This window comes from Coregonus clupeaformis, chromosome 10 (assembly GCF_020615455.1).
Source record: "Coregonus clupeaformis isolate EN_2021a chromosome 10, ASM2061545v1, whole genome shotgun sequence".
NCBI lineage: Eukaryota > Metazoa > Chordata > Actinopteri > Salmoniformes > Salmonidae > Coregonus > Coregonus clupeaformis.
Window position 1 is genome coordinate 19,696,815 of NC_059201.1, and position 72,089 is coordinate 19,768,903.

At 43.5% G+C, this 72,089-nt stretch overlaps 2 protein-coding genes across 2 annotated transcripts; both read left to right on the plus strand.

The window, feature by feature from the left end:
• Positions 1 to 2,581: 2,581 nt before the first annotated feature.
• LOC121575300 (neuroblastoma suppressor of tumorigenicity 1) lies at positions 2,582 to 9,337 on the plus strand. The gene is made up of 4 exons (XM_041888292.2): positions 2,582 to 3,050; positions 4,937 to 5,117; positions 7,585 to 7,696; positions 8,559 to 9,337. The coding sequence occupies exons 2-4, from the start codon at positions 4,945 to 4,947 to the stop codon at positions 8,802 to 8,804; spliced, it is 531 nt and encodes a 176-aa protein (XP_041744226.1). The 5' UTR covers positions 2,582 to 3,050; positions 4,937 to 4,944; the 3' UTR covers positions 8,805 to 9,337.
• Positions 9,338 to 13,089: 3,752 nt separating this feature from the next.
• On the plus strand, positions 13,090 to 23,725 carry LOC121575939 (transmembrane protein 88B). Its single transcript, XM_041889231.2, has 3 exons — positions 13,090 to 13,362; positions 15,988 to 16,285; positions 22,180 to 23,725. The coding sequence occupies exons 2-3, from the start codon at positions 15,989 to 15,991 to the stop codon at positions 22,405 to 22,407; spliced, it is 525 nt and encodes a 174-aa protein (XP_041745165.1). The 5' UTR covers positions 13,090 to 13,362; position 15,988; the 3' UTR covers positions 22,408 to 23,725.
• The last annotated feature ends 48,364 nt before the right edge of the window (positions 23,726 to 72,089 follow it).

The following is a 72,089-nucleotide window of genomic DNA, read 5'->3' on the forward strand; positions in this document are numbered from 1 at the left end:
TGTCTCTGGCACTTACTTACTTCCTCAATAGATTTATTGGAAGGTCCATTCATTGTTGTCAAGGTATTCATCAGTGGCTTATTCAAAGATTGGGACAAACCCAACCTGAACACTCAGGCCCTCAAGGACAGCATGCATGGCCTGCCTACTATATCTACACTTCCACTCTGAGCCAGAGGGGGATCTACTAAGCTAACACAGATGGCCATACCGTTTTAAGGTGGTCATACCATGGATTATTTAGGTGTTTGATTTTGAATTTTAGGACCCTTGTAGTTATCTATAAAAAAAATATTTGATGGAACATTGAATTTGGCCTTATTGCTATTAGTCCATAGAAACACATTCATACATGGCAAAACAGATAGGCAATAAAATAAATCAAAAGGAAGTGTGAACTGACACTAGTGATCCATTTGTCACTATTTGCAATATTTAGGGGTTCACAGCAAAGCCATTCTTAGATAGAAAAAAATCCTTGGCATCATCAAATAACTCAAGCATAGATTAACTTTTTTTCTAATTTGGCATACAGAAACTAGAGGCTATGAGTAACTTGGTCAAATAAAAAAGAATAAAAAAATGTATGCCAAATTAGCTCTGGATAAGAATCTCAAAAATAATGGCACCGACTGGCCTATAGGTGGAGCTGTTAGAAGGGTCAAAGATCATACCCCCAAGATATGCTAACCTCCCCTGTTATTGGTAATGGTGAGAGGTTAGCATGTCTTGGGGGTTTGATCTTTGACCCTCTGTAACTATCTCACTCATCATTATTCACTATTAATTCAGGATTATCCGTAATCATGGTATCATCCACATTAATGTAGAAGTGTTCAGAAACATATGCTATTATTATTTATAATAAAAGTGACTCCAAAATGGCACTACATTATTTTCCATTAATTTCTATTGGGTACAAAATTATCTGAAACACAACCAAAACAAACTGCAAATGCAACCAAGTTTGTAGTCACAAGCTTGCTGTAGCCATTGCACAGTGGTGGAAAAAGTAACCAATTGTTATACTTGAGTTTAAGTAAAGATACCTTAGTAGAAAATGACTCTAGTAACAGTGAAAGTCAGCCAATAAATTACTACTTGAGTAAAAGTCTAGCAGTATTTGATTTTAAATATACTTAAGTATCAAAAGTAAATGTAATTGCTTAAATATACTTAAGTATCAAAAGTAAAAGTATAAATCATTTCAAATTCCTTATATTAAGCAAACCACACAGCACCATTTTCTTGTTTTTTGTATTTACTGATAGCCAGGGTCACACTCCAACACTCAGACATCTTTACAAATGAAGCATTTGTGTTTAGTGAGTCCGCCAGATCAGAGGCAGTAGGGATGACTAGGGATGTTCTCTTGATAAGTGTGCGAATTTGACAATTTTCCTATCCTGCTAAGCATTCAAAATGTAACAAGTACTTTTGTGTGTCAGGGAAAATGTATGGAGTAAAAAGTACATTGTTTTCTTTAGGAATGTAGTGAAGTAAAAGTACAAGTTGTCAAAAATATAAATAGTAAAGTAAAGTACAGATACCCAAAAAAACGATTTAAGTAGTACTTTAAAGTATTTTTACTTAAGTACTTTACACCACTGTCATTGTGTGCTAGGAATATGGTGCCAAATACTAAACATTTGACTACTTTATTTCTAAGAATCTTTAGGGGGGTCAATTTTTACCCTTATCCTTTTGAGAGAGAAAAAAAAATATTACTTGTTGAACAAAATCTCTTTCTCTGAGCAATTGTATTAATATAAAATATTTTTCCCAATTTTTTAAACATACAATATAGCTGAGTATTTGAATTATTTATTTAATTCAGTCATTATTGCAAATCTTTATCAAGGGTGTCAATAATTTCGGACCCCACTGAATTAGTCTCTAATGAATTTGAGAATGAACAGTTGCTGCGTTGAAAGTAACGCTGAAAATATTTCACAACTCTTAACATAAACCATTAGTCAAATTGACCCCAGAATTGGTATATAAACTCAATACATTAAGTAATGACTTTAAGAATGATTACCGGCTGCAACCAACCTACCTACAGCACTAGACTAAACTTCACATGCGTCATCCTTGGTATTGAGATAAACATGGTCATGCTTTCACTGATTTACACATAAAGGAAGATAGTTCCTGCATGATAGAGTGCTTGATTTGTTATCCAACTGATCTTGTGTACTTTCTGTCATCCTGTGAACCCCGTTCATTGCTGCTTGCAGCTATAATTCACAATTATTGTCTAACTAAATCAACATATAAGCTTATAAACATTTTGCTCCCATTAAGTTTATTAGTCAAATTCCAAAAACCGTCTTTATGAGTGAAAGCAAAGAGAGCTGACACAAGGTGCACGAGAAAAAAAGAACTGGGACAATTCCTGCGTTTTGCACAGAACAGGTCATGATGCCTATGCTGTGTCGTAGGCCTATGACCTGAAATGGAGAGCGGCTCCCTTCGCTGTTCAACTGTTAAAATTCAGACCTGCCAAACTCATTTTCCCCCTCCCGTTCCCGGTCGTCCAAAGACACAGCGGGACTCCTTTCTGGAGGCGCAGCCGCGCCTATACTCAAATCCAGCGACCAAAGCAAAGGCGAGATAAAGTTTGAAAGAACTTGGAGTAGCCTACAGCTTCACCGAAATGACAGCCTACCGGTGAAACGTTTTTGGGGAGAAGAGGTGGAAACGGACTAGGGACGGGAGGGATAGAGCACGGAGGGGAGGGACCCAGTGCGCTGATGGACTGAGAGACAGATAGGGTTTCTAATGCACACTATCTCCTCACCCCTCTCCATCTGACCGTCTCTCTCTGGCGGATGATGTAATTGTTTTCTAGGAACCTTGCCTTTGCTGAAAGCAGTTATATTTTCCATTTCCAAGTATCAACTACAGCGCATAGACTCCACGCATCTCTCCAACGTCTCTCCGGTCTCCTGTGGGACGGGTGGCGAGGGAGGGTTCGGAGAGACGGGCGTTGAAGCTCTAGTGAGGGGTCTCAGCGGGATATTGCTGCATTTCGGTGGTTCCCAACGGTAAGTTAACTATTTTTTAAACTAACGGCCTATCCAGACGCAAAGTTCTGATCCCTTTCTCTGTCTCGGAGAGATGCCAAAGAGTTACAACACAAAATGTCACGTTGCAAACTTCGATACAGTGTTTATTGAGAGCTGTAATTTGTCAGGAAACCTGACCTTTCCCATTTGACAAGCGCGTCGTAATAGTTTCCTGGGGTTCTGTTCTGTGGAGCTGTCTGATGATTATTTGCTGAACACATAGTCCGACATTATCATTAAATAATGTAGTTTTACGTTATTTAATTCGCCTGTTTGTCATTTATTTTGCTATACACTGTAGCCTAGTTCTTATAATAGTGGTTCAGCATTATACATATCTTATGACCTGATTATAAACTAGGCCCATAGAGTCAAAAGGTTTACTCCTTCAAGTGATCAGACCTATAAAGGCAAAAATGTGTATAATTACAATAGTGCAAAAAAAGCACTTGAATGCATGAAGTAGCCCATTTGTAGAATTAGCACTTATTTTCATTTTCCAAAGCTTCTTGTGCGCTTCTTCTTGTAATACCCTCCCTCCCCAATCGCCTCTCACGCTCTCTATTTTACCGCCGCAGGGCAGTTGCTCGTTGGACAGGGATATTGAATTCTTTAGGAATGTTATTTGCCCGAAGGCACAGCAAAGCGTCTTCAATACTAAAAAAGTGCATGGAAGTAAAACTGTATTTGTGGAAAGGTTTATAGCCGAAATTACGTGACCCATTAACTTTATAAGAAACAAGAGAGTATTTTTGTAGACGTTTGTAAATGACGAAACCGACCTACGCAGCTTTAAAAGAAACCAGAGAGAAGATGTTGTGGAGGTTGATAGTTTATTAGAATCAGGTGGTACACACTAAAAACAAATGGTTCTATATAGTGCCAAATAAGGGTTATTTGACTCGTAACTATAGCGGATCCCTCTTGGGTGCTATACTATATAGAACCCTTTTTTGGAGGTTATTTAAAGAACCATGCTCATATGGTTCTAACTCGAACCTTTATGGTGCTATAAAGAACCCGTTCCTAATGTTCTATATAGCACCAAAAAAGGTTTCGCTATAGTTACACCCCTTGTTAAAACCCTTTTTTGATGCTGTATAGAACCATTTTATAGAAGCTTTATGGAGAATGGTTCTATAAAGAACCTTTCTCAATTTCAAAGGTGCTAGAAATAACATTTTGAAGAACAATACAGGGTTATTTTTTCGTGTTTTATATTGTCAAAATGTCATAGGTTTTATTATTGTGTTAATTGACAAGTTGAATCAGGTGTGCTAGCTCTGGAACGTTTGGGGGTTCCTGAGGAGAGGTTGGAGAACCACTGAGCTAGACAACAGTTGACACAACAGTTGACACAAGGCCATACGTGAGTCTTTCACAAGGCACTGTCACTGGCCATAGTAATATTTAACATGTAATGGCATTACACAACGGATTAGATCAACTGGAATTACACTATTTTCTTAATATGTGTCAAGCAGACATCCCCCCTCTCTCCCTCTCGGTCTCTTCCTTTCTCTCTGTCTGCTGGGATACTTCGAACCAAGTATATTGTTTTTCTCCACTCGGCAAAGCCAGAGCTAATTCGGCCATGTGAGCACAGCTCAGTGCAGGTCATTACCGTGTTTAAATGGATTTCTGAAGAAGAGGATACAGAATGCTGCAAAACAGCAACTGGCTATATTAAAGCTATGTATATGCCTAAAAGAAATCCCCCATATAATGGCACACATTTTACAATATGGTTTCTTGTGCAAAAACAGTCTGCTATTTAAAACAATATACATTCAAGACTTAACAACAGGTAAAGAATGCTAGGCCTATTATAGCAATATATATATTTTTTTTTAATCCTCCTTAAGGTGCGGTCATGTGGCAAAGAATTGTGATTTGCTGCGCGCTGCTTGCGCTCTGTTCAGCAGCACCGCCCGCTCACATCAACCGTCTGGCGCTGTTCCCTGACAAGAGCGCTTGGTGCGAGGCCAAGAACATCACACAGATAGTCGGACACACCGGCTGCCAGCCTCGCTCTATCCAAAACAGGTCAGTGTGGAACACACACACACACACCTACCACAAACTCAAGTCCATACAACACAGCACACATGCAGAAGCATTTCTTTTCAAGAGGGTGACTGACTCCTTTTAATAACTGAAGGCAGGAATGAAGTTTTAATTTGAATAGACAAATTACCCAATATCACCCTAATTTGAAAGTGCAAGCAGGTCCGGATTAAGAATCATAGCCGTTTTTAGGATTTCCACACATGGGGAACATTTGTTAGCAGGGACCGAAAAATCTATCTGGTTTTTAATTCAAACAAACAAAAGCCCAGGCCAATGAAGCGACACACATATTGTACAATATGAGGAGGCTATATATATATACACTACCAGTCAAGAGGCTCTCATGAGGACCGCCACAGGAATGGAAGACCCAGGATAAGTTCATTAGAGTTACCAGCCTCAGAAATTGCAGCCAAAATAAATGCTTCACAGAGTTCAAGTAACAGACACATCTCAACATCAACTGTTCAGAGGAGACTTCATGGTCGAATTACTGCAAAGAAACCACTACTAAAGGACACCAATAAGAAGAAGAGACTTGCTTGGGCCAAGAAACACGAGCAAATGACATTAGACTGGTGGAAATTTGTCCTTTGGTCTGGAGTCCAAATTGGAGATTTTTGGTTCACACCACTCTAGCCAACGCTTGGTATTGTGCATGGTGATATTATGCTTGTGTGTGGCTGCTCGGCCATGGAAACCCATTTCATGAAGCTCCCGACGAACAGTTCTTGTGCTGATGTTGCTTCCAGAGGCAGTTTGGAACTCGGTAGTGAGTGTTTCTACCAAGGACTGGCAATGTTTACGCATTACGCGCTTCAGCAGTCGGCAGTCCCATTCTGTGAGCTTGTGTGGCCTACCACTTCGCGGCTGAGCCGTTGTTGCTCCTACACGTTTCCACCTCACAATAACAGCACTTAAAGTTGACTGGGGCAGCTCTAGCAGGGCAGAAATTTGACAAACTGACTTGTTGGAAAGGTGGCATCCTATGACGGTGCTACGTTGAAAGTCACTGAGCTCTTCAGTAAGGCCATTCTACTGCCAATGTTTGTCTATGGAGATTGTATGGCTGTGTGCTCGATTTTATACACCTGTCAGCAACGGGTGTGGCCTTACGAATCCACTAGTTTGAAGTGGTGTCCACATACTTATGTAAATATATATTTATTTATCATAGGCTATAGGCTACTAAATATAATTCCCAGTGGCACACGGACACACTAATGATGATGTTAAAGCCATAGGCTACTACTCACGGTGATGGCCGATACGCTCGTCTTAGCAATAGCCTATCTCAAGATGAGCTACTTTGAAAAACAGTAGGCCTACTGCTGTCCGCAAAAAATTGGGAGTTGTAGAGAAAAAAAGACAGATTAGTCTTCTCTTTTCAGCAGTAGCCCTTTACTTTCCAAACTTTACGTTTTTTCCCATGATTGTATTTTGAAATTTACAATAGGCAACCAACCATATAAATATAATCCATAGATGGCAGGACTGGCTGCTATTGCTAGTGTACCCACGAGAATAATAGTCAAATTTCCAGGGTAAGAGGTTCCAAAACCCTTCTATGGATTATATGTCTATGTCCACAACGCAACAAGTTGTATATTTGGTGCTCATGCTGGCAAAATTGTGGCCCTCCCGACTGTAGGCAACCGGTAACTGCCAAAATAAAGGAAACACTTGAGTAAATGAGGGACACAAATAGTATGTTATGGTGTGGGGTGCATTTTCCTGGCATGGTTTAGGTCCACTTGTAGAATCTATGCCAAGGCACATTGAAGCTGTTCTGGCAGCTCGTAGTGGCCCAACACCCTTTTAAGACACTATGTTGGTGTTTCCTTTATTTTGGCAGTTACCTGCATGTGCTTGTGATAAAATGTAATCCACAGTTATTCTTTAGGGACTATTGATCCTCTGTGGCTAAATTATGCTCTCTCTTGAACATTCAGAGCAGGCTCCTGTGGTTGGATAAAAAAAATATTATTACAAAAATAACGTGTGAGCTCCTGACTCACAATTGACCAGTCACATTTATTTATTATGCAGTTACCCAATCAAGGCAGGGCCCCCCAGTTACCCACGTGTGCCCCCTACCTACTCTCCTCCCCCCTTCTGACGATTAGCAGAGCAGCAGCAGGCTGTCTACACTCATTGAGAACGGGCTCCTGAATCCTCCTGTGGTTGGCGGTTGCAGTAAAAAATAAAATAATTGAGCGATCACTTATATAATATATACTGTATATATTTCCTTTATTTGATTATTATTATTTGCTGCCCCTTGGGCCCGCCACAGGCCTGGGACCAAGCCCCTGCATTAATCTGGCCCTGTGTGCAATGGTCACCTCCAGAATAAAATCAGCCATGAAATATACAGGTATCAAAGCTGAATGGTGACATCATCCCTCTTTCTCTTTCCTCCCTCTCTCCCCTATCATTCCAGGGCGTGTCTGGGGCAGTGCTTCAGCTACAGCGTCCCCAACACCTTCCCCCAGTCCACTGAGTCCCTGGTGCACTGTGACTCCTGCATGCCTGCACAGACACAGTGGGAGGTGGTAAGTTTACACATGCACGCACGCACACACACACATACACACACATACACACACACACACACACACACACACACACTACTCTTTCAATATACACATTTCCACAAAACCCTAGTACACGTAACCACACAACCCCAGTAGCCTACCGAAACACACGACCACAACCACAATTGGTCCTGCATTTAATTAATTCAAGGTTGTTCATGTCCTCTGTCTTTAATGGCCTGCCTGTCTAGTAGCCAGGGATTCCACAGCCCTGGAACAACAAAGGCCCTGTGTTGAGGTATATGTAGTTTAAAGAGCAGCCAGACAGGTAGGAAAGGAGTGGGCTTGGGACCACAGGTGAGGTGACTTCATGCCTCAAGAAAAAACTTGATTGATGTATACAATATTGAAAAAGGAAATGGAAGCAGATTCATGTGCCTTATCAGTCCAGCTGTTGATAAATGAATTTTGACTATGATTATGACTATTTTGGATCCACACAATCCTGCTGTCATGGTATGCCTGTCATGCTGGATTACATTTTTGTGGATTTGTATAGCTTGACTAAAAACAGTCCTCTGAGCATAAAAGTGTGCTAATTGTTTTCTCAAGTTTTAATATTCTGTCGTTTCCAACCATGATGGTGCATTGTCAAATGATTTCAGATCCAGCCTATTGTTGGTCTGGCAGCTGTGTCAAGCTTGACTGAATTTCTGAAATCACAACATTACTCAGAGCGGGGTACATTGTTTGAAGATGGATGCAGAGGCTTTGTCTTAAATCTCTCTGCCAGAGACTGACATGTGTGGAAGACTCTGTAGGAGAAAGGGGGTGAAGTGAATGTGGCATGTGTGTAATGCATTATGTGTTATGTGTGTAGGTGACTTTGGAGTGCCCGGGCAGTGAGGATGCTCCTCGTGTGGATAAGCTGGTGGAGAGGATCCTCCACTGCAGCTGCCAGTCCTGCAGTAAGGAGGGAGCCCAGGAGGGGGCACTGATGCAGCTCTACCCATCAGAGAGCGCCCAAGACCCCCCTATCCTACCAGAGAGCCACCACAGCGGCACACACTCTCAGCATGCTCACACACACACAGAGCCACACACACACACATCTGATGGAGGGTAGGTCGCTCGATCGCCACTGACACTTCCTCTCTCTCCATTCTTGATTCTTCTCCCAAACCTCTCCACAAGTTGTTTCTTCTACACACAGTTACAACACTTTGAAAGTAAAACTTCACTTTACATGAAAACTGCTTATAAAAGCACATGCACACAAGCTCCCTCATGCTGTACTCTTCACAAGACAACCACAGTATAAGTGAACACATACAAAGACACCAGCTTATCTACACTGTTTTTGTCATCTAACTTCTCACTTAGGAGGACAACGAATATAACAATCCTACACACACACACATATGCACACCCAGGCATGCACTCTGACGCGCAACTATAGACTTTTGAAGCTGTAGTCTTTTATCTGTAAATCTGTCTTGAAAAAAATAATTTAAAAATCATAGAGCTACAGTTCAAACCCTACAAAGGTTCTTGCCTTAATTTGTGTCTATAACCAATTTGCATTAGTATCTGACCTAATGTTATATGTTCCAATTAGTGCTTCTCCTATGAGAATAAATCTATTTTTGTTCAATCTTATCAATGAAGTTCTATCTGTAATGATTTACTTAAGGCCTTTTTGTCTGTTATTGTCATCATGTGGTGGGAACGTGATCTTGGACTAGTCAGCTGCCCACGTTCATTTAGATGTTTATGCTGCTCTCTGCTGGTGCAAAGAAGGTACTGCAGAGGGCATCTTGCTAGAGATGCAGCAGCATGCATGTGCTGTAAATTCAGTAGTCCTGTAATCAGAAGAAAAAAATAGACAAATGCAGCATTTGGATACAGAAGTGTAAGGATATGAAAACAAGTTGCATCATTTTCCAACTCTTTGCATTGGCTACCTCTCAATCCATAGTCCTTCTCATCTCACCAACAGCATTTTAATCTAGCCTAAATGTAGGCAATTAACACAATAGTGTTTCTGATGTTTACTAAAGTACAGAGGTTTAGGCTGTGTGTGTGTTATGATCCTAACTGTGGACTATAGATTTGTGTGTATTGGCCAGGTTTTCATCCTCACTCCTCTCTGCCTGCAGCGGTCACCATGGACACGGATGTTGTTCTCAAACAGAAACTGATTACTAATAAGTAACATACAGAGCAAACACACAGAGGACTTTCCACCCATTTTTAGTCCTGTGTAGCTCATTTGGTAGAGCATGGCGTTTGCAACGCCAGGGTTGTGGGTTCAATTCCCACGGGGGGCCAGTATGAAAATGTATGCACTCACTAACTGAAAGTCACTCTGGATAAGAGCGTCTGCTAAATGACTAAAATGTAAAATGTAAATTTTAACCAACATTAAATGTCAGGCATTAAAACTCCAACACACACACACACACACACACACACACACACAACAATAAGGCATTATTGTACGTATCAATGATCTGTTTTCACAATTTCAAATGTAATGTGAATTAATGTAAATTCCCACTCTCCTTTTCCTCCACCAGCTAAGTGCTCAATTATCTGTGTTTAAGTTCATATGGACAATGTGTATTTTATACCCCTGTCCTCCTGAGACTCAGCAATTCATTTTTGTCCTTTCTAGTGGACATCAGTTCTTGGTCCATATCTCTGAAGCCATACAAGTCACTGTATTAAGTCCTGTTGTCCCTTTGAGATGACAGTCTGGGCTTTTCAATGGTATCACACGTGTGGGGGTGTGACCTTGACAACTTTATCTTCCTGGTTCTTAAAGAAATGGCTGCCTCAAAATTAGCACATTTAATGGAAATTTGAAAAGAAGTGTGTGTAATTATTAATTATAATTTTTGTGAGTTTGATATTCAAATTGTTTCTCGTAAGTGAATATCTCATGAATGGTTAAGTGAGTTTTCAGGCCTGTGTAATAATTTTTACATTAAATAAGAGCTAAATAAGAGCTTATCAAGAAATGTCCTCTGTAGTGGACACCCAGATGCTGCAACTATGTTTTTTACCTACTGTACCCATTGACGGTAATGTTCATTTTTTCATATTTACATCCTAATGACCACTACAGAGGGCACCCCAAACACCTATTTTATGTTAAAAAATAATAATAAAATCCCAAACTTTTTTTTCTGGGTCTCAGGATTATCACGGTTAACTGTCATCTGATCATTTCATCACAAAGTGCTTTTGACCTATAAATCCACTAAAAGAGAAATCCTTCTGATGAGATGTCATGGCAACCCAGAGTCGGGTGTAGTAGATAGAGTTGGGTAGAGTGACTAAAAGCCTGGAGGAGGAGTTCTGAGAGAGAGAGAGAGAGAGAGAGAGAGAGAGAGAGAGAGAGAGAGAGAGAGAGAGAGAGAGAGAGAGAGAGAGAGAGAGAGAGAGAGCGCTGAAGGACACTTGAATGATAGCTTTCGCTAGTCCATTACTCTCTGCTCAATAGAGCTCAATACACAGGGAGTGAAGGGGATCAGTGGGGTTAGGGAGAGACAGAGGCTACACTAGAAAGATCCAGGCTGATGTGAAGTTCCAGTAATTTACAGCTGCTTTGCATTGAGAGGAAAAGGAGTAAACACGCAGGTTTTGAGTTAAAATTGTTCAAATCTTTCATTGGACAAATAAACATGATTAGGTAATGAACAATAAAGATCAAGCATTACCAAATGAACCAGCAGATGTCAGTGTGACTGCATAGAGTTGACCTGAGTATCAGTGGGAGAGGACTACCCAGGGTGGTTTTCCAGGTAAAAGGCCCTTTTTACCAAGCTTTTTTTCATTCTCGGAATCTCCTTCCCTCTATTCCAAGCACAATCTCATGGTTCTCTTTAAAACAGGATGCAAGATAAATTAATTTACTCTAAAATGTTCATTATCCCCCTATTCTCCTCCCCTGATCCTTTCTTCTACATCCAACCTCACTATCTTCTCCCTCTAATCTGTTTCTCCTGTCTCCTCTACCTCCTACCTCATTCTCTACCTAATCTGTTTCTCCTCTCTGTTCCATCTGATTAACTTCAGCTTAGGTGAAATTGTAAGGCTTGCCTTGCTTGTCTGTCTCTGGTAAAAAAACAAATTGATCAATCGCTTATCTCTCAATGACAGAGTGGTCAATCAATGGAGGGTGAGAGAGAGAGAGAAAATACTCCAGGGAGAGCTTTCTATTCATGGATTGTCAACCATGTCATCATCAGTTTACTCCCCAGCTGGGCCCGGACCAGTGCGACAGACAGCAACGGAAGAGGAGTGAATGTGCTTAGTGATTGCGTGTGTGTGTCTGTGTGTTTGTTTGGGAGGGAGGGACTACTGCATCCGCTAGCGTGAGAGTGCAACATTAGAAGGGGTTGTGTGGGGGCGTAGGACCGCATCATGTCTGTCTGTCATAGCCTACAGAGATAATTAATCACTACCTCCATGTCCCCTCTATAGGTTACCAGTAATAGAGCCTGTACACCTACATAACCCCTGCCTACAGTCAGCGTATGGCCAAGAGATGGGTGACTGCTGTGCTGCCCCTGCATGGCTTTGGTCTTCTGATCTTTGAGGGGTTTAAACTAATATGATCCCCCTTTACCACAGCTTTTAATCATTTGAAAAAGCCAGATAATGAACATAGTGATACTGTGGGAGCAGTAGATGAGAGGAAGTCTATGATGCTGCTGGTGAAGTTAGATAAAAGTTTTTTTTTTTTAAGAGTGAAAAAACGTTAGATGAGCTTCCAGAGTGAGGTAAAGGTTGGAAATGTCCATTCGGTATAAAAGAGAATAGGGGAATGTAAGTGGGACAGGGCCATGCACAGACCTTTCAGGGGCAGGTGCTCAAAATGAAAAAAGGGCACCCCCTTCTTAATTTTTTAAAACGTTCATAATTCATATGTCGAAATTCATAACATAGCCTACCAAATACCTCTGTAGCGAAAATTTTAACATTTATTTCTGCAACAACACACTCACTCACCATCACAAATATTATTAAAGCAAGCTAGATACAGTGCCTCCTAAATACATGATTGACATCGGGAAAAGAGGGTGGGCTATCATGATGATCGTTGATGTTGATGATTGATGTAAATCTTCTAGTTAGCTAGCTCGAATTCTTTTAGTGATTGTGATTTACCTCTCTATCAGACAACCAGACCCTACACACTTGACCGGTGACCGCATGTGCTCTTCACAGGTAGAGCCCTGTCTGTGCACGAACCTGAAGTGGGACATCATTAAAACGGGTGAATAGGCTAATAGTGTTATTGGTATGCTCTGCTCGTCCCCGTTATCTCACTTTCACTCCACCGCGTGCATGTGAAGTCACTAATGTTGAAGAGGACAGTGCCGTTTCCGATTGTGCTGAGGTGGACTCTCGCTCTCTCTCACTCACACACACATAGTAACCTCCGCGCACCGCTCAGATCTATATACACTCGCATATAGGACGCGCGCATTGCTGTGCTACTGTCTTGCAAAAGGCAATAGGTGCGCATCCTAAAAGGTGCTGTTTTGTTTGTTTTACTGTTCTCAGCAAACGCCTTATTCTGACATCCTCTAGAGTTTGGCAGCACCTGCTCCTGTTTCTGGGGCCAACAATTGCAAAGGAGACTTCTGAGAAATAGTGACAGACAGAGTGAGGTAGGTGCAAATGTCATTTTATTCCATGTAGGCCTATTTGGAATACAATTTAGCTTTCATTGTTGTATTTTGTGAAATACTGTATCTTAAGAAAAAAAAATGTGTATGAAGCTAAACGTAAGGACAAGAAACATCAACACCAAACAAACATACATTTATTGGAGGAAAATAATTGTTGTATTGTGACAGTGTTGGCTTTCAAAGTTATTTTTAGTAGTGAGAATGGCTAGAATGTATTGCTGTGTTCAACAAGATGTGATATTTCCTGCGGGGTCCTGCGGTGCTGCTTCTCGGCGCCCGGTCGGTGAAGGTGTCTCACTGATTGAATTCAGAATGACGGATCAATCAGAGTCTTGGCGGGGTGGGGAGGTGAAGGCGGGATCAATCGCTGTTATCGATTCCACTAAGCGACAGGATGGGGTGGGGATAGGCCTAAGTGGAAGGACTGTGGGGGTGATGATAAAGAGAATGATAGGATATACCTTTATTGGACACAATATCATTAAATGTATATGGACATGATGGTAAGGGTAACTGGGACATTTTATATGAGTCTATATTGTGTTTTGTGGCACAACAACATACCTTGTTGTTCTCATCTCTCTCATCAATACGGCAATTAGACATATATGGTTAGTTATATACGGGAATAGGATGGTATAAAGAAGTGGTAAAGACATTCACAGTCACACACATAAATGAACAGATATAGAAAAAGAGCAGGAAAGGACAAGGTTGGAAATATTAACATTCAAGTGTCCTTCAGCTCTCTCTCTCTCTCTCTCTCTCTCTCTCTCTCTCTCTCTCTCTCTCTCTCTCTCTCTCTCTCTCTCTCTCTCTCTCTCTCTCTCTCTCTCTCTCTCTCTCTCTCTCTCTCTCTCTCTCTCTCTCTCTCTCTCTCTCTCTCTCTCTCTCTCTCTCTCTCTCTCTCTCTCTCTCTCTCTCTCTCTCTCTCTCTCTAGGGCATACATTGACATACATTCAACTCTCCCTTACAATATTCATTATTTAAGACTGCAAAACAAGGAAGTATTTCCTCATATGCATGCCTGACCTGAGTTAGTTGCAAGAAAAGCAAACATCAGGTTAGCTGTTAACACTATAAGTCCCGAGACCCCAGCAACAATTGGCTTTTCATTTATTGGACTTTCATTTATATGCATGTCCAGCCCTTATATTTAGCCTCACAATTAAGTGTTTCACCATTTTCTTGTTCAGGACAACCACAGCTACAAGTAGAACACAATTTTACATAAACAGTTGAATTCATGAGTTTTATTTGACAAAAGTCAATATAAAATAAGGTCCACCAAATCAAAAACCTGATGAAAATGAATTTATATGAATGCTGTAAGTAAAGAAATTGTTTGCGCAGTGGGAAATGAATATCCAACTAGTCAGTGACAACTGTGTGGAGTTTGGAGTTTGTGACAGTAACTATGTGAGCTTATTACAGTATTATAGACACTGTGTCCTTGGATTTCTTGGATCTTCTATGTAGAATAACCCCTTACCTTCTAACAACACCTGTGTAGCTTGTGAGCATCATAGAGCAAAACATGTTACATGTGTGTGTTTGTGAGAGTCTCAGCTTTTCACAGATATATTTTAATAGTTTTAGCTCAAACTATTCGGACTCGACTAGCTCAGCCCCCATTAATCACACAGACTAATGGTAGGTACCAACAGATGCAGAATAAATAGACTCAAACACATTATGTTTAAAAAGGGTTAGAAGTCCAAATTGCGCCGGTGTCGTGGTGGGACTCATTGGGTTAACACAGGGCAAGGAAGTTAAAACATTTCTGGACGGAGAGACAAAGTGGACTTTCACCTACTGTAATAGATGCAAAAGGTGGTCGAGGGATCAATAAGAAGTCTTTCCTTTCCAGGATTTCTTTGTATACCTCAATAGTCATAAGGCCTAGAAACCCATTTTATTGGTAGATAAAATATCTACATGACAATTAAAACTGAGCGTTGAGTTAAATCAAGGAATTATATGACAGGATAAACATCTAACAGATGAATGAGATTGGATCTCTATTGGAATGTGGAAAAGGCCAGCTGCTCCACTCATAGTCTGCATATGAGGTCCGGTGTGCTATTATCAGACTTAAATTATTGAAATAGCTTCACTCCTTGAGGCTGGCACTGGCACAAATTATGACAATCTACACAAGCAAACATCCTCCAGCATTTTACATTCTCACAGCCTAGCAAGGTTCCTATTCGGAAATGAGCTTGATAGGTAAATCACCTGAAAAGTTGCATTTGTGTGACTAAAAACAGTGAGAAACACCCCATGCAGCTACATGCATTAGTCATATTTCATCATCACAGCTCAGGCAGCTTTAAACCAAATACATAGTACATTTGTTCTCTGTGTTAAAGTCTGTTTTAGAGCTGTTCATCAAACATCACTTTAGTCACAAAGTTGTGTGGTGGTCCATGACATCCCAGTGGTAAAGGCATCAACGTTTTGGGAAATATAGAACAAGTGATTGTAGGAAAATAGGATTATACCACATCCATGAAGAATGACATTCTCCTGCTGATAACACTACATGGTTAAATGTATCAATTTATTCCTACTGTCTCCCTCCCTCTCTCTCTCTCTATCAGGATGTGTGGGGTGGACGTGGACCTGGACGAGGGGGGCTCAGGCGACGAGGAGAAGGAGCAGCAGGAGTTCTGGGTGGGTGAGAGGGTGAAGATGCTGCCTCCTCCCACGGCCCACAGTGAGGGCAGCGCGTGGGGCACCCGCCGGGGCAGGTGTGGCTGTGTGGCGTGTGGGGTGGGGCTGCTGCTGTGGAATGTGGGTGTGGCCCTGGTGTGTGTCCTGGTCCTGGTGGCCGTGTTTGCCCTGGTCTTGCTGCCCGCCTCACTGCTGCTCTACGCCGGCTTCCTCTGCCACTCACGGGTAAGTAGTGGCCCGCTCATAGCGCCACTCAAACTCTCTAACACAAACATCAGAATCTTGTGGTTAGAATTCCAGCCAATTGACAGCCATTTCCTGTAGCTTGGTAGGATTTCATCTCAGAATTGAGGTCACAGAGCGTCTCCAGTCAAATCAGAGCCGCTCCCAGTCTCCCACCCCTGGTTAATATGTGACCTGATGCTGAGCTCTACACTGGCTCACTCTGCCAGAGAACCACACAAGAATCATGATCATTGATTGGCTCTGAGGTTGAGCCCTGTAACCCACGGCAACCCTTTAAACAGCTTATTTGCATTTGGAACTAAAATAACCTTTACGTAATAAGAACCCCACTAGTGGATGACTGTCTGCCGTGCTCCAACATGAAGGTGTTTGAAGGTGTTTCAACATGAGTTTACATGAAAGATTCCTTCCTGCTACACCCTACCCCAACACAGTAAAAGTATACCGGGCATGCCCAAGTATCTAACGCATGGTAGGATTCAGTTCTTGTTGTGCATGGCATCGACATCGAGAACACCCTGGACCAGAGGCAAACAGACACAGCCTTAGGGTGGGACAGGATGTTGAGGTTCAAGTATCTGTCCAAGTGGGAGTATGTAGAGTATGAAGAGTATGGGGGCAAGCACAGAACTCTGGGGCAAACCCTGTGTGACTTCAGCACCGGCTCTGGGAACACCCTGGATCAGGGGCAGACAGACACCCCTACATTTCTGGGTAAGATATGACGTCCCTGCCAACCCCTGACAGCCTCACCCTTCTTTAGACATCCCCCAGAAGCTGACATCACTTCATTGGCCTATTATACTACAGTATATTACTCAATCCCAAATGAATGAGAAAGGTAGGCATATTGCTGGATGCATCTTGGCAAAATACCACTTTTAAGGACTCAATGGAAAAGTCCACACAAAAACTATATTTTAGTATGTTTCATTAGTCCACTGTTGATACAATCCCAAAATGTTTTACATGTCAGCAATCAAGTTTTCAAGATATAGAACATTCAAAATACAGAAAGTGTCAGAGTATGATGCATTTTGCATGCAAAAGGAAAATAATCCTGCAGCAACAGGAAATGTGAATTATTATGTGGATTATAATTAATTGACTTTTTTATTAGGGGTTGATACATTTTTCGTACGGGAAAATCAAGTCTGAAATTTCAAAGTGGAAATGACAAACTTCAGATGCCTTTTTAAACCTCAATTAAACTTCAAGTTTTACATTTCCTGCATTACAGGAAAGTTTTCCTGGAATCTGTATTTTCCTTTAAAGATGCTTTATAAAGCTTTTGTATAATTTCAGCCAGTAGTTTTGAAAGTAGTGCTCACAAGCCAAAACGGGTACCCGGAAACTGTGCATAATTGTATACTACGTCATCCATTTTGGATGATATGTTACGTCCTGCAAAAAAATACATAAAACAATTCTGTAATCCGTATGATATGTTATCAATTCCAAATCGTACAATATGTTATGGATTTGTAAGTGCTTAAGATCCCGTTCAATCTCTTTAACACGTCTGACAAACTTTAAGACCACCTTTAAGAACAGGTGGACTGTGTCTAAAACAGGATTATGATGTGCAATCTGAGGTGGTCCTCTTTAGACACGTCATGAGGACCAGATTCATGGCGCGGACACATCAGTAAACGCTATCAGTCTCATAATGATGCCAAAGTGTCCTCTAAGATCTACAGCTGTTGCCCTTGGCGAAAAGTAAACCCCCCAAATCACCTTCTGACAGCGATCTGCGGTCATATTTCTTCAGCTCCTCATCTGGTAGAGTTGGCGCCGTGCCAGGTGGCCTTGCTTGTCTCCATTATTGATGTTACAGTAAAATGTGTCTCTGTTGTATTTTGTCTGCCTTTTACTGCCATTTGCTAGCTTTTTTGACATTTGGCAGAAGTTTGTGTATGATCAAACACACTGATTGCTCTTTCTTTGGAAAGTTGCCTTTAATTAAATCAATAGCAATTGATTCTTAATGTCTTAAAAGTGTTTTGAAGACACTGGTATTTTCAAGACGTCTTCATTAGTGATGGCTGGGGAGGAGGCACCATTACACAGAAGGTGAGTGGTATGTGTAATGTGTAGCCTAATAGTATGTTGTGAACAGTACTATATATATAATACAACAAGTGCCAGTATAGACACTTGCTGCCTGCCAGAGATGGGGATGTCAATCAACAGTTGGAGAAGTGAAGGATGGGACAGTGAGAGAGGATATCCATGACAAGACATGATTGTTGAATTAGTGGCAGTTAGTCCCTAGCTGGGCCCAGGACTATGCTGACAAGACAGAAAGAGTGAAGTGGAGAAAATGTGTGTGTGTGTGCACGTGCGTGTGCGTGTTGTTGTATTTATAGTTGATGATGGGCTCGAGGTTGCAGCGTTCAGTCGAGGTGGGTGGGGAAATTCCTCTTGAAAATGCTGACAATGAGAGAATTCTATGCCAGTGTCACGTTCGTTGACAGATGAAGCGGACCAAGGCGCAGCGTGATAAGCGTACATTCTTTATTTGTAGTACACACACGAACCAAAACAATAAACAAACGATACGTGAAGTCCTAGGTTACAACACAAACCTTTCGGAACAAGATCCCACAATAAACTAGTGAAAACAGGCTACCTAAGTATGGTCCCCAATCAGAGACAACGAACTACAGCTGCCTCTGATTGGGAACCACCCTGGCCAACATAGATCAAAACGAACTAGAACCAAAAACATAGAAAACAAAACATAGAAAATCCACACCCTGGCTCAACATATAAGAGTCCCCAGAGCCAGGGCGTGACAGCCAGAGGGATCTTATAGAATGTAGCCCTAAAGAGAACACACTGAGTGTATTTGAGTGTTTGTGTACTTGTATGTACTGTAAGTATTTTTGTGTGTGCACGTGCGTGTCTGTCTGTCTGTGTCTGTCCCTCTCTGTGTATCTGTATCTCTCTGTCTTCCCTCTTGCTGACAGTGTCTGTATATTAACTCAGCAAAAAAAGAAACATCCTCTGCGTCCTCTGTCAACTGCGTTTATTTTCAGCAAACTTAACATGTGTAAATATTTGTATGAACATAACAAGATTCAACAACTGAGACATAAACTGAACAAGTTCCACAGACATGTGACTAACAGAAATTGAAAAATGTGTCCCTGAACAAAGGGGGGGTCAAAATCAAAAGTAACAGTCAGTATCTGGTGTGGCCACCAGCTGCATTAAGTACTGCAGTGCATCTCCTCCTCTCACAGTTCTTGCTGTGAGATGTTACCCCACTCTTCCACCAAGGCACCTGCAAGTTCCCAGACATTTCTGGGGGTAATGGCCCTTGCCCTCACCCTCCGATCCAACAGGTCCCAGACGTGCTCAAGGGGATTGAGATCCGGGCTCTTCGCTGGCCATGGCAGAACACTGACATTCCTGTCTTGCAGGAAATCACGCACAGAACGAGCAGTATGGCTGGTGGTATTGTCATGCTGGAGGGTCATGTCAGGATGAGCCTGCAGGAAGGGTACCACATGAGGGAGGAGGATTTCTTCCCTGCAACGCACAGTGTTGAGATTGCCTGCAGTGACAACAAGCTCAGTCCGATCATGCTGTGACACACTGCTCCAGACCATGACGGACCCTCCACCTCCAAATCGATCCCGCTCCAGAGTACAGGCCTCGGTGTAACGCTCATTCCTTCAATGATAAACGCGAATCCGACCATCACCCCTGGTGAGACATAACCGCAACTTCTCAGTGAAGAGCACTTTTTGCCAATCCTGTCTGGTCCAGTGACGGTAGGTTTGTGCCCATAGGCGACGTTGTTGCCGGTGATGTCTGGTGAGGACCTGCCTTACAACAGGCCTACAAGCCCTCAGTCCAGCCTCTCTCAGCCTATTGTGGACAGTCTGAGCACTGATGGAGGGATTGTGCGTTCCTGGTGTAACCCGGGCAGTTGTTGTTGCCATCCTGTACCTGTCCCGCAGGTGTGATGTTTGGATGGACCGATCCTGTGCAGGTGTTGTTACACGTGGTCTGCCACTGCGAGGACGATCAGCTGTCCATCCTGTCTCCCTGTAGCGCTGTCTTAGGCATCTCACAGTACGGACATTGCAATTTATTGCCCTGGCCACATCTGCAGTCCTCATGCCGCCTTGCAGCATGCCTAAGGCACATTCACGCAGATGAGCAGGGACCCTGGGCATCTTTCTTTAGGTGTTTTTCAGAGTCAGTAGAAAGGCCTCTTTAGTGTCCTACGTTTTCATAACTGTGACCTTAATTGCCTACCTTCTGTAAGCTGTTACTGTCTTAACGACAGTTCCACAGGTGCATGTTCATTAACTGTTTATGGCTCATTGAACAAGCATGGGAAACAGTGTTTAAACCCTTTACAATGAAGATCTGTGAAGTTATTTAGATTTTTATGAATTATCTTTGAACAGGGTCCTGAAAAAGGGACTTTCTTTTTTTGCTGAGTTTAGTACACTATGTATACAAAAGTATGTGGACACCCCTTCAAATTAGTGGATTTGGCTATTTCAGCCACACCCGTTGCTGACAGGTGTATAAAATCGAGCGCACAGCCATACAATTTACATAGACAAATATTGGCAGTAGAATGGCCTTACTGAAGAGCTCAGTGACTTTCAACGTGGCACCATCATAGGATGCCACCTTCACAGAAAGATTGGGACCACCGAGTGCTGAAGCGCGTAGTGTGTAAAAATCGTCTTTCCTCGGTTGCAACACTCACTACCGAGTTCCAAACTGCTTCTGGAAGCAACGTCAGCACAAGACCTGTTCTTCAGGAGCTTCATGAAATAGGTTTCAATGGCCGAGCAGCCGCACACAAGCCTAAGATCACCATGCACAATGCCAAGCGTCGGCTGGAGTGGTGTAAAGCTCACCACCATTGGACTCTGGAGCAGTGGAAACGCGTTCTCTGGAGTGATGAATCATGCTTCACCACTTTAGCAGTCTGACGGACAAATCTGGGTTTGGCGGACGCCAGGAGAACGCTACCTTCCCCAATACATAGTGCCAACTGTAAAGTTTGGTGGAGGAGGAATAATGGTCAGGCTGTTTTCATAGTTCGGGCTAGGCCCCTTAGTTCCAGTGAAGGGAAATCTTAAGTTCTCGCAGTAATGTTCCAACATCTAGTGGAAAGCTTTCACAGAAGAGTGGAGGCTGTTATAGCAGCAAAGGGGGGACCAACTCCATATTAATGGCCATGATTTTGGAATGAGATGTTCGATGAGCAGGTCTCCACATATTTTTGGTCATGTAATGTATGTCACCGATTAGCATTGCTCACAGGTTTTTAATCAAGTTTAGAAAGCAGAGCAGGGGCTCCACCCTTATTTCTATCTGTCTCTCTGACTGTCTCTCTCGTCTCATTCCAGTTTCTCTCTCCATCTTCCTCCCTCTCTCTCTCACCGTCCCTCTCTCTATCTCTCTCCCTCTCTCTATCTCTCTCCCTCCCGCTCTCTCTCACCCTCTCTCTCTCTATCTCTCTCCCTCTCCATTTCTGTGGCGCTCACAGGTGATTGACAGCCTAGGGATTGTATTGGCAGCTCTGGGCTGCTTCTTATCTGAACAGTGAACAGTGGAGGGAAACTGGGAAAGAGTCTGTCACACACCCCAGTACCTTCCGTCTTATGGTCCCTCCCGTGTACACACACACACACACACACACACACACACACACACACACACACACACACACACCTCTCCCTCCCCCTCAGTTCTGTTCAGTTAAACTAAAGTACAAATATTTGCTTCACTAACAAAAACAACTCAGAAACACGTACTGCATCAATAGAATTGTCCCTATCACTGGAGTGTGTTTCTGTCTGGACGTAACATTAGTCTACGTTCTACCCCCGCAGGTCCTAGATTCCCCCTCTCCTATCTGCCGTTACCTCGACGATAACAGCTGCTCCGCCCTCATCATCCTGGGCTTCGTGATGATGTCACCGCTGGTGGTGGTGGCGGCGGCCATCTTCTGTGGGCTGCTCCGGAGGCTGCGACTCCTGCTGCTGTTTCAGCCAATAACAGGCGCATGGTACCGTGGGAGGTGCTTGGACTGGGGAGGCGATGTCCGTGCCTGGGTCTGATTGGACCAACGCTCTAATAAACCAGTGTTGAAAGAGTTCAATAGGTCAACAGTCAAGAGAGAATCGAGTCCTGGAGAATCGCGGTGTCAATGTATTTTCTGTCCTATTCAACTGTAATGAATGTCATACAATCAAATGGATACCATGTAAACCAGTCCATTTGTTTAAAGACTGAGAGCTTTACATGTGGAACAGGCAGTGGCTATAGGGCTGTTGCTGGTCAGAGAGGAAACAGTGGAGGTAAGGGTGGGATATACTAGCAGCTCTTCTCTGTTGATTTGTATTGGTTATGTATATTGATCTATTTTCAATTGTCTGCTAACTTATATGGTTATGAATCTTGACGTAGCAGAAAAATGACTTACAGTATTGTATAAACTGTCACTCAAATGTCTAGAATGGAAGGAAAATATGTTTACAAGTGAACTTCTTTTGCAGATTTTTTTTATTTTATTGATTTAATTATTTTCACCACCTGGTAAAAGTGCCATGAAAGCTACCTCGATGTAAGTAGAGTTCATAAAAGTAGCCTAGGTTGCTCTACATCAGTCATGTGTGAATGGGATGAGACAGAATTGTAGCCCTTTCTTTTTCTGTTGTGTTTGCTTTCTGTTTTTGTTTTTTTGTTTAGTATATTGGCATATTTACTTGCAATTGGAGTGTAACTATTCATTTTGCACAAAAAAAAATCATTCTGATGTGTTTATACAAAGCCGTCATTACTCATTTTGTACTTATCAGATCCTACCAACATTACATTTCTATGTACCTGGTAATTGACTTATATGTAAACGCATTTATGTTAATTCCCCTTAATTGCGGCCACTGTAAAAGGAATTGGAGCTGAAATGCCAAGTCTTTGATCTGTCTATCTGTGGGTCTTTTTCTAATGGCTGATAACGTCTCCAAGGATTGAATTAAAAGATAGTAGAGGCTAATTGGGAGGACTCTTAGTTCAAATAGAGATACAGTTTTAAATCCATGGACATTTCACTGTAATTATCTCACATAGATCTGCATATGATGTGTGGTATGATTCATATCAGATAATGTCCAGACATTCCTCAATCTGCTCCTGAGAGCCAGTGTGGTTCTATGTGATATTATTTAATAGAGTGTCTCTCTTCCTCCCAACATGGTCTACTACTTTGAAGTCATTACTCAATAGTATGCTAATCGCTAATCATTAGAGATCTAAAGACGTTGCTCACGGAAAGATGGCATCCAGTAGTCATGTTGTCTGAGGTAGACACGCACACACACACACACACACACACACACACACACACACACACACACACACACACACACACACACACACACACACACACACACACACACACACACACACACACACACACATTTACAGAGTGTACAGAGCATAAGCACCCAACCAAAAATCACCATCTCATAACTTAGCTATAAATGTTAATCAACTTAAATTATTACTTTAAGTGAATTGAACTCAATACACTCTACTTCTTGAACTATGAACTATATCAGAACAGTTGATGGTTGTAGCCAATCCACATTCTGTAAATTGATGTTATTGAAGAATAAACCTGTTGACATACTGGTGTTGATGTTGCCTCTTACTCTCTCCTGTTACACACACTTGAAGCATTAATGGTGATAGAGGGAGTGCCAGTACAGTGGGTGTGCAGTGGAATGACTCACTCTGCCTGGGAGAGGGTTTGATAGTCATCTCCAGACTCCTCATCAAACTTCAAACTCTCCAACTTCAGATGTACTGACTAGTGCATGCACTTATTCATTTCCCCCTGATGTGGCCAGATGAATCGGGGTTTGATTTAACCCATTTTCACACGGCAGCACAATAGACTGTTTTAGTTTTTTATTAACTCAGGCCATTACTGTAAAACAGGACATATTTCAAGTAAACATTTTAAAGTAGCCTGCTTCTCTTACTCAATTACTATGTATGAACTGAATTAAGGACATGCTGTGCACTGTGTTTAGAAATGTAAAGCCAATACTAGGGATTTTCTCTGAATACATGTATATATTTTTTTGTCACCCCTTTACCTAGACCCCACACTGATTTGTCACCATAACGATAGAGTCATATTGAGCTGTTGCATGGCAACAAAATTATATGAGAAGAGAAGACATTTGCGGTAATGAAGATGGTGAATTTGAAGCTGGAGATCTTAATTTGACCTATATTGTCACAGCAAAATAATCCTGCAGCAACAGGACTTGAACGTTTGTCAATAATGTTGCTTGATCAGTGCTTAGGCTATTAGCTGGCCAAGAGTAGGCTACATGAAAAGTGCAATACTGTTAATATAAATCAAATCAAATCAAATGTTATTTGTCACATACACGTGTTTAGCAGATGTTATAGCGGGTGTAGCGAAATGCTTGTGCTTCTAGCTCCGACAGTGCAGTAATATCTAACAAGTAATATCTAACAATTTCACAACATATACCCAATACACACAAAACTAGTAAGGAATGTATTTTAAGAATATATATAGGTAGCTTAGTGGTTAAGAGCATTGTGCCAGTAACCGAAAGGTTGCTGGTTCTAATCCCCGAGCCGACTAGGTGAAAAATCTGTCGATGTGCCCTTGAGCAAGGCACTTAACCCTAATTGCTCCTGTAAGTCGCTCTGGATAAGAGCGTCTGCTAAAAAAATGTAAAAAAATGTAATGGAAAAGCAATGACAGAGCGGCATGGACTAAGATACAGTAGAATATTATAGAATAGTATATACATATGAGATGAGTAGGACAAGATATGTAAACATTATTAAAGTGACTAGTGTTCCATTTCTTAAAGTGGCCAGTGATTTCAATAGGCAGCAGCAGCCTCTAATGTGCTAGTGATGGCTATTTAACAGTCTGATGGCCTTGAGATAGAAGCAGTTTTTCATTCTCTCGGTCCCAGCTTTGATGCACCTGTACAGACCTCGCCTTCTAGATGATAGCGGGGTGAACAGGCAGTGGCTCGGGTGGTTGATGTCCTTGATGATCTTTTTGGCCTTCCTGTGACATCGGGTGATGTATGTGTCTTGGAGGGTGGGTAGTTTGCCCCCGGTAATGTGTTCGGCAGACCGCACCACCCTCTGGAGAGCCCTGCGGTTGCGGGCGGTGCAGTTGCCGTACCAGGCAGTGATACAGCCCGACAGGATGCTCTCAATTGTGCATCTGTAAAAGTTTGTGAGGGTTTTAGGTGCCAAGTCGAATTTCTTCAGGCTCCTGAGGTTGAAGATGCTCTGTTGCGCCTTCTTCACCACACTGTCTGCGTGGGTGGACCATTTCAGTTTGTTGGTGATGTGTACGCCAAGGAACATGAAGCTTTCCACCTTCTCCACTGCGGTCTCGTCATTGTTGGTAATCAAGCCTACTACTGTTGTGTCGTCTGCAAACTTGATGATTGAGTTGGAGGCGTGCTTGGCCACACAGTCATGGGTGAACAGGGAGTACAGGAGGGGGCTGAGCACGCATCCTTGTGGGGCCCCAGTGTTGAGGATCCTTCACCACCTGGGGGCGGCCCGTCAGGAAGTCCAGGACCCAGTTGCACAGGGCGGGGTTCAGACCCAGGGCCTCGAGCTTAATGATGAGCTTGGAGGGTACTATGGTGTTGAATGCTGAGCTATAGTCAATGAGCAGCATTCTTACATAGGTATTTCTCTTGTCCAGATGGGATAGGGCAGTGTGATTGCGCTTGCATCGTCTGTGGATCTATTGGAGCGGAAAGCAAATTGAAGTGGGTCTAGGGTGACAGGTAAGGTAGAGGTGATATGATCCTTGACTAGTCTCTCAAAGCACTTCATGATGACAGAGGTGAGTGCTACGGGGCGATAGTCATTTAGTTCAGTTACCTTTGATTTCTTGGGTACAGGAACAATGGTGGCCATCTTGAAGCATGTGGGAACAGCAGACTGGGAAAGGGAGAGATTGAATATGTCCGTAAACACACCAGCCAGCTGGTCTGCGCATGCTCTGAGGACGCGGCTAGGGATGCCGTCTGGGCCGGCAGCCTTGCGAGGGTTAACATGCTTAAATGTCTTAATCACGTCGGCCACGGAGAAGGAGAGGCCACAGTCCTTGGTAGTGGGCCTATTCGGTAGCACTGTATTATCCTCAAAGCGGGCGAAGAAGGTGTTTAGCTTGTCTGGAACCGAGACGTCGGTGTCGGCGACGTGGCTGGTTTTCCTTTTGTAGTCCGTGATTGTCTGTAGACCCTGCCACATACGTCTCGTGTCTGAGCCGTTGAATTGCGACTCCACTTTGTCTCTATACTGATGTTTTTCCAGTTTAATTGCCTTGCGGAGTGAGTAGCTACACTGTTTGTATTCTGCCATATTCCCAGTCACCTTGCCATGGTTAAATGCGGTGGTTCGCGCTTTCAGTTTTGCGCGAATGCTGTCATCTATCCACGGTTTCTGGTTAGGGTAGGTTTTAATAGTCACAGTGGGCACAACATCACCTATACACTTCCTGATAAACTCAGTCACCGTTTCAGTGTATTCGTCTAGATTATTTTCGCAAGCTACCCGGAACATATCCCAGTCCGCGTGATCAAAACAATCTTGAAGCGTGGATTCCGATTGGTCAGATCAGCGTTGAATAGTCCTTAGCACGGGTATTTCCTGTTTGAGTTTCTGCCTATAGGAAGGGAGGAGCAAAATGGAGTCGTGGTCAGGTTTGCCGAAAGGAGGGCGGGGGAGGGCCTTATAACCCTCCCGGAAGTTCGAATAGCAATGGTTGAGGATTTTAGCAGCGCGAGTACAACAGTCGATATGTTGATAGAACTTCGGCAGCCTAGTCCTCAAATTTGCTTTGTTTTAAATCCCCGGCTACAATAAATGCAGCCTCAGGATATGTGGTTTCCAGTTTGCATAAAGTCCAGTGAAGTTCTTTGAGGGCCGTCGTGGTATCGGCTTGAGGGGGGATGTACACGGCCGTGACTATAACCGAAGAAAATTCTCTTGGGAGATAATACGGTCGGCATTTGATTGTGAGGTATTCTAGGTCGGGTGAACAAAAGGACTTGAGTTCCTGTATGTTACTACAATTACACCATGAGTCGTTAATCATGAAACACACACCTCCGCCCTTCTGCTTCCCGGAGATATATTTATTCCTGTCTGCGCGATGAACTGAGAACCCATCTGGCTGGACTGATTTCGACAGAATATCCCAAGAGAGCCATGTTTCCGTGAAACAAAGTATGTTACAGGCCTTGATGTCTATAACTGTGTGTTAGTGTGGGTTTTCAGTTAATTTATGTAAATCACAAAGGTCATCTGCATTTCCTGCGGTACAGGAAATTTCTAAGCAACAAAATAGTGATAAAATTAAGATCCTACACCTGTACAGATGTCGGATCTTAATATGACCCATTTCATTGCAGGATAAAAATATTCCTTCAGCAGGAAGATTTTAATATTTAAAATCGACGCCAGGTGGCAGCTGGAAGCGGTGTTTGTAGTCAGTTCAAGTAGCCTATGTAGGCTACGTGCAGGCTACAGCGCATCTCGTGCGAATTAGTATGTGGATTATAATAAATGGGCAATATTTGTAGAGGGTAGATGTCTTTTTCGTTAGGGAAAATCAGTTTGTTTTTTTGATCAACTGTTGTATTATATGTTCAAAACAAGGAATAGGCAAAATAAATTAATGGCTATCTCAGTGTCTGTGTGGTCCAGTGGGTACAGCCGCTGACAAAGGCACACATTTGCCAGAGTAGGCATGGGTTTGAATCCGGTCCCTTTTAATTTTTGGAGGAACTAGTAGGCTACTTTTCCGGTTACTCTCTGTGAGCTGTACTTGTACTCTTACTCAAGTAATTTCTAAAGGAAGTAACTGACTTCTTACTCTGTTACATTTAACCAAATCACTTTAGTTACACAGATGTATATTATTATATCGTTGCTGTCGGATGAAAACCTCCTAGCCAAATGTTGTGATTTCTTTTTTTTCTTTTTTTTTTACATGAATCGAAACTATTGGTTCCCCTTTAACATCTGTATGAACATTTCACAACCCCTTGACCAATGACATGTATTACAAATAGCTTGTCATCAAGACTCTTTAAGTCCATTGGCTCTCAAAGATGTGAGTCAAACTCAGTTTTAGCTCCACCTGGGTTAGCCTAAGCTACCATGTAGCTAGCTAAACGATATTATAACCGCGATTGATAATAGACAGTACTGTGCAGCCGTCTTCATCGACCTTGCCAAGGCTTTCGACTCTGTCAACCACCGCATTCTTATTGGCAGACTAAATAGCCTTGGTTTCTCAAATGACTGCCTCGCCTGGTTCACCAACTACTTCTCAGATAGAGTTCAGTGTGTCAAATCGGAGGGCCTGTTGTCTGGACCTATGGCAGTCTCTATGGGGGTGCCACAGGGTTCAATTCTTGGGCCGACACTTTTCTCCGTGTATATCAATGATGTCGCTCTTGCTGCTGGTGACTCTCAGATCCACCTCTACGCAGACGACACCATTTTGTATACATCTGGCCCTTCATTGGACACTGTGTTAACAAACCTCCAAACGAGCTTCAATGCCATACAACAATCCTTCAGTAGCCTCCAACTGCTCTTAAACACTAGTAAAACTAAATGCATGCTTTTCAACTGAACGCTGCTGGCACCCGCCCACCCGACTAGAATCACCACTCTCGACGGGTCTGACCTAGAGTATGTGGACAACTACAAATACCTAGGTGTCTGGTTAGACTGTAAACTCAACTTCCAGACTCACATAAAGAATCTCCAATCCAAAGTTAAATCTAGAATCGGCTTCCTATTTCGCAACAAAGCCTCCTTCACTCATGCTGCCAAACATGCCCTCGTAAAACTGACTATCCTACCGATCCTTGACTTCGGCGATGTCATTTACAAAATAGCCTCCAACACTCTACTCAGCAAATTGGATGTAGTCTATCACAGTGCCATCCGTTTTGTCTCCAAAGCCCCATACACTACCCACCACTGTGACCTGTACGCTCTTGTTGGCTGGTCCTCACTACATGTTCGTCGTCAAACCCACTGGCTCCAGGCCATCTATAAATCACTGCTAGGCAAATCCCCGCCTTATCTTAGCTCATTGGTCACCATAGCAGCACCCACCCGTAGTCTGCGCTCCAGCAGGTATATCTCACTGGTCATTCCCAAAGCCAACACCTCCTTTGGCCGCCATTCCTTCCAGTTCTCTGCTGCCAATGACTGGAACGAATTGCAAAAATCTCTGAAGCTGGAGACTCTTATCTCCCTCAATAACTTTAAGCATCAGTTGTCAGAGCACCTTACCGATCATTGCACCTGTACACAGCCCATCTGAAATTAGCCCACCCAACTACCTCATCCCTATATTGTTATTTATTTTGCTCTTTTGCACCCCAGTATCTCTATTTGCACATAATCTCTTGCACATCTAGCATTCCAGTGTTAATACTATTGTAATTATTCTGCACTATAGCCTATTTATTGCCTTACCTCCATAACTTGCTACATTTGCACACACTGTATATATATTTTCTGTTGTATTTTTGACTTTATGTTTTTTTTACCCCATATGTAACTCTGTGTTGTTTTTATTGCACTGCTTTGCTTTATCTTGGCCAGGTCGCAGTTGTAAATGAGAACCTGTTCTCAACTGGTTTACCTGGTTAAATAAAGGTGAAATAAATAAAATAAATAAAATAAAAGCTAGATCAACGGGTCAGTCCACTGCAGCATCCTCCCACACATTGCTCTCTCTCACTTTGTGTGTGTGTGTGTGTGTAAATGTCATTCTGTTTTTATGACAAGGCATATAAGCACCTCTGTCATACAGTCAGTGTATCATCACAGTAAGCTTTTTGTGCCATATAGAAATCAAGATTTGTTTTGTGTGTGTCTTTTTATTCACATCTTGTATAGGCACAACCGAGGGGGGAGGTTGGAAGAGAAGGAGGATGGAGTGTAACTCCGGTTTTGTCTAGAAGGGATAAAACTTTTGTCAAAAATGTACTTTTCTTAGCAGGTTAGGATAATTAACGTAGCAGGTTAGGAGGAGAAGGTTAAGGTTATGAAGAGGGTTAGGGTTAGCTAAAATGCAAAAAAAATCTACTTTTGACGTCAATTTAATTCCATTGTGAAATGTGTTTGATTTGCATACTAGTAACATGATTGATAGTGAAATTTCGGTATTGACTGTTGTAACACTTACCTGTTCACACTTGGTGTAAATATTTTAGTATGCATTCACCATCACATGTGATTGAAATTGTAAAATTATTCCAATGTCTCGAGTACCATATACCTTTTTATGAAATAGAGTAGCCTACCTGTGCTGGGGGACATCTGCAAGATGATGCTGGCAGGCTTTAATTATAAATTAATGTCAAATCAATTGCACTAAGTTGTTGTCCTTTAGGTTTGCTGTCACAGTTTATCATAAGGTGTAAAAAATTACTGAACTAAATTTGTGACTAGTACTTAAGTAGTTTTCTGACCTGATACTTTTTTACTCTTACTTGAGTAGTTTCTTAAGAAGGATATTTGTACTTAAAAAAATTACAATATAAGTAACAGGGCTTTTACTTAAGTACAGATTTTTAGTACTCTACCCACCTCTGCAAATTATACATATCCTAACTATAAAATGTGGGCGAGCATCCACACTGGAGGAATGTTTATTGTTCTATAGTAGGCCTACATCTGTCAATCAACTGATGGCCCAAATCAGCTCATCAATTTAGCCAGGGAAACACAAACAGTATATTATTGATTTTCACACCTTTCATTATGTGACTATTGATTGGCTAACGGATAGCCTACAAAATGTAGCCTATAGGAATATAATTAAATAACAAGGGGCCTATTGCAACCATCGATGGCACTAGATTATCACCAACTGAGGTCGTTAAACCATCAATATGTGTTAAATTCACCCGCACAGCTGATCTCAATTGCAACCATTATTGGTCACCTCTACTGCTCCCTAAAAGATGATGTCTGTGTTATCAGAGATCTGTATATAATGACGAGATGCTCATGTCTCCGCCCGAACAATGGGAGTCGTCCCAAAGGCAGGAAGGCAGGCAACAAGCTCAGGTGTGCATATTAAGCTTATAGAAACGCATTGCACTTATTTTGGCAAGAGTCAGCCCTCTCGTTTCGCCTCTTCCTCTCTGCCTTAGTCCTGCTTGCAACCAAAGTCTTTCAAGATATGTATTGTATTGTCATCAGAACAATTTAGTCCTTTTTGAACAGACTAAGGGAGACGTATCTATTTTTAAAAGCATTCTGTACAATATAGATAAAGTATTTCCTCCTTTACCATGGCAAATCAACTGTGGCAATTTACCCGACACTCAGTAGCAGTGCGTGGGTAAAATCAATGGGGAAGCCAAGCCAGAAAAAACAAGCCATATTACAACCTATGTGTTGTGATAATTGCGTTGTTTGCTCTAAAACCTGCTAATTCATATGCCTTGAGACCGTGATATATAGGCCTAAGGCCGAGACAATAAGAAGACACAGTGGCATAATAAATTCAACCACACCTTTGTTTCATCACAAAACCGGAGAGCAACCTCTGTCTGGTGAAGTCCACAAAGCATATTGGGTGTAACAAACTGTTACATGACCTACAGCATGGTCAAACAAGTTAATGTTTCTGACATTTTAGGACCACTAAACAACTATTGATGTAGAACTGCAGAGACTTACCAGAAGTCGCAAAAAAAACAGGAGCTGCCTTCACTATTCCAGCACCATTTCAACTTCAATATTTCAACATCATCAAATCACCTATGCTTAGTTTAATACAGTGACAACTAAAAGATACCAAAAACAATTTAGTCCAATCAACGTAAGCTACATATGATGTGCCTGTCCATGGTTCTGATTTCTGTGTGTGTGTGTGTGTGTGTCACGCCCTGACTCAGGGGACGCTTAAATGTTGAGTCAGGGTGTGTATATTCTTTGTTGTGTGTTTTCTATGTTTCGATCTATTATGTGTAGATCTATGTTGGCCGGTGTGGTTCCCAATCAGAGGCAGCTGTAGCTCGTTGTCTCTGATTGGGGATCATACTTAGGCAGCCTATTGGCACTAGTGGGTTGTGGGATCTTGTTCATTGTAAGGTATGTTGTGTGTGCTACCTTGGACTTCACGTTTCGTTTCCTTTGTTGTTTTGTCGTGTTGTTTATTACTTTAATAAACATGTACGTATATCACGCTGCGCCTTGGTCTGACCCGTCATTCAACGAACGTGACAGAAGATCCCACCAAACGAGGACCAAGCAGCGTGCCCAGGTGGAGCGGATGGCCATGTCACAGGTGGCCAATTTGTGGTCATGGGAGGAGATATTTGCGGGGAAAGGACCATGGGCTAAGTTAGATGCCCAGGCAGGAGAGGAGCAACGGCAACACGGAGGAGGCCGGTCGAGGATGAAGCCCGAGCAGCAGCCCCAATAACATTTTTTGGGAGGGCACACGGGGTGGTTGGCGGAGCCTAGGGTTAGAGCAGAACTCCCCGTACTCACGCGAAGAGGCGTATGACTGGGCAAGCTCTGTGTTATGCGGAGCTATGTACTGTGTCGCCAGTGCGCCGGCACAGTCCTGTACGTCCTGTGCTTGCACCACGCACGTGCCGTGCAAAGATGGGCATCCAGCCAGGACGGGGTGTGCCGGCTCAACGCTCCTGGTCTCCAGTACGCCTCCTTGGTCCCACATATCCTGCGCCAGTTCTACGAACTGTATCGCCAGTGCGCGTGCACAGCCCAGTGCATCCTGTGCCAGCACTCCGCACGTGTAGTGCGAAAGTGGGCAGCCAGCCAGGACGGGTTGTGCCAGCTCTCCGCTCTAGACCTCCAGTCCGCCTCCACAGTCCGGCCCGGCCTGTTCCTGCTCCTCGCACCAAGCCAGTGGTGCGCGTCGCCAGCCCGGCCCAGCCTGTTCCTGCTCCTCGCACCAAGCCAGTGGTGCGCGTCGCCAGCCCGGCCCGGCCTGTTCCTGCTCCTCGCACCAAGCCAGTGGTGCGCGTCGCCAGTCCGGCCCGGCGTGTTCATGCTCCTCGCACCAAGCCAGTGGTGCGCGTCGCCAGTCCGGCCCGGCCCATTCCTGCCCCTCGCACCAAGCCAGTGGTGCGTGTTCCTAGTCCGGTCCGGCCCGTGCCTGCTCCTCGCACCAGACCAGTGGTGCGTTTGTCCAGTCCGGCACGGCCCGTGCCCGTTCCACCGGTGCCTGGTGCGGCACCGGTCAGCTGCTCCACTCCGGAGTCAGAGCAGTCCGCTCCACCGGTGCCTGATCCAGTTCCGGTCAGCTGTTCCACTCCGGAGCCAGAGCAGTCCGCTCCACCGGTGCCTGATCCAGCTCCGGTCACTGCTCCACTCCGGAGCCAGAGCAGTCCGCTCCACCGGTGCCTGATCCAGTTCCGGTCAGCTGCGACTCCGGAGCCAGAGCAGTCCGCTCCACCGGTGCCTAGTCCAGCTCCGGTCAGCGGCTCCAGTCCAGACCATGACGTCAGCCCCTCTCCAGGTTCGGGGTCTCCCACACCAGGGTCCAGACAGGAGGAAGGAGACTCCCTGACTCAGGGGACGCCCTGACTCAGGGGACGCTTAAATGTTGAGTCAGGGTGTATATATTCTTTGTTGTGTGTTTTCTATGTTTCGATCTATTATGTGTAGATCTATGTTGGCCGGTGTGGTTCCAAATCAGAGGCAGCTGTAGCTCGTTGTCTCTGATTGGGGATCATACTTAGGCAGCCTATTGGCACTAGTGGGTTGTGGGATCTTGTTCCTTGTAAGGTATGTTGTGTGTGCTACCTTGGACTTCACGTTTCGTTTCCTTTGTTGTTTTGTCGTGTTGTTTATTACTTTAATAAACATGTACGTATATCACGCTGCGCCTTGGTATGACCCGTCATTCAACGAACGTGACAGTGTGTGTGTGTGTGTGTGTTTGTGCGTTCCTGCAAGTAGAAAAAACATGTTGACTCACCCTACTTATAGAGAAACGCCAATGCCATCCTCCTCTCTTTCATGTTGATGAAACGGTCTATCACTCTGTCATACAGTGCACGCTTTCATTTTTTGTTGTCCGAGGCTACCTGGCTAACTTCCTTTCATGGGCAACGTTAGCTAGTTAACATTAGCCTTCTACATCTAGCTACATATTGAACTTCCACAGGGGCACAATGGATGAATTTATGGTTGGATCAGAATCACCGTTATAATCATTGGCCAGTACGGAGAATTAAGTAAAACCGCAAGTCCAAATCCCTATCTCCAGCCATGGCTAATTTAGGAAAGGGACAATTTTAGCTAGCTAGCTAGCCACTGGAGGACAACAACAAAAAGAGACGCACAACGAGTTTCTGTCAATGATGTATGCGCTCGATGCGATTGGAGGTAAGCCAAATCCAAACTGGCTTCCCTTGACACTTTTTTTTGTGTGCCAAGACCATTCACAGTTGAGCTCACTCAGTTTATCTCAACGCTGATTGGCTATTATTTTATAAAAAACAATATCAAGGGAGGCCAAATGCTCGCTGGCTTCCCTTGTATTCAACCCTACGGGCGGCAACAATGTAATACTCTTTTGGAACAGACAGCATCAGATAGATGGCCTACACATACAGAGACAGAGGGAGGCTGTTTCGCTTGCTAGGAAGCTTTCTCCGGTGAGATACATTCAGCCTCTTTCGAATTGAAGGAACAAACGAAAGATAAATAATTCTTTTTTTTTCTTTTTTTCTTGGTCAATTATTTGGGGAAGCCTGGCTTCCCTTGGCCCCAATGAATACAAGCCACTGTCGACACTTAGTATGAATGGAAACTAATGTTGGTGTACTGTTATTTTATTTGTTTACTATTTATGTTATCCAAAAGTGTCTGGTATAGTAATTTCTTATCAAGAAAAATAACTGTCCATATTTGAAATGTCTAACTACATCATGTCAATTGTATTATTTACGCCAGAAAGGCTTGGGCCGGAATCGGACCTACACCAACACGGTAGGCCTACATGTGTGCGCGCTGAAGACAGTGGTCCTAACCACTAGACTACCCCAGGCCACAATTGAACTACATTTTGACAGTTCATTCGTAACTTTAGGAGACACTAGACACTTGTATGTCGTAGCCTAGTGGAGACCAATAACTATCTTGTGTTATTAAGCTATATAAAACGCTGGTTGTTGATGTGTATGGCTGAATTTCAGATAAAACAAATGACGTTTGAATGTTGCAATAATAGGACCTAGGCCTATATCATTTGAGCGAGAGAGAACACTATTTTAAGATAGCGAGCCCTGATCCCAATGACTCGACTGCCCCCGAATGGAGAGAAAGAGAACTGCACATTTTTGCAAATCACAAGGGTCATTTGAATTTCCTGATGCATGAGGAAAATTCTCTGCAACAAAAGAGTGATCAAGTTAAGATCCGACATCTGTATATCACTATACACTCCCCGACTGTAGTGATCAGAGATGTGTAGAATATGTGTGTGTGCTTATGAGCATGCATGTGTGAACATGTGTCCGTGAATGTATACAGCGTTTTGGTATGAGGAGGCACTTTGGAGAAAAGTTCTGTGTGACCTCCTAAGAGTGCACATAACATAAGATTACAATCGATAATTTGAAATTAAACGCCAATAACCACTGATACCCCATACAATACTTGACACCTAATATAGCTGATATGATAATTAATAAAGTGATGAAGTATGATGCTAAATCTAAAAATAATTCATGCAATTATGTGAATCACCTTGAGCCCTCCCGAGTGAGAGAAAGAGATAGAAAGAGAGAGGGAAAGTGAGAGTGTAGGCCGCCCCCAGAAGTGACTCTTATGCAAGAACTCCTTTGTGATGTCTTAGCATTATCTCACCATCCTCTATTCTGTCACATCTCTGTGAAGCAGACATTATGTTGTCTTTACATCCTGGGGGTCTGATATCTAATTGGAAATTCACATTTACAGTATGCCATTGGTCAACAATGCAGAATTTGAATTCAAACATGATCAAATGGTTGTAATGGGGTCTTAGCTTCATTGTGTCTCTCTCTTTGTTCCTGATCTACGCTGGTGAGATATCTACACTGTCTCTCTCTCTTCTCCTCCAAGGGACTTTTGGGCCATGGCCTTTCAGGCTATGACTTCTCTCTCTCTCTTATCACAGGTCGCATGTGAAGTAATATTTATCATATACAGTATGATATTATATATGACTTACATGCGACCTGTGATAAGACTGTGCAATTAATATGACAAAGTCTATTCAAATGTTTATCTGACTCCCTAAAGATGATTTTGCAATATGCAAGAGACTATAGTTGAGTTACAGTAATAGGCGATCAAGAAAGGTCTGAGAATGGAATTTTGAAGGCAAATAGATTTCATATCATTGTAAAATGAACGATTCACATACAAGACCTAAAGCTTAAGTTACAAAGCATCAACAAGCATTGCAAGGCATTATTCTAAGCATGATCAGACAGGGAGAGATAGTGTCCCTACAGACCACTGTAAAATAACTCTGTCCCCCCTTCCTGGGGTCCAGTCTCCCTTCACAGCTGCCCAATCCTTTCCTAACACTTGTCTGACTGCTCGTTCCAGCTCTTTTCTCAGTCTGTCTACATCCTCCCTACTCTCTCTCTCTCTCTCTCTCTCTCTCTCTCTCTCTGCTCTCGCTCTCTATCTTGCTCTCCCCCTCTTCCTCCTACTGCTTCCAACCCATCAAGGTCACCTTCGGACTCGGCATAGGGCGGGGGAGCCTTTCTCCGTCTCCCTACAACCACTTCATCATCATGGCTGCCTGTCCAAGCCTGATCTGCTAAAACTGGGTATAATTTTTCTGCCCTCTGCTCTGGGGGAGGCACTGGGACCTCAACCTTTACTTCTATTTTCATCTCACTCACCTTCTTCTAACTTACTTCCTCCTTGTGCATAACTTCCTTTTTCCTTCTCTGACCTTCCTCTCTCTTCCGAGCTTCAGAGAGCCACACCCTAGCAGTGTCTAGCCCCTCTACTAGCTGTCTCTCTACTCTATCTCTACACACCTTGTACGTCTGTTTGTTTACGTCTAGACGCCCCTCAATCCCATACCTCTCCCTCCACCTAGTTCCATAATGGAGGTTATCCTTAGACTCCATGTATTTCAATTCAATAGTCCACATTACAACTCTATTCTCAGCTGTTTTTAAACTATCAACTCATTCGGCAACACAAAAATAATTATTTTACTCCCCCCACTATTCTTGTTGAATAAGTGAGTCGTTGAATTTGAACCACGCAAACTACTACATCCCAGTCTTACATCCCAAAATCAACACTGACTGTTTTATCAATTTACACAACCCAATAGCTTTACAGGACAAAGATCCCACAAGCTCAAAGGGAATGACTTAACAGTCAACGAGTCAAATCTACATTCATTGATTTGGAAACAGATCTAACAAATTCAATTATCAGCTTACAGTCTTATAATTCTAACACATTTCTACAGTGTCGGGGTGGAATACTTTAGTCATTACCTTAAACATACAAATACTTCTATCAGATAGAGAAGTCATAGCCTGAAAAGCAATGCCCCAAAAGTCCCTGGGAGTAAAAGAGAGAGAGACAGTGTAAATAACAAAAAGAAGACACAAGGAAGCTAAGAGTGCACGTTATAACCATTTGACCATGTTTGGATAAAGAATTGGAGCTGTTGACCCTGTATATTAGTACCTAAGGCGGATGGGTCTCTGCAGTTTTGTTCTGATTTTCGGAAACTCAATGCCGTTACCAAGTTGGAGTCATACCCTTTGCCCAGGGTTGACGATTGTGCGGACTGTGTTGGCGCTGCTAAATACATCAGCAAGTTCGATCTGCTGAAGGGATATTGGCAGGTCCCTCTAACTGAGCGCGCCAAAGAGTTGTCTGCTTTTGTCACTTCTGATGGTTTGTTTTCCTACCTTCGTCTCCTGTTCGGGTTATGAAATGCCGGAGCCACGTTTTAAAGGCTTGTACACATCGTGCTACGTGGCCTAGAAAATGCTGAGGCATATTTAGACGATATGGTCATAAGTAGTACGACCTGGCCCCAGCATCTTCATGATATTGGGAGTCTGTTTGGCCATTTCCGTAGCTGCCAACCTGACAGTTAACCTGTTTAAGAGAGAAATTGCCAGAGCAACAGTCAAATATCTCGGGAAGGTGGTGGGACAAGGGGAAGTCCGACCAGTCCTGGCAAAAGTGGAGGCCATCAATATCCTTCCAGTGCCAGCTTCTCGCCAGGAACTGCGCCGATACTTAGGAATGGCCGGTTACTACTAGGCTTTTTGCAAGAACCTTGCCCAGGTTGTTGCGCCACTCGGCTCCCGAGTGGCACAGCGGTCTAAGGCACTGCATCTCAGTACTTGAGGCGTCACTACAGACCCCCTGGTTCGATTCCAGGCTGTATCACAACCGGCCGTGATTGGGAGTCCCATAGGGCGGCGCACAATTGGCCCACCGTCGTCCGGGTTTGGCCGGTGTAGGCCGTCATTGTAAATAAGAATTTGTTCTTAACTGACTTGCCTAGTTAAATAAAGGTTAAATAAAATTACATTAAAAAAAACTCACAGATTTGACCAGTCCAAAAGTCGCTTTCTGTTGGGGCCCCGAACGTCAGGAGGCTTTTGAGAAGACAAAGACCCCTTTGGTCTCTGCACCGGTGTTAGTCGCTCCGGATTTCGGTCATCCATTTGCTTTGTATACCGATGCCGGCAATGTAGGAGCAGGGGCTGTGCTCCTACAGGAAGACGATAACAATGTTGAGCACCCTATGGGGTGCTTTTCAAAGAAATTGGCCTCATTTCAAAAACACTACTCGACTATCGAAAAGGAGACGCTCGCTTTGGTACTGGCTCTTTATGTATCGGTTTATGTATCGGTCTCTACATCTCTGGTGGTCCATACCAATCATAACCCTCTCTTTTTCCTGCAAAACACGAGCTCCACGAATCGCAGACTCCTTCGCTGGAGTCTTATATTGCAGGAGTTTCTACTTGAAATCAGACAAAGGAATGTTCAGACAACTTGGTCGCTGATTGTCGCTCAAGGGTGGGCCGTCAATAAGTTTTGCGTTCAGCCAGTGTGTTGCCTTGGCTCACAATTTATTTTGAGTGCACGTTTTGCCGTATTGGAGATGAGTTTTTTGTTTTGTTTGGGCTCGTTCCAAGAGGATGAGAGTTATAGAAACATACTTGATTTTACCCTGTTACTCAAACTTCTGTTTTAGGCAGCAAAAAAAAAATACAAGAAAGATTGTACAAATAGAAAATACAGTGTGTGTATATATATATTTACAAAAAAGTGGCTGTTTTTGTCTTGGATTTATGGTTGACAGCCAGTGGACACCATGTTTATATTGCAGAAGGCGACACATTTAAGTAGAGATGCATTTAAGTTGATTATGTTGTGCAATGGAAGTTGTTTTCTGTTAGTGATGAGAAAACTTGTCCAACAAAAATATATGAAATATTTGGGGGAAGGTGTGACAGGCTTTGGTTTTTCCATTTATGTTCTGAAGTTGGACTTCAGCACCTATAGCACGTTAGCACGTAGGGTGCACCGATTGGTGTCACCTCGTTAGTCAGTATGTGTTACACCTGTGCTGGTTGCCATCTCGTTAGTGGGAAGGTTTTTCACCTGTGCTGGCCCAGGTGCTATTTAAGAGTGGCTGGCCCAGTGCTCTAATTGTCTTGAGAGATGTAGATGGTCAACACCTTTAATTGGCTCCCCCTATTCCTTTGCCTGATTTCGTTTTGCTACACCTTTCTGGTTTGCTTCCTGTCTTTAAGTTTGGTATGGGTTTTTCCTTTTGCTTGCCTCTTGGGCCCCCATGAGTGTCGTTCAGAACCCCTCCTAAAACCCCGCCTGTTTCGTTTTGGTTGTTGTCAGTGACTCTGTGTTAGTTCCCCCTTCTGTTTGAGCAAAATTATTTGGTTTTCTTGCTGGGGAACGTAACAGCATACTGTAAAAGTGAACTTCCAATCAGATATCAGACCTACAGGATGTAAAGACAACATCACCTCTGCTTTTCCATTTATGTTCTGAGGTTGGACTTTAGCATGTTAGCACATAGGGCGCACCGATTGGTGTCACCTCGTTAGTCAGTATGTGTTACAGATAATGCAGCATTCCTAAGACAACACAGAGGAATCCTTGCATACAGTTAATGAGAGTCACTTTGGGGGCTGAGAGAGGGAGGTGTGTACATTCCAATGATTACATCAGGGATCTTTGATGTGGGCATTCCAGCCCATCAGAGCAAAACATTTGTATTACGGTAAAGTGTGTGTGTGTGTGTGATTGTACAGTGTTTGTGTGTGAATGGGTATGTTTTTGTGTGTGTGCATGCGTGGGTGTGTGTTTGCATCACAGGAGGTTGGTGGTACCTTAACTGGGGAGGATGGGCTAATGGTAAAGGCTGGAGAGGAATTGGTGGAATGGTTTCAAACATGTTTTCCATGTGTTTGATGCCATTCCATTCGCTCCGTTCTGGACATTTATGAGCCGTCATCCCCTCAGCAGCCTCCTGTGGTTTGCATGTATGCAACTGCGTGTGTGTTTGCTGTCATGCTACTTCATGCCACAGCTGTCGGAGGCACAGAGCAGAATGGCCTCTAAATAATGGAGTTGTCTGCTGCTGCCATGGCTATATAACCCCAAAACACACACAGTACAAACAGTACAGCCCAGCCAGGTGCACAGAATGGCAATCACGGCTCAGTTCAACCCATACAAAGGCAGAAACTAGCAAGGAGCTGGAGACATATTTCACAACTTTTAACACCTACATCAGCAAAGCAATACATTGTAGGGCAGTCACACTGAACCATCACAACACTTGAACACTTTGATGTATGTCATGTAGATGCCAGTTACCCCCTTGGCATTTTTCCTATTTTGTTGCCTTACAACCTGGAATTAAAATGGATTTTTTGGGGGTTTGTATTATTTGATTTACACAACATGCCTACCACTTTGAAGATGCAAAATATGTTTTATTGTGAAACAATCAAGAAATAAGACAAAAAAAACAGAACTTGAGCGTGCATAACTACTCACCCCCCCCAAAGTCAATACTTTGTAGAGCCACCTTTTGCAGCAATTACAGCTGCAAGTCTCTTGGGGTATGTCTCTATAAGCTTGGCACATCTAGCCACTGGGATTTTTGCCCATTCTTTAAGGCAAAACTGCTCCAGCTCCTTCAAGTTGGATGGGTTCCGCTGGTGTACAGCAATCTTTAAGTCATACCACAGATTCTCAATTGGATCGAGGTCTGGGCTTTGACTAGGCCATTCCAATACATTTAAATGGTTCCCCTTAAACCCCTCGAGTGTTGCTTTAGAAGTATGCTTAGGGTCATTGTCCTGCTGGAAGGTGAACCTCCGTCCCAGTCTCTCAAATCTCTTTAAGACTGAAACAGGTTTCCCTCAAGAATGTCCCTGTATTTAGCGCCATCCATCATTCCTTCAATTCTGACCAGTTTCCCAGTCCCTGCCGATGAAAAACATCCCCACAGCATGATGCTGCCACCACCATGCTTCACTGTGGGGATGGTGTTCTCAGGGTGATGAGAGGTGTTGGGTTTGCGTCAGACAGAGTTTTCCTTGATGGCCAAAAAGCTCAATTTGTCTCATCTGACCAGAGTACCTTCTTCCATATGTTTGGGGAGTCTCCCACATGGCTTTTGGCGAACACAAAGTTTTTTCTTATTTTTTTCTTTAAGCAATGGCTTTTTTCGGGCCACTCTTCTGTAAAGCCCAGCTCTGTGGAGTGTACAGCTTAAAGTGGTCCTATGGACAGATACTCCAATCTCCTCAGTGGAGCTTTGCAGCTCCTTCAGGGTTATCTTTGGTCTCTTTGTTGCCTCTCTGATTAATGCCCTCCTTGCCTGTTCCGTGAGTTTTGGTGGGCGGCCCTCTCTTGGCAGGTTTGTTGTGGTGCCATATTCTTTCAATTTTTTAATAATGGATTAATTGTGCTCTGTGGGATGTTCAAAGTTTCTGATATTTTTTTATAACCCAACCCTGATCTGTACTTCTCCACAACTTTGTCCCTGACCTGTTTGGAGAGCTCTTTGGTCTTCATGGTGCCGCTTGCTTGGTGGTGCCCCTTGCTTAGTGGTGTTGCAGACTCTGGGGCTTTTCAGAACAGGTGTGCATATATACTGAGATCATGTGACAGATCATGTGACACTTAGATTGCACACAGGTGGACTTTATTTAACTAATTATGTGACTTCTGAAGGTAACTGGTTGCACCAAATCTTATTGATTTTTTTTTAAACAAGTACATTTTTTTCATTTCACTTCACCAATTTGGATTATTTTGTGTATGTCCATTACATGAAATCCAAATAAAAATCTATTTAAATTACAGGTTGTAATGCAACAAAATAGGAAAAACGCCAAGGGGAATGAATACTTTTGCAAGGCACTGTAAGTACTGTAGCAGGGTGATATTTGGTTAATGAGGGGGTTTAAGTGTTTGTGAACGAACAGTAGGAAGTAGGTTCCATGTAAGCTTTCAGTAGTTGTCAGCCTTGTCACTGAAACAAAAGGTAGCTGAAGGTTTTTCACACATTAATGGAACGCTGTAAATTAAAGTGACAGGGAAATTGAGCTACTGTACTGAAATTGCTAACAGACAAGGGACAGAGAAATAATAATATAATAATAATATGCCATTTAGCAGACGCTTTTATCCAAAGCAACTTACAGTCATGCGTGCATACATTTTTTGTGTATGGGTGGTCCCGGGGATCGAACCCACTACCTTGGCGTTACAAGCGCCGTGCTCTACCAGCTGAGCTACATCAAAGGTTCAGTGTTCTGATAAGGCAGGGGAAGAATTACTGTGTAATGAAAACTGAACACTGCATTTATTATATGAATGTAAATGAATGGCACCACTGAAGCAGATCTGTTGATGTCGATTTCATAATTAAACTTGAAGCCAATCGACATGGCTGCTGCAGGCTTGGTTTCCCCCCCCAGAAATTACGCCCAAGCTTCATCACAGTGCACATAAAAACCTCCCTCCCTCCCCATAGCTCAGACAGGAGATGATTGAGATGCTGTATTTGTTTGCAGCCCTCTTGGTCTCTATACCTCACATTTCTTTGACACTAATTTCCTGCTTGTGTGACTGTAAACCAGGGGTGTCAAACTCATTTTAGCTCAGGGGCCACATGGAGGAAAATCTATTCCCAAGTGGGCCGGACCGGAAAAATCATGGTATATATAACTTAAAAACAACAACTTCAGATTGTTTTCTTTGTTTTAATACGATCAACATACAACATAAAGCTGGAGCCTGAGGACAGTGTGTCCAAAATAGTACAAGCACAACATCACTATTAATCATAAAACACGTCAAGTTTATTTGAAAATTCTAAAGAAAAAGAACACACAAACACACAATGCCTCAGTGATTAACAGAACTGTTTCACAGATCACAGAACTATATCAGGGTGTCATTTCTCAGGCAGAAATGTAGTTAAAAATAATGAAATCCTGTTCCCCAAACAAGTGCAAGAACCACAGAGTCAAGAATAGGTTAAATATACAAATAAAATAAAAGCAATTAAAAGCAATAGCACATCAACATAAAAACATATAAACATAAAGCTGGAGCCTGAGGACAGTGTCCAAAAGCACAACATCACTATTAATCATAAAACACCTCAAGTTATTTGAAAGTTCTGAGGACAAAGAACACACAAACACACAATGCCTCAGTGATTCACAGAAGTATATCACAGATCACAGAACTATATCAGGGTGTCATTTCTCAGGCAGAAATGTAGATAAAAATAATGAAATCCTGTTCCCCAAACAAGTGCAAGAACCACAGAGTCAAGAATAGGTTAAATATACAAATAAAATCAATTAAAAACAATAGCACATCAACATAAAAACATAAACATAAATCTGAAAGCGTTGCTCAAACTCCCGTAACAGTCCCGTTATTTTATCTTTGAACCGCTTCATGTCTGCCACATGTTGGGTCGCGCACAAGTTGCGTCTCCCACAATGACAGCTTCAACTTGAAAGAACGTATGCTGTCATAATACTGCGTGACAACTTTGTTGCGCCCTTGCAGCTGTTTGTTCAAGTTATTCAGGTGCTCTGTAACATCCACCATAAATGGAAGGTCCTGCATCCATTCTGCGGAATGAAATTCTAACACTGGTTTGCCCTTTTCTTCCATGAACTGTTCAATTTCTTCTCGTAAATCAAAGAAACGCCTCAGCACAGCACCTCGGCTTAACCATCTTACCTCAGTGTGGTATGGCAGGCCATAGATGTGGTCTTTCTCTCTGAGAAGGCTGTCAAACTGACGGTGATTCAGGCTTCTGGATCGGATGAAATTAACAGTTTGGATGACCACCTTCATGACGTTATCCATCTTTAATGACTTGCAACACAAAGCCTCCTGGTGCAAAATACAGTGAAAAGTCAAAAAATCACGTCCTCCATTTGCAGATTGCACTTTCTCTCTGAACTTTGTCACAACGCCTGCTTTTTTCCCGATCATTGAGGGCGCACCATCTGTAGCCAGGCTGACAGCGCAGGACCAGTCCACTCCGACCCTGTCCAGTGCGCCGACGAGTGCGGTAAAAATATCAGCTGCTGTCGTTGTATCTGTCATCGGCACCAACTCCACGAACTCCTCGGTGACGGTCAATGTGTCATCAACTCCGCGGATGAAAATGGCCAGTTGTGCAACATCTGTAATGTCCGTGCTTTCATCAATTGCAACCGAAAACGCAATAAATGACTTTACTTTTTGCTTCAACTGGCTGTCCAAATCCACTGAAAGATCGGAAATCCTGTCTGCAACTGTGTTTCTTGTCAGGCTGATACAGTGGGGAAAAAAAGTATTTAGTCAGCCAGCAATTGTGCAAGTTCTCCCACTTAAAAAGATGAGAGAGGCCTGTAATTTTCATCATAGGTGCACGTCAACTATGACAGACAAAATGAGATTTTTTTTCTCCAGAAAATCACATTGTAGGATTTTTTATGAATTTATTTGCAAATTATGGTGGAAAATAAGTATTTGGTCAATAACAAAAGTTTCTCAATACTTTGTTATATACCCTTTGTTGGCAATGACACAGGTCAAACGTTTTCTGTAAGTTTTCACAAGGTTTTCACACACTGTTGCTGGTTTTTTTGGCCCATTCCTCCATGCAGATCTCCTCTAGATCAGTGATGTTTTGGGGCTGTCGCTGTACAACACAGACTTTCAACTCCCTCCAAAGATTTTCTATGGGGTTGAGATCTGGAGACTGGCTAGGCCACTCCAGGACCTTGAAATGCATCTTACGAAGCCACTCCTTCGTTGCCCGGGCGGTGTGTTTGGGATCATTGTCATGCTGAAAGACCCAGCCACGTTTCATCTTGCTACATTTGCACACACTGTATATATATTTTCTGTTGTATTTTCTGACTTTATGTTTTTTTTCTTTACCCCATATGTAACTCTGTGTTGTTTTTATTGCACTACTTTGCTTTATCTTGGCCAGGTCGCAGTTGTAAATGAGAACCTGTTCTCAACTGGCTTACCTGGTTAAATAAAGGTGAAATAAAAAAAAATAAAAAAAATCTTCAATGCCCTTGCTGATGGAAGGAGGTTTTCACTCAAAATCTCACGATACATGGCCCCATTAATTCTTTCCTTTACACAGATCAGTCGTCCTGGTCCCTTTGCAGAAAAACAGCCCCAAAGCATGATGTTTCCACCCCCATGCTTCACAGTAGGTATGGTGTTCTTTGGATGCAACTCAGCATTCTTTGTCCTCCAAACACGACGAGTTGAGTTTTTACCAAAAAGTTATATTTTGGTTTCATCTGACCATATGACATTCTCCCAATCCTCTTCTGGATCATCCAAATGCACTCTAGCAAACTTCAGACGGGCCTGGACATGTACTGGCTTAAGCAGCGGGACACGTCTGGCACTGCAGGATTTGAGTCCCTGGCGGCGTAGTGTGTTACTGATGGTAGGCTTTGTTACTTTGGTCCCAGCTCTCTGCAGGTCATTCACTAGGTCCCCCCCGTGTGGTTCTGGGATTTTTGCTCACCGTTCTTGTGATCATTTTGACCCCACGGGGTGAGATCTTGCGTTGAGCCCCAGATCGAGGGAGATTATCAGTGGTCTTGTATGTCTTCCATTTCCTAATAATTGCTCCCACAGTTGATTTCTTCAAACCAAGCTGCTTACCTATTGCAGATTCAGTCTTCCCAGCCTGGTGCAGGTCTACAATTTTGTTTCTGGTGTCCTTTGACAGCTCTTTGGTCTTGGCCATAATGGAGTTTGGAGTGTGACTGTTTGAGGTTGTGGACAGGTGTCTTTTATACTGATAACAAGTTCAAACAGGTGCCATTAATACAGGTAACGAGTGGAGGACAGAGGAGCCTCTTAAAGAAGAAGTTACAGGTCTGTGAGAGCCAGAAATCTTGCTTGTTTGTAGGTGACCAAATACTTATTTTCCACCATAATTTGCAAATAAATTCATAAAAAATCCTACAATGTGATTTTCTGGAAAAAATATTCTCAATTTGTCTGTCATAGTTGACGTGTACCTATGATGAAAATTACAGGCCTCTCTCATCTCTTTAAGTGGGAGAACTTGCACAATTGGTGGCTGACTAAATACTTTTTTTCCCCACTGTATTTGAAAAAGCCTGCCGCTTTTCAGGGCACACAATCTCCGCTGCCTTCATCATGCATGTTTTTACAAATTCACCCTCACTAAATGGTTTTGAAGCCACTGCGATTTCATTAGCGATGAGGTAGCTAGCTTTCACTGAAGCGTCACTGATGTCTCGGCTGTGAGTAAACACAGACTGCTGTTTCTTCAGACCCGCCAACAGTTCATTCACCTTCTCTCATCTCCGCTGTCCTTGAAAGTTGTCATATTTGTCGGCATGAAGACTCACATAGTGGCGACGAAGGTTATATTCTTTCAGCACTGCAACATGCTCTGAACACACCAAACATACAGCTTTCCCATTCAATTCCGTGAATAAATAGGATGACCATTTTTCTTGGAACACTCTGCACTCTGCGTCCACTTTTCTCTTTTTTGACAGAGACATATTGGGGCAATGAGGGTGCCAAAGCACATAATGTTAAAAGTAGAAGCCGTAATAAATATTGCGGGCAAAACAAAGTAGCTCATTGGCTGCACGTGCTTGACCTACTTGCTCTGCCCCGGTATGAACAGTTTGCTTGCTTAACACAATTGCTATTGCGCCATCCAGTGGACGCAATTGGAACAGCAGTTTATTTTATTGAAAAATTGCAGCGCATTTTTATACTTTACAAAAAAAAAAAAAAAAACGTTGTTTTTTTTTTTTTTTTTTTTTAAATCATCTCGCGGGCCGGATTAAACCCGTTTGCGGGCCTGATCTGGCCCGCGGGCCGTACGTTTGACACCCCTGCTGTAAACAGAACATGGAGTGGCTATCGTCTGTCTGTGTGTGTGTCTGTCTGTCTGTCTGTGTGTGTCTGTCTGTCTGGCTCTACAAATACCATTCACAGTCACACAGCATTATATTTTATACCCTCCATATCCCCCGCCGTCCACCTGGTTGTCTGGCAAACAAGATTGTGTATGTGCTTTGTAAACAGGTGTAGACTAACAGTGAAATGCTTACTAACTTGGCTATATACATGGGGTACAAGTACCAAGTCAATGTGCAAGGGTACGAGGTCATTGAGGTAGATATGTACATATAGGTAGGGATAAAGTGACTAGGCGATAGATAATAAACAGTAACAGCAGTGTATGTGATGAGTCAAAATAGTTTGTGCAAAAAGGGTCAACGCAGATGGTTAAATAGTTAACCAATAGCTACCTGGACTAACTATTTAGCAGTCTTATGGTTTGAGGGTAGAAGCTGTTCAGGGTCCTGTTGGTTCCAGACTTGGTGCATCGGAACCGCTTGCCATGTGGTAGCAGATTGAACAGTCTATGACTTGGGTGGCTGGAGTCTTTGACAATTGTTAGGGCTTTCCTCTCACACCACCTGGTATAGAGGTCCTGGATGGCAGGGATCTCGGCCCCAGTGATGTACAGGGCCATACGCACTACCTTCTGTAGCGCCTTGTGGTCGGATGCTAAGCAGTTGCCATACCAAGCGGTGATGCAGCCAGTCAAGATGCTCTCAATGGTGCGGCTATAGAACTTTTGAGGATCTGAAGTCAAATCTTTTCAGCCTCCTGAGGGGGAAGAGGCATTGTTGTACCCTCTTCTTGACTGTGTTGGTGTGTGTGGATCATGATATTCCTTAGGGATATGATAATTCCTTTGTGAGTGTGTGTGTTATTGTACGTTAGAACACTATTGTCTCTCAGTGTCTCATTACTGGGCAAGCTGACAAGGAGTGCCCAAAAGAATAACCACTGGGTCTGTACCCAGATGTACGCCAACACTGGTCCTCAGATCCTCAAAATGTTATACAGCTGCACCATCGAGAGCATCCTGACTGGTTGCATCACTGCCTGGTATGGCAACTGATCGGCCTCCGACCGCAAGGCACTACAGAGGGTAGTGCGTACGGCCCAGTACATCACTGGGGCCAAGCTTCCTGCCATCCAGGACCTCTATACCAGGCGGTGTCAGAGGAAGGCCCTAAAAATTGTCAAAGACTCCAGCCACCCTAGTCATACTGTTCTCTCTGCTACCGCACGGCAAGCGGTACCGGAGTGCCAAGTCTAGGTCCAAAAGGCTTCTTAACAGCTTCTACCCCCAAGCCATAAGACTCCTGAACAGCTAATCATGGCTACCCAGACTATTTTCATTGTCCCCCCACCCCACCCCCTCTTTTATGCTGCTGCTACTCTCTGTTTATTATCTATGCATAGTCACTTTAACTCTTCCCACGTGTAAATATGACCTCAATTACCTTGACTAACCTGTGCCCCCGCACATTGACTCTGTACCGGTACCCCCTGTATATAGCCTCCCTACTGTTATTTTACTGCTGCTCTTTAATAATGTGCTATCTTTATTATTTACTTATCTATTGTTTACTTAACATTTATTTTCCTTAAAACTGCATTGTTGGTTAAGGGCCTGTATGTAAGCATTTCAATGTATTCGGCACATGTGGCAAATCAAATTTGATTTGATTTGAAATGCATCCCAATGTCTTTCTCTGCAATTGCACATGTAGTGTGCAGTGGTGTCCAAGTCGTGTTGGAACCGTGTGATAATTACCTTTGTTTATCAGATAAGCAGTGAACCATGCTGTCAAAGTAGACAACACTTTCTGGAGGATGATGAAGGCTTTTAATTGGGCTAATGAATCCCAGCTTGTCTGATGAGCCTAATTTAAACCCACTCCTCCAATTATGTACTAGAGATTCGTAGGAGGGCCAGAGTGAGGGAACTGGAAGAGAAGAGGAGACCTATGGAGAGGCAATGTCAAACTCCAACTATAAACTGGGTAGTTTGGGTCCTGGATGCTGATTGGCTGAAACAGCATTTCAGCCGTGTATATATGAGACAGTATACATGACGAAAAAATACTGTTTACTGTTCTATTGATATTTAATTAAACATAATTACAGTCAAGATTTACCAGTCACTGTTTGGCTTTGTATGTTGGTTAGATCAGTTGGTATAGTCAATGGTAACCTCAAAGTTTATCAAGTCAAAATCAGATGGATATGAAAGACTATTGAATCACAGGAGGTTGGTGGCTCCTTAGTTGGGGAGAACAGGTTCATGGTAATGGCTGGAGTGGAATGAGTGGAATGTTATAAAATACATCAAACATGGTTTCCATGTGTTTGATGCCATTCCATTTGCTCCTTTCCGGCCATTATTATGAGCCTCCTGTGCATTGAATGCATAATTAATGTTACACTCTGTCAGTAGTGTTAAATTGTACTTTCCGTTGAGAAAGAAAGAAAGTTCAGATTGAAATATATGAAAATATGAAAACCATTACAAATAATCTCAAGACCAATTCTGGAGTTTAGATGGATGGAAACAGAAGAAGAAACACATCATGTTAAAAGCAAAAAGCAATAAAATGTTCTGTAAAACAGTTGGATAACAACATTAAATGTGACACATATTACCATCAATATTAAAATTGGAAAAACGAATGTATGCAGCTATATGAATTTGGTTGCACATTTATTTTCATGTCTCCACAGACAGGTCATAAGAGGAATTGCAATTTTGAAGTGATTTCTAAACCGGCAGAGGATTAAATTAAATTAAATTAAATTGTATTGGTCACATACACGTGTTTAGCAGATGTTATTGTGGGTGTAGCGAAATGCTTGTGCTTCTAGCTCTGACAGCGCAGTAATATCTAACAAGTAATATCTAACAATTTCACAACATATACCCAATACACACAAATGTAAGTAAGGAATGAATTAAGAATATATACATTTACATTTACATTTACATCATTTAGCAGTTGCTCTTATCCAGAGCGACTTACAAATTGGTGCATTCAACTTATGATAGCCAGTGGGACAACCACTTTAAAAAGAAAATTATGGGGGGTGGGGGAAGAAGGTTTACTTTATACTATTCCAGGTATTCCTTAGAGGTAGGGTTTCAAGTGTCTCTGGAAGGTGGTCAGTGACTCCGCTGTCCTGGCGTCATGGGGGGTCTTGTTCCACCATTGGGGTGCCAGAGCAGCAAATAGCTTTGACTGGGCTGAGCAGGAACTGTGCTTCCGTAGAGGTAGGGGAGCTAGCAGGCCAGAGGTGGATGAACGTAGTGCTCTCGTTTGGGTGTAGGGTCTGATCAGAGCCTGAAGGTAAGGAGGTGCCATTCCCCTCACAGCTCCGTAGGCAAGCACCATGGTCTTGTAGTAGATGCAAGCCTCAACTGGAAGCCAGTGGAGTGTGCGGAGGAGCGGGGTAACATGAGAGAACTTGGGAAGGTTGAACACCAGACGGGCTGCAGCGTTCTGGATAAGTTGTAGGGGTTTAATGGCACAGGCAGGGAGCCCAGCCAACAGCGAGTTGCAGTAATCCAGACGGGAGATGACAAGTGCCTGGATTAGGACCTGTGCCGCTTTCTGTGTAAGGTAGGGTCGTACTCTGCGAATGTTGTAGAGCATGAACCTGCAGGATCGGGTCACCGCTTTGATGTTAGTGGAAAACGACAGGGTATTGTCCAGGGTCACGCCAAGGTTCTTTGCACTCTGGGAGGAGGACACAATGGAGTTGTCAACCGTGATGGCGAGATCATGGAGCGGGCAGTCCTTCCCCGGGAGGAAGAGCAGCTCCGTCTTGCTGAGGTTCAGCTTGAGGTGGTGATCCGACATCCACACTGATATGTCTGCCAGACATGCAGAGATGCGATTCGCTACCTGGTTATCAGAAAATTAATTGTGTGTCATCTGCGTAGCAATGATAGGAGAGACCATGTGAGGATATGACAGAGCCAAGTGACTTGGTGTATAGAGAGAATAGGAGAGGGCCTAGAACTGAGCCCTGGGGGACACCAGTGGTGAGAGCACGTGGTGCGGAGACAGATTCTCGCCACGCCACCTGGTAGGAGCGACCTGTCAGGTAGGACGCAATCCAAGAGTGAGCAGCGCCGGAGATGCCCAACTCGGAGAGGGTGGAGAGGAGGATCTGATGGTTCACAGTATCAAAGGCAGCGGATAGGTCTAGAAGGATAAGAGCAGAGGAGAGAGAGTTAGCTTTAGCAGTGCGGAGAGCCTCTGTGACACAGAGAAGAGCAGTCTCAGTTGAATGACCAGTCTTGAAACCTGACTGGTTTGGATCAAGAAGGTCATTCTGAGAGAGATAGCAGGAGAGTTGGCTAGAGACAGCACGCTCAAGAGTTTTTGAGAGAAAAGAAAGAAGGGATACTGGTCTGTAGTTGTTGACATCGGAGGGATCGAGTGTAGGTTTTTTTGAGGAGGGATGCAACTCTCGCTCTCTTGAAGACGGAAGGGACATGGCCAGCGGTCAAGGATGAGCGAGGTGAGGTAAGGGAGAAGGTCTCCGGAAATGGTCTGGAGAAGAGAGGAAGGGATAGGGTCAAGCGGGCAGGTTGTTGGGCGGCCGGCCGTCACAAGTCGCAAGATTTCATCTGGAGAGAGAGGGGAGAAAGAAGTCAAAGCATAGGGTAGGGCAGTGTGAGCGAGTGATGTCAGAGCGGCATGGACTGAGATACAGATACAGTAGAATAGTAAATGCAAAGTCAATGTGTTGAAATGTGTTTAGAACCAATCAGGAAGTAGAGACTTGACTTCGTCTTTAAACATGGATTAAATAGTATGTGACTAAGTCACTGTTCCAGCTGTGGACTTCAACCAGAATGAATTTCAAACATAACCAAATCACATTCATAGATTAATTTAACACTATCCTATCTTTAGCAAGTAACCTTCTATTAGATTAGGATGATAGCAAAATTCAGAATAAAATGTAGGAGAGATATCCAAAGCTCACCCACTGCTTGTGTAAATCCAATATGAATAATTCAGTAGTTTGTAAACCCAATGTGCGGGGGTCTAAAGTCTAAGGCCACTTAGTGAAGGATATAAGACAGGAGTTAGGCAGTGGCTATTGGAGTCCCACTCTTGAACACACACACGTCATGGTGGGTGTGGTCAACAGGAAGATTTAGCCGTATGTGCCATATCAACATGAACTGATATCTTGCACATCCACATAAGTCATTTGCCTAGTTGCCTTGGCCAAGGACTTCTATCAAACTCCGTTCAAAAGGGGGAGAATCATAATCTCCCATTAAAAATGTTCTAAAATGTACTGTATTCCATTGAGAGTTGAGTTTGGTATGGAAACCAGTCAGGCAATCGTGATTCCCAATTATCGTGCACATAAAAGGGGCATTGAGCCAAAGAAAAGAAATCCATCCAAGGAGTCAGCTTCCCATATTGCCAGTGATTAGATAAAATAAGCAACTGCAATAGGTTGAGTCATAATAAGTTTGAATCTGAAATCGAATCAATCGGACAAGTCATCTTTCCTGTGTAAGGGAAAAGTCAATCATCATTATAACAACAAGCAAACAAATGTAAACATAGGATACTCATATCAATTACCTTAGACCAGGGTTTACCAAACTCGGTCCTGGGCCCCCATCTGAGTAAAGCGTTAGATTTGGGGGGTCCTGCAGATAACACATTCCAAGGAATTATTACATGGGACACTAATATTGAATCTAGGACAGGATATCCTAACCATGCATGTTCCATTGTATCTAACTATGTTGCATCTAACTCCCTAAACAGCACACTATGTTGCATCTAACTACCTAATCTCCCTAACCTCTCTGGATTACAACCAAATTATGATGTGTACTATATTCCGCATTGGATCACAAAAAAATACAACTTTTACATTACCGTGTAGTTTACCAATAAAATGGTCTGACGGTGAAGTGGACATACTCTGTATTCATATCCCGAAAGAAAGAAAATGATCTCACTACAATATATTTTAATAGAAAGTTAGCAAAAATAGTTCACATCTTGCTACCATGGAAAGGAAAATACCTGTCTATTTGTGGAAAAATCACCCTGATTAATTATTTTGTCATATCCCAGTTTACCTATTTGCTTGTCTCCTTGCCTACACCTTGTGACTTGTTTTTTAAATTATATGAGCAAAGAATATTCCATTTTATTTGGAACGGCAAGCCAGACAAAATTAAATGGGCCTATTTATATAATTAATATGAATTCGGAGGGCAGAAATGATTAAATATTAAAGCATTAGACCTCTTACTAAAGGCTTCAGTCATACAAAAGTTATACTTAAATCCAAACTGGTTCTCTGGCAGATTAGTAAGAATGTCTCACCCCATGTTCAAGAATGGCCTTTTTCCCTTTATTCAGATTACAACCTTTCGGTTATTTAAATTTCTTTTAAACAAGCTATAGAAAGTTGGTTGCAATTTCTGTTTAATCCACCAGAAAAGACTGAACAAATATTACAACAAATATTATGGTTAAACTCATATGCAAATTGAACCATTATTTAAAAACGGTATAATCTTTGTAAATGATATCATAAATAGGACTGGTGGAGGTATAGTGAGGGAAAAAAGAATTTGATCCCCTGCTGATTTTGTATGTTAGCCCACTGACAAAGAAATGTTCAGTCTATAATTTTAATGGTAGGTTGATTTGAACAGTGAGAGACAGAATAACAACAAAAAAATGCAGAAAAAAACGCATGTCAAAAATGTTATAAATTGATTTACATTTTAATGAGGGAAATAAGTATTTGACCCCCTCTCAATCAGAAAGATTTCTGGCTCCCAGGTGTCTTTTATACAGGTAACGAGCTGAGATTAGGAGCACACTCTTAAAGGGAGTGCTCCTAATCTCAGCTTGTTACCTGTATAAAAGACACCTGTCCACAGAAGCAATCAATCAATCAGATTCCAAACTCTCCACCATGGCCAAGACCAAAGAGCTCTCCAAGAATGTCAGGGACAAGAGTGTAGACCTACACAAGGCTGGAATGGGCTACAAGACCATCGACAAGCAGCTTGGTGAGAAGGTGACAACAGTTGGTGCGATTATTCGCAAATGGAAGAAACACAAAAGACCTGTCAATCTCCCTTGGCCTGGGGCTCCATGCAAGATCTCACCTCGTGGAGTTGCAATGATCATGAGAATGGTGAAGAATCATCCCAGAACTACACAGGAGGATCTTGTCAATGATCTCAAGGCAGCTGGGACCATAATCAACAAGAAAACAATTGGTAACACACTACGCCGTGAAGGACTGAAATCCTGCAGCGCCCGCAAGGTCCCCCTGCTCAAGAAAGCACATATACAGGCCCGTCTGAAGTTTGCCAATGAACATCTGAATGATTCAGAGGAGAACTGGGTGAAAGTGTTGTGGTCAGATGAGACCAAAATGGAGCTCTTTGGCATCAACTCAACACGCCATGTTTGGAGGAGGAGGAATGCTGCCTATGACCCCAAGAACACCATCCCCACCGTCAAACATGGAGGTGGAAACATTATTCTTTGGGGGTGTTTTTCTGCTAAGGGGACAGGACAACTTCACTGCATCAAAGGGACGATGGACGGGGCCATGTACCGTCAAATCTTGGGTGAGAACCTCCTTTCCTCAGCCAGGGCATTGAAAATGGGTCGTGGATGGGTATTCCAGCATGACAATGACCCAAAACACACGGCCAAGGCAACAAAGGAGTGGCTCAAGAAAAAGTACATTAAGGTCCTGGAGTGGCCTAGCCAGTCTCCAGACCTTAATCCCATAGAAAATATGTGGAGGGAGCTGATTTTTTTGTTGTTATTCTGTCTCTCACTGTTCAAATAAACCTACCATTAAAATTATAGACTGATCACGTCTTTGTCAGTGGGCAAACGTACAAAATCAGCAGGGGATCAAATACTTTTTTCCCTCACTGTATGTCACACATGCAGCTTACAAAAATATTTGGAAATGTCTGCTCTACTCAAAATTACAACCAACTAATTGCAGCATTACCAAGAAAATGGAAGAGGCAAGTGGAAGAGGGAGAAAGTAAGGAACTTGTCTGTCGGCCCTGCATTAAAGACCAAAATTGGTTAAAGAAAATTGTGATAAAGTATACCAGTTTAATTTAAGGACCCAGAAATTGACAGCTGTGCCATATAGATTGCAAAATAGTTGGGAAGAGATTTCTGATGTACAGATTCCATGGCACATGGTTTATGAACTGATACACAAAACGACGCTGGATTCAAAACGTAGAGTTTTTCAATTTAAATGATTGTACAACATTTTTGCAACCAATAGAATGTTATATACAGTGCATTCGGAAAGTATTCAGACCGCTTGACTTTTTCCACATTTTGTTACGTTACAGCCTTATTCCCCATAATGACAAAGCAAAAACAGTTTTTTTAGAAATTGCAAACGTATTAAAAATAAACAACTGAAACATCACATTTACATAAGTATTCAGACCCTTTACTTAGTAATTTGTTGAAGCACCTTTTGGCAGCGATAACAGCCTCAAGTCTTCTTGGGTATGACGCTACAAGCTTGGCACACCTGCATTTGGGAAGTTTCTCCCATTCTTCTCTGCAGATCAATCAATCAATCAAATGTATTTATAAAGCCATTTTTACATCAGCAGATGTCATAAAGTGCTATACAGAAACCCAGCCTAAAACCCCAAACAAGCAATGCAGATGTAAATGCACGGTGGCTAGGAAAAACTCCCTGGAAAGGCAGGAACCTAGGAAGAAACCTAGAGAGGAACCAGGCTCTGAGGGGTGGCCAGTCCTCTTCTGGCTGTGCCGGGTGGAGATAAGAGTGCATGGCCATATAAGGACAGATTGTTCTTCAAGATGTTCAAACGTTCATAGATGACCAGCAGGGTCAAATAATAATCAGTGGTTGTAGAGGGTGTAACAGGTCAGTACCTCAGCAGTAAATGTCAGTTGGCTTTTCATAGCCGAGCATTCAGAGGTCGAGACAGCAGGTGCGGTAGAGAGAGAGTGAGTGAGAGTTGAAAACAGCAGGTCCGGGACAAGGTAGCACGTCCGGTGAACAGGTCAGGGTTCCCTAGCCGCAGGCAGAACAGTTGAAACTGGAGCAGGAGCACGACCAGGTGGACTGGGAACAGCCAGGAGTCATCAGGCCAGGTAGTCCTGAGGCATGATCCTAGGGCTCAGGTCCTCCGGGAGGGGAGGGAGAGAGAAAGAGATAATTAGAGGGAGCATACTTAAATTCACACAATACACCAGATAACACAGGAGAATTACACCAGATATAACAGACTGACACTAGCCCCCTGGCACATGGACTATTGCAGCATAGATACTGGAGACTGTGACAGGTGTGGGTCGGGGGACACTGTGGCCCCGTCTGACAATACCCCCAGACAGGGCCAAACAGGCAGGATATAACCCCACCTACTTTGCCAAAGCACAGCCCCCACACCACTAGAGGGATATCAACAGACCACCAACTTACTACCCTGAGACAAGGCTGAGTATAACCCACAAAGATCTCCTTCACCGCACGAGCCAGAGGGGGCGCAAAACCGGACAGGAAGATCAGGTCTGTGATTCAACCCACTCAAGTGACACCCCTCCTAGGGACGGCATGGAAGAGTGCTAGTAAGCCAGTGACTCAGCCCCTGTAATAGGGTCAGAGGCAGAGAATCCCAGTGGAGAGAGAGGAGCTGGCCAGGCAGAGACAGCAAGGGCGATATCTGCGCCATAAAAATTGAGCTCTATAGGAGAAAGCCCTGCCTCCAGCAGTTTGCTTAGAAATTCTAGGGACAATAAGGAGGCCTGCATCTTGTGACCATAGCGTATGTGTAGGTATGTACGGCAGGACCAAATCGGAAAGATTGGTACGAGCAAGCCCATGTAATGCTTTGTAGGTTAGCAGTAAAACCTTGAAATCAGCCCTAGCCTTATTGTAATATGATCAAATTTTTTGGTTCTAGTCAGGATTCTAGATTTAGTGCTTTATCCAGGTAGCCGGAGAGTAGAGCATTGCAGTAGTCTAATCTAGAAGTGACAAAAGCATGGATGAGCTTTTCTGCATCATTCTTGGACAAAAAGTTTCTGATTTTTGCATTGTTACGAAGATGGAAAAAAGCTGTCCTTTAAATATTCTTGATATGTGCGTCAAAAGAGAGATCAGGGTCCAGAGTAACCCTGAGGTACTTCACAGTTTTTTATTTGAGACGACTGTACAATCATCAAGATTAATTGTCAGATCCAACAGCAGATCTCTTTGTTTCTTGGGACCTAGAACTAGCATCTCTGTTTTGTCCGAGTTAAAAGTAAAGCATTTGCCGCCATCCACTTCCTTATGTCTGAAACACAGGCTTCCAGGGTAGGCAATTTTGGGGCTTCACCATGTTTCATCAAAATGAACAGCTGTGTGTCGTTCGCATAGCAGTGAAAGTTGACATTGTGTTTCCGAATGACATCACCAAGAGGTAGAATATATAGTGAAAACAATAGTGGTCCTAAAATGGAACCTTGAGGAACGCCGAAACGTACAATTGATTTGTCAGAGGACAAACCATCCACAGAGACAAATGTATATCTTTCCGACAGATAAGATCTAAACCAGGCAAGAACTTGTCCGTGTAGACCAATTAGAGTTTCTAATCTCTCCAAAATAATGTGGTGAACGATGGTGTCAAAAGCAGCACTAAGGTCTAGGAGCACGAGGACAGATGCAGAGCCTTGGTCTGACGCCATTAAAAGGTCATTTACCACCTTCACGCGTGAAGTCTCAGTGCTATGATGGGGTCTAAAACCAGACTGAAGCATTTTGTATACATTATTTGTCGTCAGGAAGGCAGTGAGTTGCTGCACAACAGCTTTTTCTATAATGTTTGAGAGGAATGGGATATTCGATATAGGCCGATTAGTTTTTTACATTTTCCGGGTCAAGGTTTGGCTTTTTCAAGAGAGGCTTTATTACTGCCACTTTTAGTGAGTTTGGTACACATCCGGTGGATAGGGAGCCATTTATTATGTTCAACATAGGAGGGCCAAGCACAGGAAGTAGCTCTTTCAGTAGTTTAGATGGAATAGGGTCCAGTATGCAGTTTGACGGTTTAGAGGCCATGACTATTTTCATGAATGTGTCAATAGATACAGGACAAAAAAACAAGTGTCTCCATTGATCCTAGGTCTTGACAGTTCTGTGCAGACTCAGGACAACTGAGCTTTGGAGAAATACGCAGATTCAAAGAGGAGTCTGTAATTTGCTTTCTAATTATCATGATCTTTTCATCGAAGAAGTTCATGAATGTATCACTGTTGAAGTGAAAGCTATCCCCTCTTGTTGAATGCTGCTTTTTAGATAGCTTTGCGACAGTATCAAAAATAAATGTAGGATTGTTCTTATTCTCCTCAATTAGGTTGGAAAAATAGGATGATCGAGCAGCAGTGAGGGCTCTTCGATATTGCACGGTACTGTCTTTCCAAGCTAGACTGAAGACTTCCAGTTTGGTGGAGCGCCATTTCCGTTCCAATTTTCTGGAAGCTTGCTTCAGGGCTCAGGAATTTTCTGTATACCAGGGAGCAAATTTCTTGTGACAAATGTTTTTTGATTTTAAGGGTGCAACTGCATCTAGAGTATTACGCAAGGTAAAATGTAGATCCTCAGTTAGGTGGTTACCTATTTTTGTACTCCGACGTCCTTGGGTAGGTGGAGGGAGTCTGGAAGGGCATCTAGGAACCTTTGGGTTGTCAGAGAATTTATAGCATGGCTTTTGATGATCCTTGGTTGGGGTCTGAGCAGATTATTTGTTGCGATTGCAAACATAATAAGATGGTGGTGCCTTTGGTCCAGGATTATGAGGAAAAACATTTAGATCCACAATATGTATTCCACAGGACAAAACTAGATCCAGGGTATGACTGTGGCAATGAGTAGGTCCGGAGACATGTTGGACAAAATCCACTGAGTCGATGATGGCTCCGAAAGCCTTTTGGAGTAGGTCTATGGACTTTTCCATGTGAATATTAAAGTCCCCAAAAATTAGAATATTATCTGCCATGACTACAAGGTCCGATAGGAATTCAGGGAACTCAGTGAGGAACGCTGTGTATGGCCCAGGAGGCCTGTAATCAGTAGCTATAAAAAGTGATTGAGTAGGCTGCGTAGATTTCATGACTAGAAGCTCAAAAGACGAAAAGTCTTTTTTTTATTGTAAATTAACATTTGCTGTCATAAATGTTAGCAACACCTCCGCCTTTGCAGGATGCGGGGTATATGTTCACTAGTGTAACCAGGAGGAGAGGCCTGTGACGAGTACTGAGGATACGAAGAGGCAGGATGCAGACGCTGGAATTAACAAGGTCAAGGTTTACTCAAACAATGCTCGCTGAAGGGGAGCAACGAGAGGAGACGTGACAAGGTCTCATTTAACACAGTAAAATCAACAGGCTTGAGCCATGTTTCAGTCAGGCCAATCACATAAAGATTATGATCAGTGATTAGTTCATTTACTATGGCTGCCTTGGAAGTGAGGGATCTACAGTGAGGGAAAAAAGTATTTGATCCCCTGCTGATTTTGTACGTTTGCCCACTGACAAAGAAATGATCAGTCTATAATTTTAATGGTAGGTTTATTTGAACAGTGAGAGACAGAATAACAACAAAAAAATCCAGAAAAACGAATGTCAAAAATGTTATAAATTGATTTGCATTTTAATGAGGGAGTTAGAGCCCTGTCTATGTTCATAGATAAGATGAGATGACCCCTCCAGCTAGGATGGTGTCACGTTCGTCGAGGAGTGAAGGAGACCAAGGCGCAGCGAGTGAAAAGAACATGTTGACTTTATTTACTTAAAGCAACCAAAAACAACAAACCAAAGCGACGAATGTGAAGTCCAATAGTGACAATGACTAAACAGGAACAAAAACCCACAACCCTCATGAGAACACAAACAGTTTAAATATGGCTCCCAATCAGAGATAACGAGCCGACAGCTGACACTCGTTACCTCCGATTGGGAGTCACACGACACTACAAATAACTCACCCAAAACACAACCAAACGAATACACCCTATACAACAAAACCCCACAACAAAACCCAACAAAACAAATACACCCTGGCTCAATTACAAAAGTCCCGGAGCCAGAGTGTCACAGTACCCCCCCCTAAAGGTGCGACCTCCGGGCGCACCAGCATACAGTCTAGGGGAGGGTCTGGGTGGGCGTCTGTCCACGGTGGCGGTTCTGGCCCTGGTCGTGGTCCCCACCCCACCTTAGTCACCACCCGCTTCCCTAGCCTCCTCCACATGACCACCCTCCAACTTACCCCACCTGGATTTAGGGGCAGCACCGGGCTAAGAGGCAGCACCAGGATAAGGGGCAGCACCGGGCTAAGGGACAGCATCGGGCTAAGGGACAGCACCGGACTCAATGGCGGATCCTGGCTGGCTGGCTCTGGCGGATCCTGGCTGGACGGCTCTGGCGGATCCTGGCTGGACGGCTCATGGCTGGCTGAAAGATCTGGCTGCTCATGGCTGGCTGACGGATCTGGCTGCTCATGGCTGGCTGACGGATCTGGCTGCTCATGGCTGGCTGACGGATCTGGCTGCTCACGGCTGGCTGACGGATCTGGCTGCTCATGGCTGGCTGACGGATCTGGCTGCTCGCGGCTGGCCGACGGATCTGGCTGCTCATGGCTGGCTGACGGATCTGGCTGCTCATGGCTGGCTGACGGATCTGGCTGCTCATGGCTGGCTGACGGATCTGGCTGCTCATGGCTGGCAGAAGGCTCTGGCTGATCCTGTCTGGCGGAAGGCTCTGGCTGATCCTGTCTGGCGGAAGGCTCTAGCGGCTCCGGTCTGGCGGACGGCTTTGAAGGCTCATGGCAGACGGGTGGCTTTGCAGGCTCAGTACAGATGGCCAGTTCAAGCGCCTTAGGGCAGACGGGCAGTTCAGGCCCCGTTGGGCAGACGGCAGACTCTGGCCGTCTGAGGCGCACCGTAGGCCTGGTGCGTGGTGCCGGAACTGGAGGTACCGGGCTGAGGACACGCATCTCAGGGCTAGTGCGGGGAGAAGCAACAGGGCATGCTGGACCCTGGGGACGCACATAAGGCCTAGTGCGGAGAGCAGGAACAGGGCATGCTGGACCCTGGGGACGCACATAAGGCCTAGTGCGGAGAGAAGCAACAGGGCATGCTGGACCCTGGGGACGCACATAAGGCCTAGTGCGGAGAGCAGGAACAGGGCATGCTGGACCCTGGGGACGCACATAAGGCCTAGTGCGGAGAGCAGCAACAGGACGCACAGGACTCGGGGACACACAGGAGGCTTGGTGCGTGGTGTAGGCACTGGTGGGAAAAGGCTGGAGACACGCACCATACAGCTAGTGCGTGGAGGAGACACAGGGCTCTGCAGACGTACAGGAAGCCTAGTGCGTGGTGTAGGCACTGGTGGTACTGGGCTGGAGCGGGAGGTGGCGCCGGAAATACCGGACCGTGCAGGCTTACTGGCCCCCTTGAGCACTGAGCCTGCCCAACCTTACCGGGTTGATGCTCCCCGTCGCCTGACCAGTACGGGGAGGTGGAATAACCCGCACCGGCCTATGTGGGCGAACCGGGGACACCCTGCGTAAGGCTGGTGCCATGTAAGCCGGCCCGAGGAGACGCACTGGTGGCCAGATGCGTTGGGCCGGCTTCATGACATCCGGCTCAACGCTCAATCTAGCCCGGCCGATACGTGGAGCTGGAATGTACCGAACCGGGCTATGCCTGCGTACAGGAGACACCATGCGCTCTACTGCGTAACACGGTGTCTGCCCGTACTCTCGCTCTCCACGGTAAGTCCAGGGAGTAGGCGCAGGTCTCCTACCTGACTTCGCCACACTCCCCTTTAAGCCCCCCAAGAAATTTTTGGGTAGTACCCACGGGCTTCCAGCCTTGACTCCGTGCTGCCTCCTCATACCGCCTCCTCTCGGCTTTAGCTGCCTCCAGCTCTTCACGAGGGCGGCGATATTCTCCCGGTTGTGCCCAAGGACCCTTTCCATCGAGTATCTCCTCCCATGTCCATGAATCCTTGATAGGCGTCCATAAATCCTGTGTAGGTAGGTCCTGTTGCCGCTTGACACGCTGCTTGGTCCTTTTACGGTGGGTTTTTCTGTCACGTTCGTCGAGGAGTGAAGGAGACCAAGGCGCAGCGAGTGAAAAGAACATGTTGACTTTATTTACTTAAAGCAACCAAAACAACAAACCAAAGCGACGAATGTGAAGTCCAATAGTGACAATGACTAAACAGGAACAAAAACCCACAACCCTCATGAGAACACAAACAGTTTAAATATGGCTCCCAATCAGAGATAACGAGCCGACAGCTGACACTCGTTACCTCCGATTGGGAGTCACACGACACTACAAATAACTCACCCAAAACACAACCAAACGAATACACCCTATACAACAAAACCCCACAACAAAACCCAACAAAACAAATACACCCTGGCTCAATTACAAAAGTCCCGGAGCCAGAGTGTCACAGATGGAGTCTGTCACTCCTCAGCAGGCCAGGCTTGGTCCTGTTTGTGGGTGAGTCCCAGAAAGAGGGCCAATTATCTACAAATTCTATCTTTTGGGAGGGGCAGAAAACAGTTTTCAACCAGCGATTGAGTAGTGAGACTTTGCTGTAGAGCTCATCACTCCCCATAACTGGGAGGGGGCCAGAGACAATTACTTGATGCCGACACATCTTTCTAGCTGATATACACGCTGAAGCTATGTTGCGCTTGGTGACCTCTGACTGTTTCATCCTAACATCGTTGGTGCCGACGTGGATAACAATATTCCTATACTCTCTACACTCGCCAGTTTTAGCCTTAGTCAGCACCATCTTCAGATTAGCCTTTACGTCGGTAGCCCTGCCCCCTGGTAAACAGTGTATGATCGCTGGATGATTATTTTAAAGTCTAATATTGCGTGTAATGGAGTCGCCAATGACTAGGGTTTTCAATTTGTCAGAGCTAATGGTGGGAGGCTTCGGCGGCTCAGACCCTGTAACGGGTGGAGGAGAAACCTGAGAAGGCTCGGCCTCTGACTCCAACTCGCTGCTTAATGGGGAGAACCGGTTGAAGGTTTCTGTTGGCTGAATGAGCGACACCGGTTGAGCATGCCGACAGCATTTCTTTCCAGAAGCCTTGAGAAAATTGTCCAACTGCGGGGACTGTGCAGGGGGATTTATACTACTATCTGTACTTACTGTTGGCACAGACGCTTTTTCATCCTTTCCTACACTTAAATTGCCCTTGCCTAACGATTGCATCTGAAGCTGTGCTTGCAACACGGCTATCCTCACCATAAGGCGATTGTTCTCCTGTATATTATGACTACAGCGACTGCAATTAGATGGCATAGTGTTAATGTTACTACTTAGCTTTTTCAGCTGGTGGAGGTCCTGTAGAACCATGTCCAGATAAAGCGTCTGGGGTGAAAAAGTTAAATGAAAAAAGTCGAACAAGGAAAAAACTAAGACATTGGTAAATGTATTAAAAGTAAAAACTGAAAAGTTGTCAGATAGCCAAGTAGCAACAAACAGAACAACAGCACGGAGACAAGTCCGGAAGTTGAGGTTGGAGGAATGAGGGTGTGCAAAAGCGTCAGAGGGGGTTTCCTCTCAAGCTCTGTCAGGTTGGATGGGGAGCGTCGCTGCACATCTATTTTCAGGTCTCTCCAGAGATGTTCGATCAGGTTCAAGTCCGGGCTCTGGCTGGGCCACACAAGGACATTCAGAGACTTGTCCCGAAGCCACTCCTGCATTGTCTTGGCTGTGTGCTTAGGGTCGTTGTCCTGTTGGAAGGTGAACCTTCGCCCCCAGTCTAATGTCCTGAGTGTTCTGGAGCAGGTTTTCATCAAGGATCTCTCTGTATTTTGCTCCATTCATCTTTCCCTCGATCCTGACTAGTCTCCCAGTCCCTGCTGCTGAAAAACATCCCCACAGCATGATGCTGCCACCACCATGCTTCACCGTAGGGATGGTGCCAGGTTTCCTCCAGACGTGACGCTTGGCATTCAGGCCAAAGAGTTCAATCTTGGTTTCATCAGACCAGAGAATCTTGTTTCTCATGGTCTGATAGTCCTTTAGGTGCCTTTTGGCAAACTCCAAGCGGGCTGTCATGTGCCTTTTATTGAGGAGTAGCTTCCGACTGGCCACTCTACCATAAAGTCCTGATTGGTGGAGTGCTGCAGAGATGGTTGTCCTTCTGGAAGGTTCTCCCATCTCCACAGAGGAACTCTGGAGCTCTGTCAGAGTTATCATCAGGTTCTTGGTCACCTCCCTGACCAAGGCCCTTCTCCCCCGATTGCTTGGGCGGCCAGTTCTAATAAGAGTCTTGGTGGTTCCAAACTTCTTCCATTTAAGAATGATGGAGGCCACTGTGTTCTTAGGGACCTTCAATGCTGCAGACATTTTTTGGTACCCTTCCCCAGATCTATGCCTCGACACAATCCTGTCTCTGAGCTCTACGGACAATTCCTTGGACCTCATGGCTTGGTTTTTGCTCTGACATGCACTGTCAACTGTGGGACCTTATATAGACAGGTGTGTGCGTTTCCAAATCATGTCCAATCAATTGAATTTACCACAGGTGGACTCCAATCAAGTTGTAGAAACATCTCAAGGATGATCAATGGAAACAGGATGCCCCTGAGCTCAATTTCGAGTCTCATAGCAAAGGGTCTGAATACTTATGTAAATAAGGTATTTCTGTTTTTTATTTTCTATAAATTTGCCAAAATGTAAAAAAAAGTTATTTTTGCTTTGTCATTATAGGGTATTGTATGGAGATTGATGAGGACATAAAAAAAAAAAATCAATTTTAGAATAAGGCTGTCACGTAACAAAATTTGGAAAATGTGAAGGGGGCCGAATACTTCCCGAATGCACGGTATATGGGGGATACAACCGTCCCGGCTCTACAGATTTAGCTGCGAAGAGACCGAATCATTAGATAATTTGTTGTGGTACTGTCCATATGTAGCTTGTTTTTGGTCCCAGGTTCAGGAATGGCTGAAGAATTGCAACATTTACCTGGAGCTAACTCTGCAAATAGCACTGCTGGGTGATTTTAAAAAGTAATAGTCAATCGATCAATAATATAATAATACTTTAACCAAAAAGGTTTATCTTTAATCTGTAGAAACTATGATAATAGAAAGGTTCAGAACTTTTGTGAATCAGCACAGTTGAAAAATATATGGCAAATAGAAATCAAAACTGGATGGTCTACATAGATAGTTGGGAGGGGTTGAGGGTAGCTGAAGGAAGGAACTAAGAGCAAACAAAAGATAACTATAGTATTTTTTACAATGTCTGTACAATTTATATATTATGTATAAGCTGGAAGTAGAAGCCTATTTGTTGTTGTACATTAGGTCACTCCAATTAGGGGATGGGTGGTAGGGTTAGGGGAAAATAATGAAGGAAAATATATTTAAAAAAAAAAAAAATATATATATATATATATATATATATATACACATACAGTGGGGAGAACAAGTATTTGATACACTGCCGATTTTGCAGGTTTTCCTACTTACAAAGCATGTAGAGGTCTGTAATTTTTATCATAGGTACACTTCAACTGTGAGAGACGGAATCTAAAACAAAAATCCAGAAAATCACATTGTATGATTTTTAAGTAATGAATTAGCATTTTATTGCATGACATAAATATTTGATACATCAGAAAAGCAGAACTTTATATTTGGTACAGAAACCTTTGTTTGCTATTACAGAGATCATACGTTTCCTGTAGGTCTTGACCAGGTTTGCACACACTGCAGCAGGGATTTTGGCCCACTCCTCCATACAGACCTTCTCCAGATCCTTCAGGTTTCGGGGCTGTCGCTGGGCAATATGGACTTTCAGCTCCCTCCAAAGATTTTCTATTGGGTTCAGGTCTGCAGACTGGCTAGGCCACTCCAGGACCTTGAGATGCTTCTTACGGAGCCACTCCTTAGTTGCCCTGGCTGTGTGTTTCGGTCGTTGTCATGCTGGAAGACCCAGCCACGACCCATCTTCAATGCTCTTACTGAGGGAAGGAGGTTGTTGGCCAAGATCTCGCGATACATGGCCCCATCCATCCTCCCCCTCAATACGGTGCTGTCGTCCTGTCCCCTTTGCAGAAAAGCATCCCCAAAGAATGATGTTTCCACCTCCATGCTTCACGGTTGGGATGGTGTTCTTGGGGTTGTACTCATCCTTCTTCTTCCTCCAAACACGGCGAGTGGAGTTTAGACCAAAAAGCTCTATTTTTGTCTCATCAGACCACATGACCTTCTCCCATTCCTCCACTGGATCATCCAGATGGTCATTGGCAAACTTCAGATGGGCCTGGACATGCGCTGGCTTGAGCAGGGGGACCTTGCATTCGCTGCAGGATTTTAAACCATGACGGCGTAGTGTGTTACTAATGGTTTTCTTTGAGACTGTGGTCCCAGCTCTCTTCAGGTCATTGACCAGGTCCTGCCATGTAGTTCTGGGCTGATCCCTCACCTTCCTCATGATCATTGATGCCCCACGAGGTGAGATCTTGCATGGAGCCCCAGACCGAGGGTGAATGACCGTCATCTTGAACTTCTTCCATTTTCTAATAATTGTGCCAACAGTTGTTGCCTTCTCACCAAGCTGCTTGCCTATTGTCCTGTAGCCCATCCCAGCCTTGTGCAGATCTACAATTTTATCACTGATGTCCTTACACAGCTCTCTGGTCTTGGCCATTGTGGAGAGGTTGGAGTCTGTTTGATTGAGTGTGTGGACAGGTGTCTTTTATACAGGTAACGAGTTCAAACAGGTGCAGTTAATACAGGTAATGAGTGGAGAACAGGAGGGCTTCTTAAAGAAAAACGAACAGGTCTGTGAGAGCCAGAATTCTTACTGGTTGGTAGGTGATCAAATACTTATGTCATGCAATAAAATGCAAATTATTACTTAAAAATCATACAGTGTGATTTTCTGGATTTTTGTTTTAGATTCGGTCTCTCACAGTTGAAGTGTACCTAGGATAAAAATTACAGACCTCTACATGCTTTGTAAGTAGGAAAACCTGCTAAATCGGCAGTGTATCAAATACTTGTTCTCCCCACTGTATATATATATAGTACCAGTCAAAAGTTTGGACACACCTACTCATTCAAGGGTTTTTCTTAATTTTTACTATTTTCTACATTGTACAACAATAGTGAAGACATCAAAACTATGAAATAACACATATGGAATCAAATATTTTATATTTGAGATTCTTCAAATAGCCACCCTTTGCCTTGATGACAGCTTTGCACACTCTTGGCATTCTCTCAACCAGCTTCACCTGGAATGCTGTTCCAACAGTCTTGAAGGAGTTCCCACATATGCTTAGCACTTATTGGCTGCTTTTCCTTCACTCTGCCGTTCGACTCATCCCAAACCATCTCAATTGGGTTGAGGTCGGGGGATTGTGTAGGCCAGGTCATCTGGTGCAGCACTCCATCACTCTCCTTCTTGGTAAAATAGCCCTTACACAGCCTGGAGGTGTGTTGGGTCATTGTCCTGTTGAAAAACAAATGATAGTCCCACTAAGCCCAAACCAGACGGGATGGCGTATCACTGCAGAATGCTGTGGTAGCCATGCTGGTTAAGTGTGCCTTGAATTCTAAATAAATCACAGACAGTGTCACCAGCAAAGCACCCCCACACCATAACACCTCCTCCTCCATGCTGTATAGTAGGAAATACACATGCTGAGATCATCTGTTCACCCACACCGCGTCTCACAAAGTCACGGCGGTTGGAACCAAAAATCGCCAATTTGGACTCCAGACCAAAGGACAAATTTCCACCAGTCTAATGTCCATTGCTCTTGGCCCAAGCAGGTCTCTTCTTATTATTGGTGTCCTTTAGTAATGGTTTCTTTGCAGAAATTAGACCATGAAGGCCTGATTCACACTGTCCCCTCTGAACAGTTGATGTTGAAATGTGTCTGCAACTTGAACTCTGTGAAGCATTTATTTGGGCTGCAATTTCTGAGGCTGGTAACTCTAATGAACTTATCCTCTGCAGCAGAGGTAACTCTGGGTCTTCCATTCCTGTGGTGGTTCTCATGAGAGTCAGTTTCATCATAGCGCTTGATGGTTTTTGCGACTGCACTTGAAGGAACTTTCAAAGTTCTTGAAATGTTGCGTATTGACTGACCTTAATGTCTTAAAGTAATGATGGACTGTCGTTTCTCTTTGCTTATTTGAGCTGTTCTAGCCATAATATGGACTTGGTCTTTTACTAAATAGGGCTATATTCTGATTGGCTCAAACGCATTAACAAGGAAAGAAATTCCACAAATTAACTTTTAAGAAGGCACACCTGTTAATTGAAATGCATTCCAGGTGACTACCTCATGAAGCTGGTTGAGAGAATGCCAAGAGTGTGCAAAGCTGTCATCAAGGCAAAGGTTGGCTATTTGAAGAATCTCAAATATAAAATATGTTTTGATTTGTTTAACACTTTTGGTACCTACATGATTCCATATTTGTTATTTCATAGTTTTGATGTCTTCACTATTATTCTACAATGTAAAAAATAGTAAACATAAAGAAAAACCCTTGAATGAATAGGTGTGCCCAAACTTTTGACTGGTAGTGTATATATATATATATACAGTGAGGGGAAAAAAGTATTTGATCCCCTGCTGATTTTGTACGTTTGCCCACTGACAAAGAAATGATCAGTCTATAATTTTAATGGTAGGTTTATTTGAACAGTGAGAGACAGAATAACAAAACAAAAATCCAGAAAAACGCATGTCAAAAATGTTATAAATTGATTTGCATTTTATTGAGGGAAATAAGTATTTGACCCCTTTGCAAAACATGACTTAGTACTTGGTGGCAAAACCCTTGTTGGCAATCACAGAGGTCAGACGTTTCTTGTAGTTGGCCACCAGGTTTGCACACATCTCAGGAGGGATTTTGTCCCACTCCTCTTTGCAGATCTTAAGGTTTCGAGGCTGACGTTTGGCAACTCGAACCTTCAGCTCCCTCCACAGATTTTCTATGGGATTAAGGTCTGGAGACTGGCTAGGCCACTCTAGGACCTTAATGTGCTTCTTCTTGAGCCACTCCTTTGTTGCCTTGGCCGTGTGTTTTGGGTCATTGTCATGCTGGAATACCCATCCACGACCCATTTTCAATGCCCTGGCTGAGGGAAGGAGGTTCTCACTCAAGATTTGACGTTACATGACCCTGTCCATCGTCCCTTTTGATGCGGTGAAGTTGTCCTGTCCCCTTAGCAGAAAAACACCCCCAAAGCATAATTTTTCCACCTCCATGTTTGACGGTGGGGATGGTGTTCTTGGGGTCATAGGCAGCATTCCTCCTCCTCCAAACACGGCGTGTTGAGTTGATGCCAAACAGCTCCATTTTGGTCTCATCTGACCACAACACTTTCACCCAGTTCTCCTCTGAATCATTCAGATGTTCATTGGAAAACTTCAGACGGGCATGTATATGTGCTTTCTTGAGCAGGGGGACCTTGCGGGCGCTGCAGGATTTCAGTCCTTCACGGCGTAGTGTGTTACCAATTGTTTTCTTGGTGACTATGGTCCCAGTTGCCTTGAGATCATTGACATGATCCTCCCGTGTAGTTCTGGGCGGATAACTCACCGTTCTCATGATCATTGCAACTCCACGAGGTGAGATCTTGCTTGGAGCCTCAGGCCAAGGGAGATTGACAGTTATTTTGTGTTTCTTCCATTTGCGAATAATCGCACCAACTGTTGTCACCTTCTCACCAAGCTGCTTGGCAATGGTCTTGTAGCCCATTCCAGCCTTGTGTAGGTCTACAATCTTGTCCCTGACATCCTTGGAGAGCTCTTTGGTCTTGGCCATGGTGGAGAGTTTGGAATCTGATTGATTGATTGCTTCTGTGGACAGGTAATTTTATACAGGTAACAAACTGAGATTAGGAGCACTCCCTTTAAGAGTGTGCTCCTAATCTAAGCTCGTTACCTGTATAAAAGATACCTGGGAGACAGAAATCTTTCTGATTGAGAGGGGGTCAAATACTTATTTCCCTCATTAAAATGCAAATCAATTTATAACATTTTTGACATGCGTTTTTCTGGATTTTGTTGTTGTTATTCTGTCTCTCACTGTTCAAATAAACCTACCATTAAAATTATAGACTGATCGTTTCTTTGTCAGCAGGCAAACATACAAAATCAGCAGGGGATCAAATACTTTTTTCCTTCACTGTATCATATCTGATAAATGTTACTACACTACACTTCCAAATGTTCTCATCAGTGTTCAACAGCTGAATTACAATAATGGCTGATAGAATACACACCATCTCAAGATTGTGCTGTGTATGCAGTATCAGAAAGACAAATTGATTCCACTGTGTGATGTTCCAATCTGTACGGCAATTAGACCTAGCTATATGTTTGGTTATACAATATGTGCTAGTGTTTTTAGTTAATCTGTGTATCTCACATACTATGTGCCCAGTGTGATAAAGCAAGAACACTTTCTTAGCAGATAATGACAACATGACAATAACAGTAGCTGTAGATTATGTAATGAAAAGTTGGAGGGTGGTTGGTAATGGAGGACATCAGGTGGATCCACATCTGGGTGTTGGGGAGAACCCCTGGGTCCTGGAGAACAGGAGCAGAGTTAAAGGGAACAGGGTAGGAGACAGACGTAAACAAGCAAATACACAGGTTACACTTTACTGTGAGAAAATGTGATGGATTAGTGCAGTGTTATAAATGGGAGATATGTACTTTCAACAGTTTTGGAAGGTATAGCCTACCTCAAGCTGGTCCCCCTCCGAGCACAGAGAAACAGACTGATGCGAACTCACTGGCTCTGGTGGATGGGATACCTTCTGGGGGGCTCGGACAGTCGATGGTCCTAAAATCATTTGGAGAGGTAAATTGAAGAGGTACATTTTTATAAGCTCAGCATAACTACCATTTCTTGCTTTCTCAAATGTCAACCAAAGCTTAACATACTTTGTCTATTGGGCTTCATCGAAGTGTAGAGTGTCAGTGCTTTCAGTGGTTGACCATCCAACTGCTCCAACTGGAGAAGATTGTTGGCCTCCCTAGGAAAAAAAAGAGAAAAATATCAGTTTTAGGGAAACTAAAACTAGCTTCAGGTTATTTTGTGTGCAAATGGAAATAGTTA

Coding starts and splice junctions, on each gene's coding strand:
- LOC121575300 (XM_041888292.2), top strand. CDS start 4,945: ATGTGGCAAAGAATTGTGATTTGCTGCGCGCTGCTTGCGCTCTGTTCA. Junction 5,118..7,584: donor CCTCGCTCTATCCAAAACAG/GTCAGTGTGGAA, acceptor CTATCATTCCAG/GGCGTGTCTGGGGCAGTGCT. Junction 7,697..8,558: donor CACAGACACAGTGGGAGGTG/GTAAGTTTACAC, acceptor TTATGTGTGTAG/GTGACTTTGGAGTGCCCGGG.
- LOC121575939 (XM_041889231.2), top strand. CDS start 15,989: ATGTGTGGGGTGGACGTGGACCTGGACGAGGGGGGCTCAGGCGACGAG. Junction 16,286..22,179: donor GCTTCCTCTGCCACTCACGG/GTAAGTAGTGGC, acceptor CTACCCCCGCAG/GTCCTAGATTCCCCCTCTCC.